Below are 72,089 nucleotides of genomic sequence, written 5' to 3' on the forward strand. Positions count from 1 at the left end.
ACGACGCGTTAAGGTAGCGTAAGCTACCTAAACGGGTCGTAGTGGGTCGTAAGCACTTAGGCTAGGTTTCATTTTAGTATGTAGGCTTTGTTAAACCATATTACACGAGTCTCCATACTCGTTTGGTATACGAACCCGCATACTATCCGATCCTCCGATTTAGGTCCGGTATATTTACATAGTTACCTATATTAGGTGCCGTTGATATCTGTGATCTCTAGCGTTATTTGGTTGTTATACAAGAACTTCAAAGCAATCTCAGGTGAGTACATAGAACCCCATCTTTCAAATGCTTTCATGGTGTCTATGTGAGTACATAGTCCCCTCTTTTACTGTTTTCCATACTGTTTTGGGGAGAAACACATGTACCTACTTGTTACTTTCATGCTTTCCTGTTTTCACATCATATACTTGCTATGCTCATTAGTACACTATTAGTACATGATTTACATTACATTGTTTCGCTATGTATGTTTACTTAGCATACTTAGTACATTGATTTACGTTACATTTCTGCTATGTGTGTTGACTGATAGCATGCTAGCACATTGATTTACATGACTTTTATGCTATGTATGCCCATTGTGTGCGTACTTAGTACATCATTTTACACTACATTTTATGCTATGTATGCCCATTGTGTGCGTACTTAGTACATTCATTCATCACATGCTCACATTTTGGTATGACATTTGGTTTGTTCAAATTATACAATGTACATTCATTAACACCGATCATGCCGCCCGTTAGTAGGTAATGGTACCATAGGACTTGACAACTCCCATTCCTGAAATCTCGGGTTTGTTTGGATTGGAAGGAATGACCGAATACGATGAACATAACACATATAGACCTTTAATTTGTTTAAAGGTCTATCACTACAGTCACAAAGGCTTGAATGTATGCATTTTCACAATACCACATAAATGTTCGTATCAGTATAGCATGCAATTGTTCCACAAAACATAACTTTGACTTAAACTATGTTTAATTCAATACCCTGTTTTTGTGCATTTTACCATGGCCCAATTGATATATTTTCACGTGCCATACATGATATTTTGATACACATTACAATGATTTACACTAAACATAAACAATTTGACATTGATATACACATTTGGTGGTTTACATTAGACATGAACATTTTGATATGGTTTACACAACAACACTTGCCAATTGATTCACATATGAACAATTTACATGGTGGTTGGTTTGGGTAAATGATTTGAATAACGAGGCGTGTGTAAAATGATACAAACATGGTGGATACGCCGCTGGTACTTCCTATACATAAGTGTTTGTATGGTATTACATATCGTAGCATTACTTGAATCATTTCAAATTAGACATGTAACATTTTATACAAATAACATACTTTTTACAAGACAATGTTTTACAAACAACTTATCTTACTCAACTCATATTACTTGGTTATTCGTTTAACCTTACACTTATCTATACATATCATCTGATTTTGTCGTTTTTTTAAATGATTTACAAGACAAAACAATTTACAAGGTTCATGACTGACTGTTATTAAACGTTTTCTTTAAACTCAAGTCATGAATCCCATTTTCACAAAACCTATGTATCTCACAGGCATTTTTATGCTGACATACCTACTTTCACATGTGTTTTCAGGAGCTATCGCTTAGGATGACGATTGTGACACTAGGGCGGATATAAAACGAAAATAGACGTAGTTTAATTATGTTATAAACTCTTTATTTCCTGTTTTGAAACAATGTAACACTCGTGTTTAATAAATAAAATAAAACTTTGTATGCCATAGTTGTGAAACAATTAATTCTGTCTCAACACTCCCCGACGTTTCCGCCGCGGTTGCATGTTATACGCGGTCGGGGTGTGACATCTTAGAGACGTCCTCATCCCGGACTCTCAGCTGATGGTAACCTGACCTCAGGTCAATCTTGGAGTAGTAGCTCGACCCTTGCAGCTGGTCGAATAAGTCATCAATACGTGGAAGAGGATAGCGGTTCTTCACTGTCACCTTGTTCAGTTCACGGTAATCAATGCACATCCTGAAAGTACCGTCCTTCTTCTTCACAAATAGTACTGGAGCTCCCCAAGGCGAAGAGCTTGGACGAATAAAGCCCTTATCAAAGAGCTCTTGTAGTTGCTTAGACAGTTCTTCCAGTTCAGTTGGAGCTAAAAGATACCCTGCGCAAGCTATTGGTACTGCTCCAGGAGCTAGTTCAATCTGGAATTCGACCTGGCGATGAGGCGGTAGCCCAGGTAAATCTTCAGGAAACACTTGAGGAAAATCGCATACAACTGGGATATCCTCTATTCTTTTCTCTTTCGTTGATGCATCCGTAACTATTGCCAAAATGGCAGTGTGACCCTTTCGTAAACATTTCTGAGCCTTCAGGAAGGAGATGATGCCAACCACAGCACCACTCTTGTCGCCTTGAACTTCGAGAGGTTCTTTACCAGGACGGGGAATACGAATGATCTTCTCCTTACATAAGATCTCTGCTTGCTGCTGGGATAGGCAATCCATCCCAATAACGATGGCGAAACTACCCAGAATTATAGGAATGAGGTCGATGGAGAAAGTTTGACCAACGAGGATAAGATTACAACCTTGAACTATGTGTGTGGCCTCTAGACTTTTACCGTTAGCTAACTCTACGACATGTTTGGTGTTTAAGGGAGTTGGTGCACGTTTTAACATTTGGCTAACCTTTAGAGACATATAACTTGTATCCGCACCTGAATCAAACAATACAGTAACATAAAAGTCGTCAAGAAGAAACTTACCCATAACTACGTTGGGATCATTCCTGGCATCACCCTGCCCTAGTACAAATGCACGTCCCCTAGCTTCGTTGCCGTTGTTGTTCCCACCGTTGTTGTTTCCGTTGCCTTGGTTATTGTTGTTGTTGTTGTTCTGGTTTCGGTTTAACTGAGGGCAGTGTCTTTTGAAGTGACCTTCAGCGCCACAATGAAAACATCCCTTGTTGCCCTGTTGCTGATTCTGTTGTGCTTGCTGTTGCTGCTGATTCTGAGTTACAGGCCGTGGGCTCCTACAATCCTTGGCCTCATGACCCATCTTGAGATACCTCTGACAACGACCCTTGTTGTACTGGCCACTGTGGTGTCTGTTACAGTTGTTGCACCTGGGGTGATTTCCGCGATAAACTCTCTGCCCGCGACTACCAGAAGACTGCTGACTGGGACTCTGGTAGTGGTCAGTCTTTTGCTGCTGAACCTGAGACTGAACTGAAGCTGAACCTTTGCTGGAATCCCCCTCCCATTTTCTCTTGTTGTCACTGGGAGTAGCAGGAGTAGCAGAAGTGGTAGCGGTAGTAGCAGCACTGATACGCTTAGGCAGCCTGTTCTGTTCCACTGCCTGATCTGTGAGGCGATGAGCAAGACGCTGAACATCCTGGATATTACCAAGGTTAGCCGATGTCACATGGCTCTGAATTTCTGGTGCTAGCCCCTTGAGGTACAACTCAATACGCTTGACTGGAGGGTCCACCATAGTTGGGCACAAGATGGCCAGCTCGTTTGACCGTTTCGTATAAGCTTCAATTTCCGACCCTGTCATTTCAGATGGTAGAGCTCCACTTCCAACTTGTGGATGTCATCACGTGTGCAGTATTCTCGTTTGATGAGTTCCTTAAAATCATTCCAAGGGGTGGCGTTAGCAGCTGCCAACCCTAAAATCTGAACTTGCGCGTTCCACCAAGTCAGCGCAATTCCTTCTAAAGTACTAGTGGCATATTTCACCCTGCGAGCCTCAGGGCATTCGCACATTTCAAATACCGATTCGAGCTTCTCAAACCAATGGAGGAGTCCAACCACTCCTTCTGTGCCATAAACGTGCTAGGAAGACAATCCATGAATTTCTTGAAAGTGCAAACAGGTTGCTGAGCGTGTTGACCTGCTTGTGCAGCTGCAAGTGCCGCAGCAACTTGTTCGTTGATGAGAGCCGTCAACTGGGCTTGAGTCAAGTTAATACATCCGGCCATGATCTTCATAGCAAATGTAACATAAGTGAGAGAGGTTCGCAAATAGTGCGATGACAGAAGAGAGTAAGCACACAAGTGTTCTCAAGAAATAACGAATAGTAGGCAATGTAATCTAAGCATACCACGAGCAAAGTTCTATGTAATTCTAGCATGTAGGCAATAAACATAAACCATATTACCTAGGATATTGAGTCTTGCACGTGGAGCGAGGTGTCGTTGTGGATCGTTGAGCACTGTACTGGTTATAGTCTGGTTTTAATAAAAACGTTTTCCCCATATTAAAACCAAGTTCTCTATAACCAATGGCTCTGATACCAATCTGTCACACCCCCAAAATCCACCCGCGGAGTATCACCGCTTGGGAGCGTGACTGACCAGGATCAAGCCACCAATCATATTGAACATGTAAATAATAAGTAAGTGTAAATGTAATTCATCACAATACAATTGGTGTTCATTTCAAAACATAGAATAAGTAGCGGAAGCATAGTATGAAAAATCCAACACAAGTATTAAGTTTAAAGAGTCATAATGTTTTCATCGAAACACCCACAATCCATGTCCACAACGACCGCGCCTCCCGTGCAAGCTCCATGAGTACCTATGGTCCTGCAAGGCATGTAACAGAAAGTCAACAACTAGTTGAGCGAGTTCACAGGAAATAAGTTCGTAATAGTAAATTCGTTGCATCACCATGCGTTATTAACTAAGTCAATTGTATGTTTATTTAGTGGGGGCTTCCCATGTGTGTATGTACTAGACTAGAGGTAACCATAAGTGTTCTTCTTAACCTGAGAACAGTAGTACGTACGAGGTTTACGTAGGTTTTACGTAAGTGTCCTTCTTATCCCGAGGACAGTGGTACGCAGGGGTTTACGTAGGTTTTACGTAAGTGTCCTTCATAACCCTAGGACAATAGTATGTATGAGTTTACGTAGGTTTTACGTAAGTGTCCCTCGAACACTGAGGACAGTAGTATACACAAGTATTACGTAGGTTTTACGTAAGGGTCCTTCGCAACCGAGGACGATGGTAGATAGTCTAGTAACAGTGTAAGTCCAAATAATTCATCAATCCTTTTCCTTCAATCCCATTCCCTACCCACCGGGAATCCCATGCCTTGGTAAGAGTGTGAACTCGCCTTGTTTTGCTCGGTTTGTTATTGTGCTTCTAGTGTTAATTAATGGTTAGGTCCGTACACACGACCTAAGGTACATTGCACATAAACTCAATGTGAGTGTTTACGTTCAAGTAAGGGTTACAAATCCTTGGTGTCCAAACAACTGTGTTCCGTGTGATAATTGTTTACAGATTGACATAACATAGATTACACATACATACAGTAACATACAGTAATACACAGTATCATACAGTAACATACAGTGGCATGCAAGGTGTTTTTCATACATGGTTTTGAACTTAGCATTAAACAATAACTAAAACTCAGACCCAAGGGTCTTCTAATAAACTCGGATCATGTGTTATTCATAAAACTCAGACCCTGTATCACATACAAACTCGGACCATACATCACTTGTAAAGTTCGGACTATATATATCATTCAATCAAAACTCAGACCAAACATCCCCTTATAAAACTCGGACTATATATATCATTCAATCAAAACTCGGTCCAAACAAGGCATCATGAAACTCGGACCATACAAGGCATCAAAAGTCGGACCATGCTTCAATCAAAAAGGTCGGACCATGCATTACTATCAAAAAGTCGGACCATACTTCACCTATAAAAATTCGGACCATGTTCATGTTACAAAATTCGGACCAAAACCTCCTCACAAAACTCGGACCAAGCCGATCACAAAACTCGGACCATTTATCATTTATAAAACTCAGACTTGTGACTTCACAATGCCCGGACTGTTAACCCCAAACAACAACACTACGAATCAACAAGCCAAATTATGGTTTCTGATGCAACAGTTACAATAATTCAGTACGATCAAAACCCTATTCTTTCATACGAATCAACCAAAAGTTTAACTATTCTAGCATGTGGATTGATCCTAATCACAGGCAAATCATCAGACAATTACAAATCATCTTACAAACAATCTAAAAGATCAACTAATCACAGAATCATTGTTTGGAGAACTAGGGTTTGCATGAGATCAATTGAATAAGAATAACAACGTATGATGAAAACATTACCTTAGGTTTGACGTGGGGTTTGCTCTGGAAAGATTGAAAGATCAAAGATCAAGAGTTTAGAGATTGATGAAACCCTAAATGATTAGAGAACTTTCACTGCCGTATGATTGGAATTGGTGAGAATGATTAGGGTTGGGAAGTTTTGTTTTATCTTCATTATTAACACTAAACACCCCTAAGTATTATCTATTACATAATACACGCACAACACATACAATTTACAGTTTCATCATCAAGTTCATGTATTTGTCAAATGAGTAAATTACAAGTTTTGTCCTTTATGTTTGCATCAAATTTCAGGCGTTGTCCTTTGCCTTTAAAATTGTCAGGCGGTGTCCTTTATGTCTCAAAATCTTGCAAGTTTTGTCCTTTAACCCAAACCAGGTTAGAATTCTCAGTTAAATTAAGGCATGTGTAGGGCACATGAGGGTAAAATGGTCATTCCCTCTTAAATCATTTAATTCCCCATTTATATCCTCATTTATATCGCACACCAACCACAACACATGATCATCTCTCTGCCTGGGATCAAATTAGGGCTTCTTCAACCTCCAAAGCATCATTGATCATGGTTTTTTGCCATTGTGGAAGAGATGCAATAATACAGACATCATGGACAAGCAAGAATCCTGGTCGACGTTTTTATGCTTGTCCTGTCCAGGTAATCTTTAATCTTCAAAATTAGGGTTCATCGCTTAGATTAGGGAATGTCGTTTGTGATTTTAATGTTTTGATTTGCTCAATTGTAGGGTTCAAATTGTCCATTTATTGGATGGTTCGATCAGCAAAGGTGCCAAAGGTGCATAGATATCATACCTGGATTGCTTAGGGCTAAGAACAACTTGGAATCGGAGAAGATGCAGCTGCAACAACAGAACATGAATTTGGAAGAAGAAAACATTAAGCTGCAACAAGAGAACATGAAAGTTGAAGCAAAGTCAAGAAAATTGAAAAAGTATTTGGTTTTTAGTTGGTTCTGTTTTGTGATGTATGTACTGGCATTTTAGGGTGTTAGACATGATGTGCAGTATGTGTAAAATGACAAGATCTAATTTTGAATGACAAGATCTAAGTTTGTGATGTATGTTATGGCTTTTTAGTTTGTTATATGTTATGTGAAGATGAAAGTGGATTGTCCAAAGTAATGTGACCAAAACAAGGTAACCTGTAATGACCAAAACAAAATGACCCATTCAAACAAACTGACCAAAAGAAATTGACTATAACCTGTAATGACCAAAACAAAATGACCCATTCAAACAAATTGACCAAAAGAAAGTGAGCATAACCTGTAATGACCAAAAGAAAATGACCCATTCAAACAAACTAACCAAAAGAAAGTGACCATAACCTGTAATGACCAAAACAAACTGACCATAACAAACTGACATAAACAAGCTGACCCATTCAAACAACTAAGTGCAGCAATTGACCTAAACAAAACAAACCAAATCATACCAAAACAAAACAAACCAAATCATACCAAATAACTACTTACCATATTATAGCCAAACCTGATTCATGTTCCAAATACTACCAACATTTCACAAACATCTAAATAGTAGCAACCCAAAAGACATAAAACAGTTTACCCAAAAGACATAAAACAAGTTCACAAACATCTAAATACTAGCAACCAACAAGTTCAAAAGACATAAAACAGGTTCACTTTGCTGCTGCCTTCCTTTTCTTCCCTGCATTGCCACTCTTCCCTGATTTGCCAGTCTTGACAGCTTCACCTTGACCCTTGCAAGTCCTGGAATTATGTCCAGTCTTCTTACACTTTGAACATGCACCTTTAGTGTGCTTTTTGGACAGCCTTCCTGATTGGGTCATCTCTTCAAGCTCCACAGCAGATCTTTTCCTTAATTTCTTGGGTCTACCAACCTGGGTGTGATGTTTTGGGGGTGTAATCCTTGTAGGAGCATTTACCCTTGTCCATAAAGTCCTACCATTGATAGGGTTCACCCTAAAAGAGTACACCTCTTTCCACCTCTACATTGTATGAACCGGATGTACCAACTCTCCAAAGCACCCACCCTGCCCCCATTAGCAGCTTTCTCCCAAATTGCAGCCACAGCATGTCTGCATGGCATTCCTATAGAACATATTCAACCTTTAGACTAACATCCAGTTAACAACTTCAAAAAATGAAGAGTTAGTTACCTGTTATTTCCCAGGCTCTGCAACTACATGTCCTTGCAGCCAAATTCACTACACGTGCATGATTTGGCTTTCCACTAACCTGATACAAATCCCCCCCATTCCACTGAACATGGTAAGCGGTTGCATCTCTTTTGATCCCTTCAAAAAGTTCTGTTGCCTTGGGTGTAAGCAAGCCTTCACTTCTCTCTATCACGTTCAACACAGTTACTATTCTCCTCATTAGATACTCCCTTATGTATTCAAGGGCTGATATGATAGGCTTGTCCCTGCCTTCTACTATCTTTCCATTGAAAACCTCACACCTGTTATTAAGCACTATATCAGACACAGCCCTCCCTGTGCCAAATGAATACATAAGTGAACAAATGAATACATAAGTGATCAAATGAATATATAAGTGAACAAATGAAAAATACCTGAAAAATAAGCCCTTGACCAATGTAAAGGAGGAATCTTTGACAACCATAAGTGAGCTTTCTTGTTGAAAGCCTTCAACTCATCCATAGCAATGCCTAATTCTGGGACTGTTGTTGCACAAGCACACTTCCAAAGCTTTTCCTTGTAAAGATCTCCTTTGAAAGTAACTTTTATGTTTTCATGTATGTGGCGAAGACAGTATCGATGCTCAACACAAGGAAACAGTTTTGAGATTGCAGGAAGTATCCCTTGCACAATTAAAAGACAGTTAACAAAGTAAAACACAATTAACAAAGTAAAGGACAGTTTACAAAGTAAAAGACAGTACTTTTTGTCGATCACTTATGAAAGTAAAATTTGAGTAAGTGCCTAAACCAAGATCATCACCTAAAATCTCTAAGAACCAAGTCCATGACTCTTTGTTTTCAGATTCCACTATTGCATAAGAAACAGGGTATATCCCATTGTTGCAGTCAACACCCACTGCACTTAACAGTTGCCCTGGAAATGGTCCTTTCATGAATGCACCATCTAGACCTAAGAAATCCCTTCCAATTTCTTTGAACCTCTGCTTTAATGCAGCCAAACACACATATATCCTTCTAAATTGTCTGGTATTATCCCCTGGATTTGGATTAGCATCAACCTCAATCTTAACAGTTGTACCTGGATTTTGTTGGATGAGTTCATGAGCATAATCCCTCAAGACTGTATACTGTTCAGCATAGTCTCCTTCGACATGCTTCTTGGCTATGCACTTAGCCCTATATGCTTTCATTCTTGAAATTCCAACTGAAAACCTCCTTTGAAATTATTCTTGTACAGCCTTAACTGGTATTTCTGGGTTCTCTTCAATCTGCTCTAGCATCTCTTGTGACAGGAACTTTGAAGTACATGCATAGTGCTTTCTTGTTGTAATACATGTATGGTCAGTAATTAGGGTTTTGACCACCCAGGATTCAGCATTTTTTTCTTTTGAAATCAACAAGACCCAAGGACATTGATATTGATGGGGGTTTGTCCTATTCCCCCTACCACCCACATTTATATCAACTTTTTGCTGATTGGTCCCTGTGTCTTTATTCTTTTCAACAGAAACCCCCTTCCCCTTTTTTTTCTTACCTTTTTTCCCCCTGTCTTCATTTTTTTCCATCTCTGCACTTTTTTCTTTACCTTTTGCCTGACTGACATGCACCCCATTGTCATCTACCTCAAAGTCTGGTTTTGAGCCTTGACAAACTGCCCTAACCCTGCTGTGATCATCTTTGATAATCTTTATAATCCTTCTAGTTTCAACAACATGTTTTTTGATCAGCTTTTTAGCAACTTGCTTGCTGCCAAACACCTGCCCAAGGTAAAAGTTTACCAAATTCTCATTTGATCTTCTTATTTGGTGCAGCAAATGTTTCCTGGTGCTTGTATGATTATCATCAGATTCAGAACCACTGTTAAACTTGTCATTATCTAATACATCCCCTTCCATTTCATCATCACCATTCATATGTTCATTAATGTTGTCCTCAACTTCCATATCAACATTAGCCCTATAGTCACTCATGTCCACTTCATGATCACTCATAGTATTCAATTCATTCACTATGTAATCACTATCATTATCACTCCTACCTTCACTACCATCCCTATCATCAGTAACATCCATATCCTCACTAACATCCCTATCATCAGTAACATCCCTATCCTTACTAACATCCCTACCCTCACTAACATCCCTATCCTCACTAACATCCCTATCCTCATTGACATTCACTTCAGTCTCAACAAATGCTGGACTAACTGGCATCTTACTGCTGGATTCCCCATAGCCAATATTTGCATTTTTCTTCATAGGAACTATGGCATATGGTCCAATTTCATCTATCTCTTCAATGGTGATGCTAGGTCTAGGAGGTTTACTAGGTGAGCTAAACAGTTCCTTCATGTTTTTCAAGCCATGAGTGGTATATACATGGATGACCTTGTGCATTTCAACATACCTAGCCAAGTTCAGACAGTCTTGATCACCGGTTAGGTGTTCAAGACCATCATCTAGGGTTTTTTCAGGATTCAAAAACTGGTAATACATTGGGTTCAAGCTATTATACCCTAACTGATCAAGCATAAGATCGACTTCATGAATGGAAAACTTATCAATATCTATCAAGTCAACATAACTAATCCTGCCTCCTACATATGTGCGTCCAGGAGGTGATGTAAGCCTACCACCATGATGAATGCAAATGCTAAAGAAATTGGGAAAACCATCTGCAAATTTTCAACATTTATGTTATTAATCAACTGATGATCAACAAAAACGACAACATTTTATCCCAAAATCGAAGCTAGGGTTTGTAACTTACCATAAAGTTCAACGACATTTTCATTATCAAGATGATCCCTGATATACCAGCCTTCTTCATCATTCGACATCGGAATCTTGATCGGAATCTTGATCGTCTTTTTACAGTGGCTAAAACCCTAGAAAAGAAAGATGAGGGATGAACGATGTGAAGCAGGTGAATGAATGAGGGCATGTCTTGTTATAATTAAAGGGGGACAGACAAGTGGGATGTGGAATGACCATTTTACCCTCATGTGCCCTGCACATGCTTTAATTTAACTGAGAATTCTAACCTGGTTTGGGTTAAAGGACAAAACTTGCAAGATTTTGAGACATAAAGGACACCGCCTGACAATTTTAAAGGCAAAGGACAACGCCTGAAATTTGAAGCAAACATAAAGGACAAAACTTGTAATTTACTCTTGTCAAATCATTCGTAAAGTAACACATAATTCCAACAATTCTAAATGATTGCATGACAAAATTAACTACACTAGGTTAAGGCATTAACCTGAATTTACGGGTTGTCACATCCTGAGTTAGATACTTGCTTCCACCGCGCTTTACTTGTCCCCCTCGGTTAGTTGGGTATTGGGGCATCAGGGGTTTTATCGCGTAAGCGGGTTCCCGAGGTTATAGAAAAAAGTTACCTTAAAAAGGATTTGTTTTCATCCGGGCGACAACTTCCGTTATCTAAAATTAAGGACAAAAATATCATGCAAATTTGGATCAAACTCAATTGCTTTCCCATCATCGCCTCTCCTCTTGTATTCAAAAAGCAAACCAATTGGAATTTGTAAATATACTGTTATTTAAAATTTTGAACTCAAAATGGATATCCTAGTAAATAATGATTTGATGATACTCATATAAGACTAAATATTTCTTAGCTAAGAATCTATAAACTAAATACCAGAAGCTTACCGTCTTAAAAGTTCATCATCAAAGTAAATGTTCAGCAAGAAAAGGAATAAACAATAAAACTGAGTTTTGTCACTAAATATATTCGCTGAAATGAAAAATTAAATTGAAAAGTTATATCATCATCTCGATTAAGGGCACCGTGACTGTCTCCACTTTCTTCATTGTCGATGAAGGGCCCCGTGCCACAATAATGTTATTTCGTTAATCAACCGGTCCTAAAAACCAAGGGGCTCCTTAAGATTATACTAAAGAAAGGAAATTGTTTTATTAGAAAGTGAAGAAAACAGGTACATAACACTATATTCAACCAAGGCTATTGTGACAACTGTGCTCTGTAATCGATGTATAATGTAAAACAATATTAATTATTAATAAAACAATGTTTTTTGGTGTTATTATGTGTGTATTTGTGTTTGATGATTTTACATTTGATTCGGGTTCGATTTCAAGCTTTAAATCGCTTTCTGGAAAGTTATACGCAAACTGGTGCGCAAACGTAATCAGTTTAATGCGACAAACACTCCAGAATAGTGAAATAGGCTTAACATACCTCAAATAACCTTTACATAACTTAGAAATAATTTTTGAATGATTTGGTGTGTCGAAATCAAGTTTATTCGATCGCAGGGACTATTTGTGTCAAACTGCGAAACTATACCGATTTGTATAGTAACGAACATTCCGGAACTTGATCATAAGTTAAACATACCTTAAATATCCTTTACATAGCTTAGAAATAGGCTTTGAGGGGTTCGGTATGCTGAAATAAACTTATTTGATCAATAGGGACTAAAAGCGTCAAAAAGTGCATAAGTTTGCATTTTCGCGCATATCTTACGTTCTGAATATATCCGGACATCCAAAATTTTTGTAATCATTAGAATATTTTATTTTAGTGATTGGAATGCAAAAATACCATTCGTCGCTTAATTTGGATCGTTTTTGTGTTCGTTACGATTTCCGTCGTAATTAACCGAATAACACAACCGTACGACCAAACGAACCGACATCCGAGATGTTTTTGAGCATATTCTAAGTTCCCTATACTTTAACATCATTTTAGAGCTTTGAAATGGGGTTAACGGGGCTTAAACGTGTCAAATATGCATCAAAAACCAAGTTTTGGGTTTGCAGGGGCCAAAAGTGACAATCTGCCAAAGATGTCAGGCGGGGCGCGTAAGCCTGGTGTGTTTCTTACGCGGGGCACGACAGCAGCCTAGTACAGGAACATTGAATGTGGCTTTCCAGCCTGATTTTGATGGTTTTAGCCACTGATTTGGGATACCATTTGCTTGTTTTTTATGGTATTTCATGTTCCCATTGTTTAGAAAACCTTGTGCCCAAGTGTAAGGCCTAGATTGAAGCTCAAACTTCGAGAAACGATCCTAATGGTTCTCCAAAATCTATATAAACCCAAGCTTTCTTTCATTTCTACTCACACTTGATCTGATTAATGCTCTAAGTTGAAGCCTTTGCTTCATACCTGAGTATTTTGGATCAAGATCTTCCTAGCTTGGACCCTTTGTAAGTTTCTTTCGTGCTTTTATTGCTTTTCAAGCGTGAAAGTCAAACAGTGTTTGACTTTCTGCTTTAACCAGTCTTTGGTCAACACAAAGTTCGTTCGAACTTTGCAACGTGAGCGTAATCACGGTGGTTATAGTCCTGTGTGACTATACCTATTGATTACCACGTTAATTAGGCGTAGTGACGAGTTATAGTTTTCGTCAAAATGCGTATTTATGCGTATTTTGCAACCAAACTATTCTTGGGTATCAAAACCCTTTGTTTTGATATCAAAACCTATTTTCTAACTTAGTTAAACATGTTTTAACACGTTTAGCTCGTCACTTTTAGTCTAGTGCTTGTGTAGAGTCGTAAGTCAAGCGGTCTTGACCACCTCTTAGACTTTCGAACTCGACCCGTTTGGTCGATCGTTAGGATCCGACCAAGCATATTATGTGACCATAGTTGCATAGGGAATAACCTTCCGAGGTTATACCTTATGGTCACTTAGTTTAATTAGTTGTATGATAGGTAGTTTATATGCCTTAAGTAAATGACCAAAATGCCCTTTTCATGCATAATCGGATTTTAAGCATATGTAACTTAAACTTTTGTCACTTAACTAATTATGCAACATGTTTAGGCATATAATACTTGTCATAGGACTAGTTAGACATCTCGAACGCGCTTTTGCACGAACGACGCGTTAACGTAGCGTAAGCTACCTTAATGAGTCGTAACGGGTCGAAAGCACTTAGGATAGGTTCTGATCTAGAATGTAGGCTTTGTTAAACCATATCTCATGAGTTCCAATACTCATTTGGTTTACGAAACCTCATTCTGTCCGATCTTCCGATTTAGGTGTCGATTATTTGACTAGGCGATCGGATTACTAGGTACTGCTTGATTTTCTCTGGTTTGTTCGAGCGTTGTTGAGTTCTTTAGATCAAGGATATTTGCAATTCAATGTGAGTACATAGTTCCCCTATTTTACTGTTTTCAATTGTTTTGGAGTGATTCATATGTGTTAAATGATTTCAAGGTTTTAACTATGGTTTCAAAAAAGATTAATATGGTTTATATTAAACTAATAACGATTTCGATAAAGTGAACAAACTTGTTGGACGTAATTACATAACGAATAACATTCATTAATTTTGGCCGAACCAACCAGTATTAGGTTATGGTACCATAGGATCTGACAAATCTCGTTATCAGACTGCACCCATGGTTATGTGTGGGGGTTATGTGGGTAACGACCGAATCTGTGATTGTTAACTTACCCTTTGGTGGTTTGTTAATTCGAGTTGAACGAGGGACGAGTTGCGAAGGTTTGGATGTTATTAGCGAGGCAACCAAAAGTAGTTTTCACAATTAAAACAAGAACGATTTTGGGACGATTTAAACGATTTTGGAAACGATTTGAATAAACGATTGGTTTTGGGTTGTGATTAGATAATGGGACGGGTGTAACATGATAAAAGCATGGTAGATACGCTGCTGGTACTTCTTATATATAAGTGTTTTTATCATATTACATTCCGTGGCATTATTTAGTTCACTTGGGCAAACGATTTTAAAATGATGTCACACAACGATGTTTTCTAAGTGATATAAACCATACGAGTTTTGTAACGAGAACAATTTACGTTTTGGTTTACTTAAACAAATGTTTTGGGTTAAGAATCATGGCTGCGAGATTTTATAAACTATAACCAACTTGATTTGAGTTGGTTAATTATGTTGCAATACTATTCACTTTTCAAAACAAGGTTTGTAACTTTTGACTCTTGTAGTCTAATGAAGTACTGCAACATGTAAACGAGCCATGAATCCGATACTCTCATAGAACCTATGTGCTCGCCAACATTTCTTTGCTGACTTTGTTTTTACATATGTTTCAGGTGGTGCTGAATGATGTTGATTGCTAGGATGCATGTTCACATAGGATCTGGACGAGGCCTTAGTGACATAATAACAATGATAGTCGATGTGTAACGTGTTTGTTTTGTATTAAGACAATGTAAATTATCTAATGAATCAATAAAACGAAACTTTTGTATCCATGGTTGTGAAACAATAATTCTGCCACTCCACTCCCCGATGTTTCCGCCTCGGTTTCGTTGTTTTAACGCGGTCGGGGTGTGACAGAAGAGTTGGTATCAGAGCCAATGGTTATAGGGAATTAGGTTATTAGTAATGCTTTGACCTAGACTATAACTTTTCTAGGACCCTAACGCAAGTTTACTTGTGTTTAGATTTTAAAACAATACCATCACCTATCCTTAGGTGATAACCACAACAAGAACACATTAACAAATCCGCTTCGAAAATTATTCATCTATTCTTGGATGATTGATTACTAGGTTTTGAACCCTCCAAGTTTTTAAAATCTCGTCAAAGTTTGGGTCTTATAATGTGAACACGTGCAATCTGGAAGGGTGGATGCCTGTATCCTGAATTTTCTGTCTAAGGCTAGAGTGTTCGTTTAAATCCACATAATCGGACCAGTCACTCTTACCTGGGAACTCTTGGGATGAATGTCCACTTATACGCTAAAGCAGGTCTTCGCGATACATTATATTGACCCATTTACTTTGATTAGTCACTGTGTGTCGTTTGTTTGTTCGAGGAAACGAACGAATAATCGCCTTCCTTGTGTTTTTGTCGATGTTTTCAATACCTCTTTTGTTTTTCCAATTGACGATCTCACTCGTTTCTCATGTTTCCTTTTTCTTTTTAGACAATGCCTCCTTGACGAGATGCACAACCTCTAATTAACGAAGAAGTCGCAACCCTTATCGCTCAGCAAATGGCTGTTGTGCTTCCGAACATAGTAACCCAGATCCATCAATTATACAACAACAATAACAACAACAATGCACAGTGTAGTTTCAAAACTTTCAATTCGGCTAAACCGTTAAAGTTTTCTGGGTCTCAAGGAGCAACCGCGCTCCTACAATGGTTCAAGAGCCTCGAAAGCACATTTAGACATGTCCAGGGTCCGAATGAGCATAAGGTTGAGTTTGCATCCAGTGTATTTGAGAGGCGTGCTCTTACATGGTGCAACGGTGTGATGCGTGATAGGGGTGCCGATGTGGCTATGGCACAAACATGGGAAGAGCTTTGAGCTCTCATGATGAGAGAGTTCTGTCCCCGTCATGATATTAAGGCGTTGGAACAAGAATTTGACGATCTGAAACAAGATGGGGGAGAACACCGTGCGTATACGGATCGTTATAAGGAGCTCAGTTTGTTGTGTCCTACTATGGTTACCCCGTTGGAGAAAGCGATAGAGAGGTATATCGATGGTTTGCCCGATTCTGTGCAAGACATTGTGACTAGCAATAATCCTACTACTGTTCGTCAAGCGATTGAATTGGCTGCTACACTGACCGAGTCTCAGGTCAGAAAGGGTAAACTGACCTGTAAGGATGACAAGAAGAGGTCAGCCGATTCTGCACAAGAAAAGGGTAAAGGTAAGGGAAAGAAGAAGGGCGAGTCTTCTAAGAAGTCGAGGAAGCGCAAGGCTTCGCAGAACTTTGTAGTCACTGCACAGAATACTCAGAACCCACCAGCCCAACCTCCCACGAAGAAGCAATATGCTAGTACCACACCTCATTATACTCGATGCAATGGTCATCATGCTGCCCAACAGGCTTGCAAACAGTGCACTACGTGTGGTAAACTTGGGCATCTGGCCAACATTTGTCATTTAGGTCAGAATCAAGATGCTCAGATTCCAACATAGGCTCAAGGGAATGCTGCGAGATTCCCACCTGGTTCGTGTTACAACTGCGGAGAAATGGGTCATTTCCGCAACAACTGCCCGAGGTTGGTGAACGCGAATGCAAACGCGAATGCCAACGCGAACACGAATGTGAATCCCGCTCGTGGATGAGCATTCAATATAAACGCTAATGAGGCTCGAGCTGACAACGAGGTTGTTAACGGTACGTTCCATGTTAACAATTAACTTGCATCTGTTCTTTTCGATTCTGGTACCGATAGGAGTTTTGTTTCGTTATCTTTTGAGCCTTTACTTACGATACCTAGAACTAAACTGAGGAAACCCTTATCTGTCAAAGTTGCTACTGGTAAACCACTCGTACTCGATTCCGTTATTCGTGATTGTCAGTTGAACCTCGATAACCATCTTTTTCCTATTGACCTCACACCGATGCAACTTGGGAGTTTTGATATCATCTTAGGGATGGATTGGTTAACCAAACATCGTGCTGAGGTGGTTTATTTCGACAAGATCGTTCGTATTCCTCTTTTTACTGGTGAAGTTTTAGAGGTTTGTGGCGAGAAACCGTCTGGAGGTTTGAAACTCATGTCGTGTACGAAAGCCCAAAGTTATTTATGAAAAGGATATGTTGCTTTTCTAGAACATGTCACCGAGGAGAAAGACAAGAGCAAGTGTATTCAAGATATTCCGATTGTTCGCGATTATCCAAAAGTGTTTCCTGATGAACTGCCTGGTTTGCCTCCAGTTCGTCAAGTCGAGTTTCATATTGATCTTGTACCCAATGCCAACCCGATTGTAAAAGCACCTTATTGTCTTGCACCGTCTGAGATGCAAAAATTATCTAAACAACTTCAAGAGTTATCTGATAAAGGATTCATCCGACCAAGTTATTCACCTTGGGGCATTCCCGTCCTGTTTGTGTAAAAGAAAGATGGGTCTTTCCGTATGTGTATCGATTATCGTAAGCTTAACAAGCTTACCATCAAGAATCGATATCCCCTACCACGAATCGATGATCTCTTTGATTAGCTGCAAGGTGCTACCTGTTTTTCCAAGATCGATCTGCGTTCTGGGTATCATCAGCTTCGTATACTCAAAGAAGATATTCCCAAAACTGCTTTCCGCACGAGATATGGGCACTACGAGTTCACTGTCATGCCTTTTGGTTTGACGAATGCCCCAACTATCTTCATGGACTTAATGAATAGGGTTTGTAAACCTTATTCAGATAAGTTCATCATTGTGTTCATTGACGATATTCTTGTTTATTCGAAGTCTCGAGCCGATCACGAGCAACACCTTCGTTTGACTCTGGAACTCCTGAAGAAGGAACAACTTTTTGCTAAATTCTCCAAGTGTGAATTCTGGCTTAAAGAAGTTCAGTTCTTGGGTCATATTGTTAACGAGCAGGGTATTCATGTGGATCCATCCAAAATTGCTGCAAAGGATTGGAATACACCAACGACACCCACAGAAATTCGATCTTTTCTTGGTCTCGCTGGTTATTATCGTCGGTTCATTTCGAACTTCTCAAAGATTGCGGTTCCACTCATTGCTTTGACTCAGAAGAATAAGCCTTTTGAGTGGGGACCCAAACAAGAAGAAGCGTTCCAAATGCTAAAACGGAAACTCTGCAATGCTCCTGTTCTATCTTTGCCCGAGGGAAACGATGATTTCGTTGTCTATTGTGACGCATCGAATCTAGGCCATGGTTGTGTTCTCATGCAACGAGGCAAAGTCATAGCCTATGCGTCAAGACAGCTAAAAGTTCACGAGAAGAACTACACAACTCATGATCTTGAGTTAGGAGCTGTAGTTTTCGCACTCAAAATCTGGAGACACTATCTTTATGGCACGAAGTGTGTGGTTTTCACAGACTATAAAAGTCTCCAGCACATTCTTAATCAGAAGGAGCTGAACATGAGGCAACGATGTTGGGTTGAGCTCTTGAACGACTACGATTGCGAGATTCGCTACCATCCTGGTAAAGCGAATGTCATAGCCGATGCGCTTAGTCGAAAGGAGCGAGTCAAGCTTCATTCTGTTCGAACTCTATCTGATATCCAATCTCGTGTCATTCAAGCTCAACGATCATGCGTAACCAAAGGCTTATTGAAATATGAGCTACCACTTCAACTTGAGCTTAAGCTCGAAACGAAGGACGATGGGTTACTCTATTTTAAAGATCGTTTGTGGGTTCCGAAACAAGACGATCTTCGCACTTTAGTGATGGATGAATCTCATAAGTCTCGATATTCTATCCATCATGGTGCTGATAAAATGTAAAAGGATCTTCGTACTCAGTACTCGTGGTGTAACATCCCGAAATTTAAAAACTATATACTAGAATTATAAAATACATAATAAACAAGAATAAGCTAACTAGGATAAATAACCTAGTTAGTTAAAAATCTTGTAGTAACATTTGAATGAGTTAAAAGGGCCAAAAATATAAACTAGATAAGAGTGGAGGGACTAAAGTTGTTAAATATGAAACTCTAATTACTAAGTAGTAAGAAATCAAACCAAACACCTCAAAAATTGAGGTTCTGGTCGATCAACAACAGAGAGGGGCGACACCCACACCTCCAAACCTTAACATCAACAAAAACTCTAAATTGAAGGCCAAAATTCTGTTGAAATCGAAATCTAAACATAGAATCGTGATCTCCTCGTCAAGAAGGTCATAAGGTATGTCAAATTAGGTTATTTTGATACAATTCAAATTCTTCCATGAGATTGAAATCGAAGGTTGAGCTTGATTATGTGTTGTAAAACATGAAATTGGAAGTAATGTGAAGTCTAGGGACAAACCCTAGACGATTTCTTGTTAAAATCTTGCATGTTAGTTGTAGAAATCAAAATCACTATAGTGGGTGATTAGTAAGTTAGTAGAACTCGATAAACACTAGGATTAAGACTCTTGTTCTAGTGAAAATTGAAATTTGGAGATAATCTCTGAAATTGTTGATGTTAAAATATGTGTATAATGTCTAATTGAAGCTAATTTAAGTGATAAATTCAAGTTATGAACTTGGTTTAGATTGTGTAAAAATCTGACCCGCAAGGTGTTTGATAAAACGCCTAAATGAGGATTAAAATGTTAAAAATTGCTAAAAACGCAGATTTACACATGTAATGAATGAATGCGTTAAAGCTTATGAAAAAGAGTTCTAATCTTTTATGAATTGGACTCTTTAGGCAAGGAATCCGGGACGTCAAGTGGACACGCCGGAGGTGATACCCGCGGAAAAGGTGTGCTTTGAAGGTACGCGACTTTAGTCTCGTCAAATTAAGTTTATTTACTTTTGTTTGAAATGTAATTGATGTTGTAGTGTAAAGGATGCGTTTGATGTGTCGCTAAGTGCCGAAGTGCACTCGACTATCAAACGGGTCAAAACAAGAATTCGGTATTTAGTTGGGTTAGTCATTGAAGTGATGGTTTTCACTAAATGGCAAAACGGGTCAAAATGATGTTTTATAATAGTCACGGAAGTAGCGACTTGAAAGTCTCATATCTAGATAAATGATAAATTGCACCATGCTAATGATTTGGTGATAGTGAATCTATGTATAAGAACCCGGGATATGGGTCGAACAATGATGTTAAAGGAAAAAGGATTGTTGAAACGGAATGCTTGAATTCCGAACAATCAAGCAATAGTTTTAGAGGAAATGCAAAGCCAGGGAATTGGCGTGAAAACACCAAGTATGTGAGCCCGGGTATTTGGGTAAATATGTTGAAAAAGTTTTAAGAATGAAAAGAGATGCTATGCACTCATACTAATGGGTCGAATAACGGGAATAAGGAAATTTGGGAACCAAATTGTGGGTATCTCGGTTTCCGCAATGTAAAATTTACATGTTTAAGTCCGAGGTTTTATTACGGACTCATAGCAAGAAGAATTGGTTAAATCGGATAAGCGAGTAAAAAGTTACGAACTTGTAAAGTTGAAAAATAGTAAAAGGGTAAATGTGCAGAGCCCACCGTAATTTACGGTTCCACCGTAATTTACGGTGGAGCTCAAACTGTTACGGTAAGAACCTCCTGAGTTACGGCAGAACCATAATCATTCCAGGTCCACCGTAATTTACGGTGACACCGTAATTTACGATGGAACCCAGGAAAAACTTGTATTTTAGGGCCACTCATGTTGTCAAACTTGTTTATACATTGTATACTAAGTCGAAACTAACGGTTTTTAGTGTTTGACTCTAGGTACAAATAAATCTCTCTCGGATGATGATCAAGCACCTTGTCAAGAACCGAACACGCAAATTGAAGCTTCCGCATGAATATAATTTTGTCTAAACTTTAAACATGTCATAAATACTTTTGGTTGATGGTGCTTTGAATCCTTTAGCTAGTTGTTAGTTGATTAGTAGGGATGGCTTCTAAATGAATTTTGTACCATCTTAAACATGTTTGGAAAATTTCACTAGTATGTATGGTTTAAAACGGTAAATGCTTTTGTAAACTCCAATTTTATAAAGTATCATGAAACATTCCGATATATTATGTTAAATTATTAAGGGTGTTACAAGTTGGTAATCAGAGCTTAAGGTTGTCAACAAAAGTGTTCGGTTCAAGCTTGATCGATCGTCCGGTAAGAATTAATTTATTATGTTAACAAATTATGTCTTATATATGGATGAGAAGGAAATTAAAGTGCATGGGAAAAGTGTGTTAACACACTTAAACCCGGGAGGTGCACTAAATTTAAACAGTTAAAGCAAGTTGAGAACTTGACTAAACCAAAATAAAAGAAGCAATGTTATAAACGAAATGTTTAACGTTTAAATGTAAACATTTCAGTTTCAAAGATGACGGATAAAGGAAATGACGAAGCGGTGCCAAGAGTCACCGAACAAATGAGAGAAGTGATTGCTGAAGAGGTAGGAAAAGCAATCGAGAACAGTTTGTCGGGTTTCATCGATAAAATCCAAACCACGGTGTTATCAGTGGTGGATGAAAGGATAAAGAAATTGGAGGATAATGCAAGTTCAAACAAGGAGAAATTGGTAGAGCGTAAGGGTTGCTCGTACAAAGAGTTTATGGCATGCAAACCACCACTCTACAACGGAGAAGTGGATCCGATAGTGTGTCAAAGGTGGTTAAGTGATATAGAGGGGGTATTTGAGAGAACCCACTGTGACGCAAATGACTTCGTGGCGTATGGCACGGGTCAACTGAGAGGACAAGCAAAAGATTGGTGGGATAATAAGAAAAAGGAAATCGGTAGTGAAGAAGCGAAAGCGATGACATGGGATGAGTTTAAGGTACCCTTCCTTAAACATCACAGTCCCAAGGCGGTTATTAATCGAATCAAAGAGGAATTTATCCAGCTTAGGCAGAAGGGCGAGTCCATTGATAAAATCACGGGAACTTTTCTTGACAAATTAAGGTTCTGTGATGAATTGGTGACGACCGAAGAGCAGAAGGTGTATTATTATTATAATATGCTAAGCGCGGAGTATCGGGAGTTTATGACTCCCTCAAAATACGAAACCCTCACCAAAATCATCAACGCCGCTCGGGAAAGAGAGATAGAGTTGAAGAAACAAATAGAGAGGGGTGAAAGAAGGACGCAAGTGGTTAATCCAAGTCCCACGAAAAAGGCACGCGTGAGTGACTCGTCAAAGAAGCAAGAAGGAAAGAGTAGCACGCCAAGCTGTAAAGTGTGTGGGAAAGGGCACAAGGGTGAGTGCCGGTTTAAGGACAAGCCGTGTCCTATATGCGGGAAGACAGGGCACACGGCTGTATTGTGCCCGGGGAAAGTTTCGGTATGCTACAAATGCTATCAGCCGGGTCACAAGAAATCCGAGTGTCCGGAATTGTCCGGAAAGAAGGAAGACAAGGGTGCGCACACTGAAGCACCAAAAGCAAAAGCTAGATCCTTCCAGCTAACGGCAGTGGAGGCGAAAACGGAACCCGATGTGGTCTCAGGTATATTTGCCATAAATTCAATTCCTGCTCATGTGCTATTTGACACGGGTGCGAATAAGTCCTTTATTTCACATGGACTTATTCGACATCCTTCCTTTGTACTAACAAAATTACCTATGCCTTTAGAGGTAGAAATAGGTGACAACAAAAGTTTCCTTGTATGTGATATATGTCGAGATTGTAAGATAAGCATAGATGATGAGGAATACCCGATAGATTTAATTCCTATGTCCATGGGAGAGTTCCAAGTAGTGGTCGGAATGGATTGGCTATCCCGACATAATGCGAAAGTCATGTGTTTCCGCAAGGAGATAAAACTAAAATCTCCAAGTGGAAAATCGATTATCATACGTGGTGAGAAGGAAGGAAAACCGGTTATGTGCTCGATGATAAAAGCTTACAAGCTCATGAAGCACGGATGTAGAGCATTCATGATATACGCGAATGAACCAAACAAAGGATCGTTAAGGATTGAAGACGTGCCTGTAGTGCGCGAATACGCCGATGTGTTCCCGGAAGACCTACCGGGAGTACCACCGAAACGGGAGATAGAGTTCGGGATCGAATTGATTCCGGGCGCGAAACCCGTGGCCAAGGCACCGTATCGGCTCGCACCCTCCGAATTGCAAGAGTTAATGTCTCAAATTCAAGATCTTCACGACAAAGGCTTTATTCGCCCGAGTGTGTCACCGTGGGGCGCGCCGGTGTTGTTCGTTAAGAAAAAGGATGGGAGTATGCGTATGTGCATCGATTACCGCGAGTTGAACAAACTCACGGTGAAAAATCGATATCCACTTCCAAGGATTGACGATTTATTCGATCAATTACAAGGTGCTAAATGGTTCTCCAAAATCGACCTTAGATCGGGGTACCACCAGTTGAGAGTCAAGGAGGAAGATATACCGAAGACGGCATTCCGTACACGATATAGACATTACGAATTCCTGGTGATGTCCTTTGGGTTAACAAATGCGCCCGCGGCCTTCATGGACCTCATGAACCGGGTCTGCAAGTCCATGTTAGATAAGTCGGTAATAGTTTTTATTGACGACATTTTAATATACTCAAAGGACGAAGCGGAACGCGCAAGACATTTGTACGAAGTCTTGGAGACGCTCAGAAGGGAAAAGTTGTATGCAAAATTTTCAAAATGCGCCTTCTGGTTGCGAGAGGTGCAATTTCTTGGGCACGTCATTAACGCAAACGGGGTATTAGTAGACCCGTCAAAAATAGAAGCTGTGGCGAAATGGAATCCACCGAGAAATCCTTCGGAAATCAGAAGCTTTTTGGGGCTTGCGGGTTATTATCGGAGGTTCATACAAGACTTCTCCAAAATTGCCATGCCACTTACCAAACTAACCCGCAAGGAGGAGAAATTTATTTGGGGTGAGGACCAAGAAAAGGCGTTTCAAACGCTTAAGGAAAAATTGACCCAAGCACCGGTATTGTCATTACCGGATGGAATGGATGATATGATAGTTTACTCGGATGCCTCGCATTCGGGACTTGGTTGCGTTCTGATGCAACGAGGCAAGGTTATAGCCTATGCCTCAAGGCAGCTGAAAACTCACGAAAAGAGATATCCTACTCATGACCTCGAGCTAGCGGCGGTGGTGTTCGCCTTGAAAATATGGAGGCATTATCTGTACGGGGTAAGGTTCACTATTTTTACCGACCACAAAAGCCTAAAGTATTTCTTCGATCAGAAGGAATTAAATATGAGGCAAAGGCGGTGGTTGGAGACGGTAAAAGATTTTGATTGTGATATACATTACCATCCCGGGAAGGCTAATGTAGTGGCGGATGCGTTAAGCCGAAAGACAGATTATGCACCTATTCGAGTCCGATCGATGCAACTAATTGTGACATCGGGATTGCTCGACCAAATTCGAAAATCTCAAGGTGAAGCAATGAAAGAAGAGAATGTGAAAAAGGAAAGAATAGTAGGGCAGTTAAAAGATTTGGAGGACGGCAACCAAGGATTAAAAACTCGATTTGGGAGAGTTTGGGTTCCCAATACATGTGGAGCCAAAGCACTTTTACTTGACGAAGCCCATAAATCTCGATATTCGATACATCCGGGGGCGACCAAGATGTATAATGATTTAAAACAAAATTATTGGTGGCCCGGAATGAAAAGAGATATCGTGAAGTACGTGGAGAAGTGCTTGACTTGTTTACAAGTCAAAGCAGAGCATCAAAAACCATACGGTAAGCTGCAACCCTTAGACATTCCAGTTTGGAAGTGGGAACAAATTACGATGGACCTACTGACTAAACTTCCAAAAACCAGCCGTGGTTTTGACGCCATATGGGTAGTTGTGGATCGATTGACAAAACGTGCACATTTCATTCCGATTCGGGAGACTTATACATCAGAAAAGATGTCCGAAGTGTACACCAATGAGATTGTGACGCGTCACGGAGTACCGATATCCATAGTGTCTGATAGAGATACCCGGTTTACGTCTGATTTCTGGTGTGGTTTCCAAGAGCAAATGGGAACCAAGCTGTTTATTAGCACTGCTTACCATCCCCAAACGGATGGGCAAAGTGAGAGAACAATCCAAACGTTGGAAGATATGTTACGCGCTTGCATTATCGACTTTGGGGGCAGTTGGGATGTCCATTTACCCTTAGTTGAATTCTCATATAACAACAGTTATCACGCGAGTATTAAAATGGCTCCATACGAGATGTTATATGGTAGAAAGTGCCGAACCCCGGTTTGTTGGGGAGAAGTTGGTCCACGGGGGTTAGCTCAGACTGATATAATCCGAGCAACAAATTGTAAGATCGACTTGATCCGCACACACTTAAAAGCAGCTCAAGATCGACAAAAATCGTATGCGGATAAACGAACGAGGCCAATAGAATTTCAAGTGGGTGATAAGGTAATGTTGAAAGTATCACCGTGGAAAGGGATAATTCGATTTAGAAAAAGAGGAAAGTTGAGCCCAAGATTTATCGGGCCATTCGAAATTGTGGAACGGGTTGGAAAGGTAGCATACCGCCTTGAGCTACCTGAGGAGTTGAGCGGGGTACACAGCACATTCCATGTGTCACATCTCCGTAAATGTTTAGCGGACGAAACTGCTCGTGTCCACTACAACGATATTGAAGTGGATAACAGCCTTAACTACGCGGTAAGGCCAATTGCAATCCTAGATCGTAAAGTGAAAAGTTTGAGAAACAAAAGGATCAACCAAGTGAAGGTTAAATGGGAACACCGGAAGGGTGCGGATACTACTTGGGAGTCCGAAGAAGAAATGCAACGGCTCTACCCTGCGCTATTTGGTACGTAATTCGGTTTCGGGGACGAAACCCTCTTTAAGGGGGGTGGACTTGTAACATCCCGAAATTTAAAAACTATATACTAGAATTATAAAATACATAATAAACAAGAATAAGCTAACTAGGATAAATAACCTAGTTAGTTAAAAATCTTGTAGTAACATTTGAATGAGTTAAAAGGGCCAAAAATATAAACTAGATAAGAGTGGAGGGACTAAAGTTGTTAAATATGAAACTCTAATTACTAAGTAGTAAGAAATCAAACCAAACACCTCAAAAATTGAGGTTCTGGTCGATCAACAACAGAGAGGGGCGACACCCACACCTCCAAACCCTAACATCAACAAAAACTCTAAATTGAAGGCCAAAATTCTGTTGAAATCGAAATCTAAACATAGAATCGTGATCTCCTCGTCAAGAAGGTCATAAGGTATGTCAAATTAGGTTATTTTGATACAATTCAAATTCTGCCATGAGATTGAAATCGAAGGTTGAGCTTGATTATGTGTTGTAAAACATGAAATTGGAAGTAATGTGAAGTCTAGGGACAAACCCTAGACAATTTCTTGTTAAAATCTTGCATGTTAGTTGTAGAAATCAAAATCACTATAGTGGGTGATTAGTAAGTTAGTAGAACTCGATAAACACTAGGATTAAGACTCTTGTTCTAGTGAAAATTGAAATTTGGAGATAATCTCTGAAATTGTTGATGTTAAAATATGTGTATAATGTCTAATTGAAGCTAATTTAAGTGATAAATTCAAGTTATGAACTTGGTTTAGATTGTGTAAAAATCTGACCCGCAAGGTGTTTGATAAAACGCCTAAATGAGGATTAAAATGTTAAAAATTGCTAAAAACGCAGATTTACACATGTAATGAATGAATGCGTTAAAGCTTATGAAAAAGAGTTCTAATCTTTTATGAATTGGACTCTTTAGGCAAGGAATCCGGGACGTCAAGTGGACACGCCGGAGGTGATACCCGCGGAAAAGGTGTGCTTTGAAGGTACGCGACTTTAGTCTCGTCAAATTAAGTTTATTTACTTTTGTTTGAAATGTAATTGATGTTGTAGTGTAAAGGATGCGTTTGATGTGTCGCTAAGTGCCGAAGTGCACTCGACTATCAAACGGGTCAAAACAAGAATTCGGTATTTAGTTGGGTTAGTCATTGAAGTGATGGTTTTCACTAAATGGCAAAACGGGTCAAAATGATGTTTTATAATAGTCACGGAAGTAGCGACTTGAAAGTCTCATATCTAGATAAATGATAAATTGCACCATGCTAATGATTTGGTGATAGTGAATCTATGTATAAGAACCCGGGATATGGGTCGAACAATGATGTTAAAGGAAAAAGGATTGTTGAAACGGAATGCTTGAATTCCGAACAATCAAGCAATAGTTTTAGAGGAAATGCAAAGCCAGGGAATTGGCGTGAAAACACCAAGTATGTGAGCCCGGGTATTTGGGTAAATATGTTGAAAAAGTTTTAAGAATGAAAAGAGATGCTATGCACTCATACTAATGGGTCGAATAACGGGAATAAGGAAATTTGGGAACCAAATTGTGGGTATCTCGGTTTCCGCAATGTAAAATTTACATGTTTAAGTCCGAGGTTTTATTACGGACTCATAGCAAGAAGAATTGGTTAAATCGGATAAGCGAGTAAAAAGTTACGAACTTGTAAAGTTGAAAAATAGTAAAAGGGTAAATGTGCAGAGCCCACCGTAATTTACGGTTCCACCGTAATTTACGGTGGAGCTCAAACTGTTACGGTAAGAACCTCCTGAGTTACGGCAGAACCATAATCATTCCAGGTCCACCGTAATTTACGGTGACACCGTAATTTACGATGGAACCCAGGAAAAACTTGTATTTTAGGGCCACTCATGTTGTCAAACTTGTTTATACATTGTATACTAAGTCGAAACTAACGGTTTTTAGTGTTTGACTCTAGGTACAAATAAATCTCTCTCGGATGATGATCAAGCACCTTGTCAAGAACCGAACACGCAAATTGAAGCTTCCGCATGAATATAATTTTGTCTAAACTTTAAACATGTCATAAATACTTTTGGTTGATGGTGCTTTGAATCCTTTAGCTAGTTGTTAGTTGATTAGTAGGGATGGCTTCTAAATGAATTTTGTACCATCTTAAACATGTTTGGAAAATTTCACTAGTATGTATGGTTTAAAACGGTAAATGCTTTTGTAAACTCCAATTTTATAAAGTATCATGAAACATTCCGATATATTATGTTAAATTATTAAGGGTGTTACACGTGGCCTGGTATGAAGAAGGATATTGCCTTGTATGTATCAAAATGCCTAACTTGTCTCAAAGTCAAGGCTGGACATCAACGACCATCTGGTTTGCTTGTACAACTAGAGATGGGAGAACATTGCGATGGATCTCATCACTAAATTACCGCGTACATCTAAAGGTCACGATGCTATTTGGGTTGTTATCGATCGTTTAACGAAGTCAGCTCATTTTATTCCGATTCGCGAGGATCTATCTGCTGATAAACTTGCAAAGATTTATGTTGATGAGATTGTATCTCGACATGGTGTTCCTTTGGATATCATTTTTGATCGTGATGCTCGATTCTTATCTCATTTCTGGAAGACCATGCAATCTTCTATGGGAACCCAACTAAATCTAAGCACTGCTTATCATCCCCAAACAGATGGACAATCTGAGAGGACGATTCAAACTTTGGAGGATATGCTTAGAGCATGCGTGATAGACTTTGGTGGTAATTGGGATTCTCATATGCCGTTGATCGAGTTCTCTTACAACAATTGTTATCATGCTAGCATTAATATGGCACCGTTTGAAGCTCTCTACGGTCGAAAATGTCATTCACCTGTCTGTTGGAATGAGATCAGTGAAGCTCAGCTTACTGGACCTGAGCTCATTCTGGAAATAACAGACAAAATCAAGAAAATTCGCAATAATCTTGTGACAGCTAGAAGCCGTCAAAAGAGTTATGTGGATATGCGACGCAAGCCCTTAGAATTTCAAGTCAGAGACCACGTCCTACTCAAGGTGTCACCTTGTAAGGGAGTGGTGAGATTTGGAAAGAAAGGAAAACTTGCACCTCGATATGTTGGACCATTTAAGATTGTTGAAAGAATTGGAAAGGTTGCCTATCGACTAGAGCTACCTCCAAAGCTTGGAAATATTCATCCGACTTTCCACGTGTCCAATTTGCGAAAGTGTTTAGCCGATGCTGATCTTCACATTCCACTCGACGAAATTCAAGTTGGTAAAACGATGCACTTTGTCGAGAAACCTGTGGAGATAATGGACCGTGCAGTCAAACAATTAAAGAACAAACGAATTCGATTAGTCAAGGTTCGTTGGGAGTCCAAACGTGGCCCAGAGTTTACTTGGGAACGTGAGGACCAAATGAAGGCAAAATATCCGCAATTGTTCTCACAAGTTTCCTCTAATTAAAATTACGGGACGAAATTTCCTAAAGTAGGGGAGACTATGACAACTGTGCTCTGTAATCGATGTACAATGTAAAACAATGTTAATTATTAATAAAACAATTTGTTTTGGTGTTATTATGTGTGTATTTGTGTTTAATGATTTTACGATTTGATTCGGGTTCGATTTCAAGCTTTAAATCGCTTTCTGGAAAGTTATACGCAAACTGGTGCGTAAACGTAATCAGTTTAACGCGAAAAACACACCGGAATAGTGAAATAGGCTTAACATACCTCAAATAACCTTTACATAACTTAGAAATAAGTTTTGAATGGTTTGGTGTGTTGAAATCAAGTTTGTTCGATCGCAGGGACTATTTGTGTCAAACTACGAAACTATACCGATTTGTATAGTAACGAACATTCCGGAACTTGATCATAAGTTAAACATACCTTAAATATCCTTTACATAGCTTAAAAATAGGCTTTGAGAGGTTCAGTATGATGAAATAAACTTATTTGATCAATAGGGACTAAAAGCGTCAAAAAGTGCATAAGTTTGCATTTTCGCGCATGTCTTACGTTCTGAATATATCCGGACATCCAAAAATTTTTGTAATCATTAAAATATTTTATATTAGTGATTGGAATGCAAAAATACCATTCGTCGCTTAATTGGATCGTTTTTGCGTTTGTTACGATTTTCGTCGTAATTAACCGAATAACGCAACCGTACGACCAAACGAACCGACATCCGAGATGTTTTTGAGCATATTTTAAGTTCTCTATACGTTAACATCATTTTAGATCTTTGAAATGGGGTTAACGGTGTCACACCCCGAAATATCAGAGCTGGCGTGACTGGACCGATATCTTCATTGCACAGCGGAAGCTAATAATGCTAAGACTTCTAGAAACTGAACGCCTGCTAAGTACTCGAATTCCCATGGGTTCTCCTATTCCAACCGTTCCATAGTTTCGAAAAATGCAACCTGAGAAAGAACATGCGAAAAAGTCAACATAAAGTTGAGCGAGTTCATAGTTTGTTTTGAAAGGATTTAAAATAAATCTTTTTGTATACCGGTTTAAAATTTGTTGAGAAAATATAGAAAAAAAAACATTTTCTCGGCATGATATATGAAAGTTGTGAGTCTAGCCCACGAGAGTCTTTGTAAGTAGGACTAACGCGTCCTCTTATTTGTACATAAGTTGAAAGCGTTGTCAAAGTTTGTAAATACATGTATTATGAGTTTGCGTCAAATGTATATTAAAAACATTTGAAAGTTTTAGTGTTGTAAGTTGGTATGAAAAGCGTCTATGAACATGTTGATCATTAATGTTTCGCGAGGACATTAATATATGCGACGACATAGGAGGTACTCAACCCGCGTAGGCAATTTTTAGTGTCGAATAACCTCGACTGGGACACAACAGCACTCTAAGTGGTCACCCATGGACCGTGAGCGGGGCTTGCCCGTACCCATTAGATCTAACCTTTGTTCCTTGGTCCTCAAAAGGATTAATGGCACCTCAGTTACAGCCTATGCTCACATGATCTAAGAGTTCATTCCATAACTTAATCATACCTAAGTTTGACATGTATTTCCCTCTGAAAGTTGTAAACCGAAACGTTGAAAGAAAAGAGGGACATGGTCTCACTGAGTTGTCTCGTTTTTCATACGCAGGCCAACCCAGTCCCGTTGTTGTAACTAGGACATTCTCGTCACTAGTCATGAAAATCATGCATGTTTTGTAGAACCGGTATGTTTAGTATAAATTGTTCGTAAACCATTCAAGTTCGTTGAAAATCATTTGCAACATGGTTTATAAATATGTGTTTTCTTTCATCGAAATATTGTTTACTTTTGCAAAAACTTGCATGTCTTTCCACCCCCGAAAACATTTATAAAAATGTAAAACAGTAAAAAGTGGGGGTTATGAACTCACCTTGACATTCCTGTGCAAAGCTAGCTTATCGTGATTCCGTAGGGTTGTTCCAAGAACGTGAATTAGCTAGCGTGCAACGATGACATTCCTACAAAGGAATACTTATAAGTTTCTAATAAGATAACGTAGTTAAGCTACGTGTCCGAGCTCTACCGAATCGCTAACTAAACGATTCTATTGAGGTGTTATCTTTACTTAGAATAACCAATCTATGGTTATTTGGTCCCATTTATAATCGGAATAAAACTAAGTCTCGAAAACGACTTAGTTTTCGAATGGTTTATAATATATATATATATATATATATATATATTTATATATTTAATATAAATATACTTACATCGTCGTGTTAGTGGTCACATTTAGGAATACATATGTGGATAGCGGTTCGTGTCGTTGTAGTTGTCGTAAGATGAAAATAAATATATACATATATATACATATATATTAAGCCGTGATGTTTGAAAAATATATATATATATATATATATATATATATATATATATATAACTCAGAATTCAGTCGCTTGAACTAAATATAAAAACTATATTTTGTTCGTAAGAAAGTTTAAAATCGGCGTTTAAAATAAATATAAACCTTATATTTATTTTATAAACATGTTCAAGTAATTCGAAAAGTCGAGGTTTAAAATAAATTGAAACTTCATATTTATTATATGAAAATGTTCTAGTATTTCGAATTATCGGTGTCTTGAAATAACGTAGTTAATCATGTTTATTTTATATAAACATCAAGTTTCGTTAAGTAGTAAATTAAGTTTGTCGGAATTTTATAACTTTGTTTTGAAATTCGTAATACGTTGCCAAAATAAATATACTTTCGTATTTATTTTATAAGAAAAACTCGAACTTTGATATGTGTGTTTATACCATACAAATATATTTGATATTTTGGATTTTTACGGAAAATCGGGCAGAGTTCCCTTTGTTTTTCGAATAACCCGACAATAAAAGTCGTCGTATTTTTGTCAGATATCAACAATTCTTCAACAATATAAGCAGTATACATAAAATTTTATCGAATACGCCAAAGAAACGTAATAAGTCACTAACGATTTGGTTTGAGCTCGGTTCACGTATTATAAACTATAGAAATAACGAAATTATTTATTGCGCCGATAGACTTTACCAACATCTCGTGTCGTTTCGCTGAAAGATTTAACTGAGTTGACCGAGTCAACCGGATTGACATGGTTGACTCGCTGAGTTGACCAGGTTTGACCGAGTCGCGAACCCGAACCATTCTGTTGACTGCTTTGACCCGCTGACCGAGTCGCGAACCTGATCATCGAACCTAACCTGTTGAACCAAACCAAGATCTGACTCATCGAACCGAACCCGAACGGAAATCTTGACTCGAACCACGGCTGACCAGTTGACTTTCGTTGACTGGTCAACCTGCTTTGTTGACGCGGTTGACCCGGAACCGAAACCTGAATGAGTTACCGACAATAACTACCACTGTCATGAAATCCACTTGAGCCGCACTTGTCGTGAACCCAACCCGTGCTGCCACCGTAAAACACCACCACTGACATCACCATCGGCAACAAATCATCATCATCTTCAACAATCCGAGCAACGGCCGAAACTAGAAGATAATCACCGAAACCCCCCAAAAAAAAAAAAACAGAAATGTGTAAATCAAACGAAAATACCCGAAACTTTAAACAGAAATGACTCTTACCGGGCCTGTCGGAGGCTCATCGAAGCACCCGCTCCTTCTCTGCCGCCATCGGCCACGGCTCACCGGTCAAACACCATCATCATCTCCACCCTCCTTCGTCACCAGCATCACTATAGCCGGCCACCACCGCCGCCGCCTCTCTCTCCAAACCAGCTTCCTCTCCACAGTTCCTCTCTCTTCCTGACCGAGAACTTTCCCTCTTGCTCGAGTCCGGTTCCGAGGTGTGTGGTGGCCGGAGGTGCCACCTATGATTCTTCTCTGACGACCAGAGAAACAGAAGAGACATAGTGGGTGCGACTGTGTTGAGAGATGGTTATGATTCTGATTTCATGTGTGTAATTGCAGTTGATGCGTGTTTGGTGTGTATATAATTTAGATATATAATTAAGCCCTTTTTACACCTTTAGCCAAGTTTTAAATTTATAAAAACACGATATTCACTAACACTAAACACACATATGGGCAAGTGCACCCATCGTGGACGTAGTATAGTGTTGGTAAGATACCGAGGTCGTCCAAGGACACAAGAGCTTTTAATACCGGTTTATCCTCAACGTCTAATCAAATCAAAAAGTGAGAAAAAAATGTTTTTAAACTAAGAAAATAAAATCTAACTAAATGCTGAAAAATAAAATAAAAATAAAACAGATAGACGAGATGAATCACTTGGATCCGACTCGTGTATTAGTATAACCTATGATTATTTTCGCACTTTTGCACTTGTTTAAGAGATTATCTTAGTTATTGTAGTAGGTCCCTCTTTTGAAGGCGACGTTACCCTCAACCCAGTAGTTTGAGTCAGCAAGGATACAATCATAAAGGGTCGGATTATTGGAAGATAATGAATTAAGTTATTAATGCAAATTATGGTAGGCCCCGCTTTTGGCGGTGACGTTACCCTCGACTAAGTAGTCTGAGTCAGCAGGGATACAGTCCTAAATAGCCGGGTTATAGTATTAATAGTAGTTAACTTATGAGGGGGTCAAAGAGTTTGGATCCCCGCCATCCAATACCTATGGGCATTGAAGGAGATCCTACTAAATTTGACCCAGGTCCCTTGCAGGACCTCTAAACGCTGAACAAGGGCAAGACCCTTACCAAACCGTTCCCTTAACCCCCGACCAGGTAGCCAACATACCTCCATATAGACCGTGGAGATATGAATGGTGAAAATCTTTTATTTTATATAGACAGTAAAATAATGCCAAGACACTACGGACAAACGATAAGGAAAGATCACCTTCAACATAAGCAACTAGTTATTAAAGTCATTAATACAAAACCAAATAAAAAGTGCAAAAGATTAAAAATAAAAAGTATTATACTAAACACTTGTCTTCACCAAGTGATGTAAGAGACTTAGGCAAACATGGCCTTGATTGTCAAGAACTCTTACGATCAATCTTGGATCCCGAGACGACTCACACACACTCTACGATGGACAATGGATGATGGTGGTGGATGATGGCGTTATGGTGGTGGTGGGTGGTGGATGAGGTGTGAGAGAGGTGGTGTGCCAAGGGATGAGATGGAATGAAACCAAGCACCCCTATTTATAGGCTGAACAGAAGGCTGGGCACGGCCCCGTGTCCGCTGGACACGCCCCCGTGCCCGTCTGACAGTCTCTCTCCTCATTAATTGTAATTCGCAATTACAATTAATGCGCCTGCTGTACTTTCACCACGCCCCCGTGCTCACTGGACACGGCCCCGTGGTGGGCAATGGAAGCTTCTATAAGTTTGTCTTTTATGCTGCTTCTTGGGCACGGCCCCGTGCTGGCTGAGCACGGGGCGTGTTCAGGCTTCTGTTTTCTCTTCTTTGCTTTGGAGGATGCCGTTGAGGGTCCGGACAGTCTTCTTTTATTCCTTTTCTTGTATTTATGCTAGAATTAGTTGTCTTTTTGCTTCTTTTGTGAATTTGAGCTCATTTCATCCTGAAAATACAAAAGGAAGACAAAAACACTCTTTTTCCAACATTAGTACTTAAAAAGGGTTAATTTTATGCCTTAATTGATGTGATTTATATGTTGCATTTTACACACATCAAATACCCCCACACTTGAACTTTTGCTTGTCCTCAAGCAAAACTCTTTAAATGTGGCTTACACTCCCAAATGGAATAGGTAGAAGAGAATGTTTTTGGTTTGTCATAGAGTGTCGGGAAGCCAAAGATCTTTTTAGGTTTTATTTTTATTTATTCACAATCCTATTCGTTATGATTTATTGAGAACGTCTCATAGGATAAATTACTTATTTGGGCATAACATGCCTTTTTTTTTAAATTCTATTTATATACAAGTTCACATACCTTACGGGATAAATCACTCAACACTCGGCCGTAGGTGTATTTTTAGTGAATCACTCGAAGCGGCATGGAACTCACACCTTCCATAGGCTTGCCAAGCAATCAATCCTCCTCCTTTTTAACTTTTTACCTTTGTAAATATCAAGAGGACTTTTTGGGTGAATGGTTAGGCTTGGGTTAAAGGTGGGTGGTTGGGTTAGTGGTTAGTAAAAGGGCGAAAAGCGTAAAAAGCGTCGGTTTTCGAAAATATTTTTTAGTGACTTTTTATTTTGAAGTATTCCTCCAAACAAGCTTTTGTTTGTATAGCTTTGTTCGTTTAACTTCATCATCATATATATATATTTTTTTATTTTTATTTTTATTTTTTATTTTTTTTATTTTTTTATTTTTTTTAGTCACATAAAAGAACGAGCTTGCGAAAAACCGAGCTTTGTTACTAAAATAAGTGGTGAAAAATAAAAAGGTTTTTGGTGGGTAAAAAGGGTTTTTTAGGGTAATGAAATGAAAGGTTTAGGCTCAAAGGGGTTAACTAGGGGGATTTTGGGTAGGTGGTAAAAAAAATTGAAAAATAATGGTGTAGAAAGAAAAATGGTTAGTCCTAATGCCTCCATCATTTACTTACTTGGGTTTAAGTTGTTAAGGACCGGGAATGAATCGACGTGGCAAGTTCTAGAGTTGTAAGAACCAAGCGGCTATTCACACAAGAAACGAAAAATGAGCATTTAGTCTAAAGATGTAAATTTGTATGCTCAATAAAGGCTCAAAACTCACTTTTGTGGGAATGGGTTTTTAATGTGATCAAGTATATATAATTAAATTTTAACTAGACTTGTTATGCCGTTTCGTAATTTTCTTATGTTGGTTCTTGTATCACGACGCTTTCGGTTGTAAATTTTATAAAAATATAACCTTATTAATCTTGTGATTCCCAACTTAAACTTTAGACAAGTACAAATTAAAGGATTTTTGAAAAAAATTTGGGTGTTTAGCGGTTCCAATAGAGTTTTGTGTAAGGCTTGTTGTTAGGACTTGCAAAATTTCAAAGTGTTAGCTTCCCCCCCACACTTAAATTACACATTGTCCTCAATGTGTCCCAAAAATAAATTTTTAGGTTGATTGGATGTGTGGTGTGGTGTTAAAAAGCAAAGATTTATGTTACTGGCAGTCTGGACACGACCCCGTGGTGACCGGGCACGGCCCCGTGGTCAGGTGCCAGTAACAGAAATTAAAGAAATGAGACAGAAGCCTGGACACGGGGGCGTGTCTGGTGAACACGACCCGTGTCCAGTTACCTGAACTGGGCGTTTTTCTGCAGGTGGCTCAGCACGGGGTCGTGTTGGTTGGGCACGGCCCGTGTTGAGCCTTCTGTGATGGAGATTTGTGTCGGGTTGCTCTGTTCTTTGTGCATGGGGCCATTTTTCTCGTTCCCTTTTTCATCCATTACCACCATAAGTGTGTTTTATTCATCAATAACCATCAATCTTAGAAACCATCATATCATTGCAAACATAGAGAAACATAACATAAAACTAAAGATGAAAATACATAAATATTGAACCAAGGAGTTCTAGCCCTATGTTTTATTTTAATTAGCAAAATTTCCAAGAGCTACTAATCTTGGTTAGATAAGGCTTTTAGAAACTCCTTCTTCTGGGCGTGGTCCTCCTCACATGTCAGCGAGCCACTCCTCCACCTCCCTTGGAAGGAGAAAAGAGGGCTCATTAGTTTGAGGAGTTTCGATTTCCGCTGGAATTTCTTGTGGGTGTTCCATGGGAGGTTCCGCGGGAAAGTCTTCCCACCCGGTAGGGTTGTTAACCCCGAGTGCCAAGTTCCAGTCCTGTTGTGGAAGGATTGGTTCCATCGGGGGTGCTACAAGAATATTTAACCTCTGGTGCAAGAGGTTAATTTCTTGGAAGCTACTTTCGAGTCCCACCATAAGATCGTTAATACGGTCAATCAGGACTTCCTCTATTGACGTCATTTCATCGAGAGCTTCCCTCAATGCTATCACATAGTGCACAAGCGTAGCTTCAACGGAGGGCCTTCTTCCCCTTCGACTGTTCGATGAATGAACGGATGATGTTTCGCTATTTTCACTCGCCATTCTACGAAAAATAAACCGAAAAACAGTTTATGTGATGAAACAGTATCTGGACACGGCCCCGTGCTCATTGAGCACGGCCCCGTGTTCATCTTTCTGCAGAGTTTTGAAGCAAGGAATCTTGGGCTTTTAAGTTATTTTCTGAATTTATGTAGGCTTTTTGGACATTGATAACTTTAAACAATGTTACACAACATGTTTTTACCAAGATTCCATGAACAAAACTCATTGTTTCCTACCACAAAGGTTGAAGAATTCAAACTTTAGATGGTAGTTCTTGGAGAAAGATGAAAAAGAAGGAAATGGCTAGAAGAGGAAAGGACAAGATGGGTTGTTGGAACCTTCTTTTAGACTTACCTAGGATTGTTTGAGAGAAGATTCCTTCAAATCTCTGTCCCAAGTTGGTCCAAATGTGCAGAATTCTTGGCTGCATTTATAGAAAACGACAGCCTTCTGGACACGGCCCCGTGTTCGCTGGACACGACCCCGTGTGCAGATGAAATTCTGACACAGTTTGTCCGTATTCTAACGTTCTGATCAGAAGGGAATCTTTTGGTGAACACGGGGGCGTGTTGGCTGGACACGGCCCCGTGTCGAGTGGTCTCTATATTTTTATGAAGTTGTCTAGTTTTTTATGGAACTTATCTGTTATCGGGTGGCTCTTGATTGGTTGGGACAACCCTAAAGTGCCTAAGATACCTTAATTGTCCTATACTAAGGCGAGAACGCAAGAGGTTATCGGTGAGGGTAATTCCTATTTTCATTCTAGGTGGACAAGTCCAACCCTTTCCCGGGCTCTCGTTAAAGAAGGTGTATGCCGAATCGCTCAGGTCTATGTATGCACCGAACGAAGTCGATGGAGAGTCCTTCACGGCACAATCGGCACAGGGACGACTATCGTCCAAGTCTTTTCTAGGTATGAAGGTATTTTCGGGAGCAACGAGGTTGTCGGAATGCGGTTCCAACATTTCCTCATGGTCATCGTCTTGGGGCGGATCAATAAAATCCTTCCTAAGTTCCTTTGACCAATTTAGAATTAGTTCTTCTAGTTGAAATAACTCGTCAAGGAGCATTTCCCCTAGAATATCTGGCTGGGCGCATTCGAGGGAGAGATAGTGCTTATTTTTACTTTCGCCCCTCTTAAGGTTATAAGGAATCGGTGGGTCTATATAGTGGGGCCTATAATTTAGAAAATAACATTTTAATTCTTCATGTTCGCCTCCACATAATCGACACCACGTACCATAAGAGTTCCGAAAGTAAAAAGAATTACTATCACTCATGTTTGTGTCAGAAATTACCAACCGCCGGGATCTAACGGTTCTGTTTTCAGTAAGAGAATCTTGGGCACAGGGGCGTGTTGAGTGGGCACGGCCCCGTGTTCAGCTTACTGTCTGACTTAAAACAGGATTGCCAGTTCCAATGATTGAGCACGGGGGCGTGTTCAGCGGGCACGGCCCGTGCTGAGCTCTGCAGAAGCTGAAAAACTAAGAAAAATCCTAAAAATTAAAAAGAAAAATAAAAATATGATTAGGCCGTTGATTCCTAACTTTCTTAAAATCCTTGTGTCCCCCGGCAACGGCGCCAAAAACTTGATGCGTGTTTGGTGTGTATATAATTTAGATATATAATTAAGCCCTTTTTACACCTTTAGCCAAGTTTTAAATTTATAAAAACACGATATTCACTAACACTAAACACACATATGGGCAAGTGCACCCATCGTGGACGTAGTATAGTGTTGGTAAGATACCGAGGTCGTCCAAGGACACAAGAGCTTTTAATACCGGTTTATCATCAACGTCTAATCAAATCAAAAAGTGAGAAAAAATGTTTTTAAACTAAGAAAATAAAATCTAACTAAATGCTGAAAAATAAAATAAAAATAAAACAGATAGACAAGATGAATCACTTGGATCCGACTCGTGTATTAGTATAACCTTTGATTATTTTCGCACTTTTGCACTTGTTTAAGAGATTATCTTAGTTATTGTAGTAGGCCCCTCTTTTGAAGGCGACGTTACCCTCAACCCAGTAGTTTGAGTCAGCAAGGATACAATCCTAAAGGGTCGGATTATTGGAAGATAATGAATTAAGTTATTAATGCAAATTATGGTAGGCCCCGCTTTTGGCGGTGGCGTTACCCTCGACTAAGTAGTCTGAGTCAGCAGGGATACAGTCCTAAATAGCCGGGTTATAGTATTAATAGTAGTTAACATATGAGGGGGTCAAAGAGTTTGGATCCCCGCCATCCAATACCTATGGGCATTGAAGGAGATCCTACTAAATTTGACCCAGGTCCCTTGCAGGACCTCTAAACGCTGAACAAGGGCAAGACCCTCACCAAACCGTTCCCTTAACCCCCGACCAGGTAGCTAACATACCTCCATATAGACCGTGGAGATATGAATGGTGAAAATCTTTTATTTTATATAGACAGTAAAATAATGCCAAGACACCACGGACAAACGATAAGGAAAGATCACCTTCAACATAAGCAACTAGTTATTAAAGTCATTAATACAAAACCAAATAAAAAGTGCAAAAGATTTAAAATAAAAAGTATTATACTAAACACTTGTCTTCACCAAGTGATGTAAGAGACTTAGGCAAACATGGCCTTGATTGTCAAGAACTCTTACGATCAATCTTGGATCCCGAGACGACTCACACACACTCTACGATGGACAATGGATGATGGTGGTGGATGATGGTGTTATGGTGGTGGTGGGTGGTGGATGAGGTGTGAGAGAGGTGGTGTGCCAAGGGATGAGATGGAATGAAACCAAGCACCCCTATTTATAGGCTGAACAGAAGGCTGGGCACGGCCCCGTGTCCGCTGGACACGCCCCCGTGCCCGTCTGACAGTCTCTCTCCTCATTAATTGTAATTCGCAATTACAATTAATGCGCCTGCTGTACTTTCACCACGCCCCCGTGCTCACTGGACACGGCCCCGTGGTGGGCAATGGAAGCTTCTATAAGTTTGTCTTTTATGCTGCTTCTTGGGCACGGCCCCGTGCTGGTTGAGCACGGGGCGTGTTCAGGCTTCTGTTTTCTCTTCTTTGCTTTGGAGGATGTCGTTGAGGGTTCGGGCAGTCTTCTTTTATTCCTTTTCTTGTATTTATGCTAGAATTAGTTGTCTTTTTGCTTCTTTTGTGAATTTGAGCTCATTTCATCCTGAAAATACAAAAGGAAGACAAAAACACTCTTTTTCCAACATTAGTACTTAAAAAGGGTTAATTTTATGCCTTAATTGATGTGATTTATATGTTGCATTTTACACACATCAGCAGTATAAATCGAGATGGGGGGGGGTGTCGCTTGGCCGATCTTGAACCAGAGGGAGAAGAGGAGCAGGTTGTTGTTATTGTGGGACTTGGTTTGGAGAAGGTGGTCTCCATATGTTTGGGTGTGTATTTGTCTAGGGTTTCTCCAAGGAGAAACATAAGCAGAGAGAAGATGGAGGGTCTGGTATGCGTGATTTTTAGAAAGAAAATAGGGATTAGGGTTTCAAACTATAAGAGTGTATTATATACTAGTGTTTAATTAATGGGCTTGGGCCCTAGGCCCATAAGCCCGTTTTTGTGTGGCCCGATATGTTTACGAGGCCCACTTTTGTTTTCTGTAGTCCGTAAAGTGTCGTACAACAACATTTTAGAGTCGAAACACCTAAAATTATGCCGTATATCGTTATTAGGCGCGTACACGCATCGGTCGCGTTAACTTGCGTAATCTACGTAGTTTGTCATTGCTAAATCCGCTTCTCGATCCGTTTTCGTTTGCGGATATTAAAATTCAATTACGGCGCTAAATATGTCATAATCTTTTGGTTTTAAAGGCAATACGCGAGTCCGATGCTTCTATTTTGTTGTTGATTAACGGTGCGTTCTGATTTCCGCGTTTCTTGTTCACGTTTGCATTTTGGTATCGTTCGAAAGCACGATAAATGCGCAAAAACTAATTTTATAAATATAAAATACGCGTATAAAATTTGTACTTTTCGGCGTTGTCAGTATTTTGTTCGGTGTCAGTTCGTTGTCGCTTAATATCCAGCAGATTTCCTGAAAATCACCGTACGTGCACTGTAAAGTTAGATAGGCGTTCCTAGGCATTCCAATAGCCTAATTGAGTTAATTCGTGTCTTAAACACTATTTTTTAGCGCCTAAATGTTTGTTAATCCCGTAATTAAGAGGCGTTAATTGCCGGTTGTCACATTCTCCCCCTGTTGCAGAAATTTCGTCCTCGAAATTTAGTCTATGTTATATCCTCAGAGTTGTGTTGTTTGCAGGTAAGTCCAAATAATACCAAAGTGAATGACCGCGTAATCAAGTTAAGACTTATTCAGATTACGTGAACGTAAGGACATTTTGCATCAATAAAAACCCAATGGTTCAACTGAGTTTGTTCCAGAAATCGATATCAGGTGAACAAGGCGTGGTGATACTATCACCAATGTGAGTAAGTTTACAAGGTTCAACAAAAGTGGAATTTCGAGCGATAGAATTCCAAATGAACGTTCACAATATGTGACATTTGTGCTTGTAGTCATTGTAAACTGTTCGGTTATCAATGAAATAAAGTTATTTGATCCCAATGTTTGTTTATTGATGTTTAATGTTTTTCATGTTTTGGCTTTTATTCGATTTCAAACTCTATATCGCTTTCTGGAGAATTATACGCAAACTGGTGCGTAACCGTAATCAGTTAAATGCGACAAATGCTCCGGAACATCAATTTATGCTTAACATACCTTAAATAACCTTTACATAACTTAGAAATAAGTTTTGAAGGCTTTGGTATGGCAAAATCTAGTTTATTCGCTTACAGGGACTAAAATTGACAAACTGCGAAAGTATGCCAATCTGAACTGTAACGAACATTCCGGAACATGATCATAAGTTAAACGCACCTTAAATATCCTTTACATAGCTTAGAAATAGGCTTTGAGGGGTTTGGTGTGCTAAGATAAACTTTATGCTCATTCAGGGACTAAAAGTGTCAAAAAGTGCATAAGTTTGCACTTTCGCGCATATCTTACGTTCTGAATACTTCCGGACATCCAAAAATTTATGTAAGCATTAAAATATTATGTCTTAATGTTTGGCATGAGAAAAATCCATTCGTCGCGCAATTTGGATCGTTTTTCGCGCTTATGCGCATTCCGTCGTAATTAAGCGAACATCACGATCGTACGACCAAACGAACCGACATCCGAGATATTTTTGAGCATGTTTTGAGTTCCCTATACTTTAGCATCATTTTAGAGCCTTGAAATGAGGTTAACGGGGCTTAAACGTGCCAAAAATGGGCCAAAATGCATGTTTCTGAAGTGCAGGGACTAAAACTGCAATTTCTGAACTTTGACCCTTAGGCGGGGCGCGTAAGGATTCATGTAATCCTTACGCGGGGCGCGTCAGACTCCCAGTTCTGCAAAAATGTTTTTAACAGCTGGTTGCAGCTGTCTTGCACCTCCAAACCACTTGCAAATGGTTTTTATCAATACTAGGGGCTCCCATGGGTTATATTTCAGTGGGTGTGAGTTGTATGGCCAAGATCGAAGCACGTTTATCGAGGAACGATCCTAACGGTCTTGGTTTTCCTATAAATACCCATCCACCCCCATTGCAAAACTCACTTGAATTCTGAGGTTGCTCTCTAAGTTGGGGTGCTTTGACACTTCATACCTGAGAGTACTCGGAATTCAATCTTGCGGGGACCCGTTGTAAGTATTCTTTCGTTCTTTTATTGCTTTTCGAGTCCGAAAGTCAAACTTTGTTTGACTTTCTGCATTGACCAGTTTATAGTCAATGCGAAGTTCGTTTGAACTTCATAACGTGAGCGTAATCACGATGGTTATAGTCCCTAGCGACTATACCTACTGATTACCACATTATCTAGGCTTAGTGACGAGTCGTAGTTTCGGTCAAAATGCGTTTTCTTGCGCATTTTGTAACCAAACTACTCTAGGGTATTAAAACCGTTTGTTTTAATACCAAACCTGTTTTCTAACATTACTAAACATGTTCTAGCATGTTTAGCTCGTCGCTTTTAGTTTTTGTGCTTGTCTAGGGTCGTAAAGGTAAGCGATCTAAACAATCGCTTATGCTTACGAACCCGACCCATTTGGTCGATCATTAGGATTCGACCAAACACATTAGGTGACCATAGTATATAGGGAATAACCTTTCAAGGTTACGCCTTATGGTCACGCCGTATAAGTAGTTGTATGACAAGTGGTTCTTATGCTTTAGGTAAATTACCAAAATGCCCTTTTTACACTAAATTTCATTTTAAACTTATGTAACATAATTTTTGACACCTAAAATGATTTAGCAACAATATTAAATGTGTTAAGGCATATCTTGCTTGTCATAGGGCTAGTTAGGCGTTTCAAGCGCGTTTTACGCAAACGACGCGTTAAAGTAGCATAAGCTACCTAAGCGGGTCGTAACGGGTCAAAAGCACTTAGGTTAGGTTTCGTTTTAGTAAGAAGGCTTTGTCAAACCATATTACATAAGTTCCCACACTTATTTGGTTTACGAACCCTCGTACTACCCGATCCTCCGATAGGTCCGTTTATTAATATAGATGCCTTTATAGGTGCCGTTTGATTCCGTGATCTTCTAGCATTGCTTGGTGGTTGTTCTACGACTTCTAAGCAAATCACGAGTGAGTACATAGTCCCCTCTTTTACTGTTTTTCAAACATTTTGGGGTGAAACACATGTGCCTACTTGTTACTTTCGTGTTTTCTTGTTTTTCACATCATATGCTTGCTATGTTCTTTAGTACATTCATAGTACATGATTTCATTACATTGTTTTGCTATGTATGTTAACTTAACATGCTAGCACATTGATTTACATTACATTACTTTGCTAAATATGTTTACATGGCATATTAGCACATTGTTTTACATGATTTTTCTGCTTTGTATGTTTACTTAACATATTTAGCACATTGTTTTCACGTAACTTGCTTACATTTGGTATGACATTTGGTATGCATAAACGGTTCTTTACTACATTCATTAACATTGATCACGCCGCTCGGTAGTAGGTAGTGGTACCATAGGACTTGACAAATCCCGTTCCTGACATCCTGGGTTGGTATGGATGTAAGGGATGACTGAATCCGTGAACATTTTACTTTGATAACCTTTACTCTAAGGTTATCCTGCTGTCTCAAGGCTTGAATGTAATGCGTTAACTTACCGCATAAATGTTTGTATCAATAAAACAAGTTTTCTACTTGGCAAAACATAACTTTTTGATTTATTCAAAATACTTTGTTTTGTTCCTTTTTACTTATGGTTAAGTATTCTCATTTTGTTACTTACCATACATAACTTTTGGTTACACGTAACTACATGACTACATTTTGGACTTTTAAACATATGACAATGGTTAGACAAGAACAATTGATGATTGGTTTAAACATGTACTTTATACATTGGTGGTTGTTTAATGACTTGAGTAACGGTATGGGTGTAGTACGATACAAACATGGTGGATACGCCGCTGGTACTTCCTATATATAAGTACTTGTATTGTATTACATGTCATAGCGTTATTTAAATCATTTAGTTTGGACTTATATACTTTTACACGAATAACACACTTTCACAAGACTACGTTTTACAAAAACAACTTGCTTTATACAACTTACTTTGCTTGGTTATTCTTTAACCATATATAATTCTTTTATTTATACACATCAAACTTTATCGCTTTCCAAATGATTTACAAAACAAAACATTTTACAAGGTTCATGACTAACTTTTATTAAACACTTTTCTTAAACTTATAAGTCATGAATCCTATTTTCACAAAACCTATGTTACTCACAGGCATTTTTATGCTGACGTACCTATTTTCACATGTGTTTCAGGAGCAAATGCGTAGGATGATCGTGACACGCTAGGGTGGACTTGGGCCTTAGTGACATAAAACAGAACTAGACGTAGTTTAATTTCGTCATGTGCTCTTTATTTCTGTAGTTTTAAGACAATGTAACTTGTTGGTTCTTGTTTGAAACAATGTATTCCACCCCTGGGTGATGAATAAAATAATATTTTAATTACCTTGGTTGTGGAATAATAATTCTGTTACAACACTCCCCGATGTTTCCGCCACGATTTGATGTTTTACGTGGTCGGGGTGTGACAGAAGAGTTGGTATCAGAGCCAATGGTTATAGGGAATTAGGTTATTAGTAATGCTTTGACCTAGACTATAACCTTTCTAGGACCCCAACACAAGTTGTCTTGTGTTTAGATTTTAAAACATGCACTTCACCTATCCTTAGGTGATCATCAAAACAAGAACCCAGATTTCTAAAATGATTTTTGAAAAACAATCCTCTATTTTTCAAATGATTTATTTTATTATTTTGAACCCTTCCAGTTTAACTCATATTTGGCTTAGTGCCTTTCGAGTTTTCAAAATCCCGTCAAAGTTTGGGTCTAAATGATGTGAACACGTGCAAACTGGAAGAGTGAATGCCTGTACCCTGGGTTTTCTGTCTAAGGCTAGAGTGTTCGTACAAATCCACATAATCGGACCAGTCACTCTTACCTGGGAACTCTTGGGGTAAGTGTTCACTTATAGGCGAGCATGTCTTCGCTAAGCATTGTTTATGGACCCATTTACTTTGATTAGTCGCTGTGCGTCATTTGTTTGCTTTGTGATACAGACAAATGACCACCATCCTTGCTTTGTTGATTTTGTTTCATCTCGTTCTTTTCATCTAATCATCTCACTCGTTTCCTCTCGTGTTTTCCTCTTTCTAGCATGCCTCCTCGACGCGAAAATCAGCTACCAAATGCCGAGCTGGCAGAAATCATCGCACAGCATATGGCTGCTGCGTTCTCGAATCTTATTGCCCAGCTTAACCAAGCCAACATCAATCAGAACGCTACTTGTAACTTCAAGAGCTTCAACTCGGCTAAACCACTCAAGTTCAATGGTACTGAGGGGGCAACTGGGCTCCTTCAATGGTTTGAGAGCATTGAGAATACTTTTCGTCATGTTCAGTGTCCTGATAATCGCAAGGTCGAGTTTGCTTTTAGTGTTTTTCAGAAGAGGGCGTTGACATGGTGGAACGGGGTTATGAGAGATCGTGGTGCTGAAGTCGCTTTAGCACAAACATGGGCTGAGTTAAGGACTCTCATGATGAGTGAGTTCTGTCCTCGTCATGAATTGCGAGCGCTGGAAAGGGAGTTTGATGATCTAAAGCAGTTTAGTGGTGAGCACCGGGCATATACTGACAGGTTCGAAGAGTTGAGCTTGTTATGCCCAACAATGGTTACCCCACTTGATAAAGCTATCGAGAGATACATCGATGGTCTACCTGACTCTGTGCAAGACATCGTTACTGGTAGTAAGCCTACCACTGTTCGTCAGGAAATCGAGCTATCTGCAACGTTGACTGAATCTCAGATTCGAAAGGGTAAGTTGCATCGGAAGGGTGACAAGAAGGGTAAGAAGCAGGATTCTGATAAGAAGGATAGCAAGAAAGGAAAGAACAAGAAGGGGAGTGATGCGGGTTCTTCGAGGGGTTCGAGGAAGCGGTAGGCTTCCCAGAACTATGCCGTTACTACTCAGGCTCAAGCTGCTCAAAATCAGCCTGCGCAACCTCCTACCAAGAAACCGTACTTTGGCAATGCACCTCTGTGCAACAGGTGTAACGGACATCATCAACCACACCATCAGTGCCGTCAATGCACCAACTGCGGAAGACCTGGTCATCTCGCTGCTACATGCCGCATTCCTGTCAATCAGAATCGGGCAGCTCAAAACCCGGCTCAACAAGTTGCCCAGCCTCTTGCTCAGCAACAAGGTCAAGCAGCACGACCTCACTTTCCCCCAGGCGCTTGTTACAACTGTGGGGATCTGACCCACTTCCGCAACCAGTGTCCAAGGTTGATAAATGCGAACCCAGTTCAAGCTCAGGCTCGTGGACGAGCTTTTAACATGAATGCTGTTGAGGCGCAAGATGACAACGAAGTGGTGAACGGTACGTTCTTTGTTAATAATCAACCTGCGTCTGTTCTTTTTGATTCAGGGGCCGATAAGAGTTTTGTGTCGTTATCTTTTGAGCCTTTGCTTCGCGTGTCTAGAACGAAACTAGGTAGGCCTTTAACTGTCGAAGTTGCGAATGGTGAACCCGTTGTTCTTAATTCTGTTCTTCGCAACTGTCAATTGAACCTTAGCAACCATCTCTTTCCTATTGACCTCACCCCTATGCATCTTGGAAGCTTCGACATTATCGTGGGTATGGATTGGTTAGCCAAGCATCGCGCAGAGGTAGTTTGCTTCGAGAAGATCGTTCGTGTACCGCTCCCGTCAGGTGAGATCCTTCAGGTTCGAGGTGAGAAACCTGTTAGTAGCCTCAAGCTTATGTCTTGTTTTCAAGCTCGGAAGTATCTGCGAAAGAACTATGTGGCCTTCTTGGCACATGTTACGGCAGATAAAGACCAAGGCAAGCCTATTCAAGATATCCCTGTTGTTCGGGATTATCAGGAGCTGTTTCCTGAAGAGTTGCCTGGTCTACCCCCAGCACGCCAAGTCGAGTTCCATATCGATCTCGTACCTGGTGCAAATCCTATTGCTAGAGCTCCGTATCGCCTTGCACCGTCTGAGATGCAAGAGCTATTTAAGCAGCTTCAGGAGCTTTCTGACAAAGGTTTTATCCGTCCTAGCTTTTCTCCTTGGGGTGCTCCCGTTCTTTTTGTCAAGAAGAAGGATGGATCCTTCAGAATGTGTATCGATTATCGTGAGCTGAATAAGCTTACCATCAAGAATCGATATCCCCTACCTCGCATTGATGATCTCTTTGACCAGTTACAGGGTGCTACTTGCTTTTCGAAGATTGATCTTCGTTCTGGGTATCATCAACTTCGTGTACATGAAGAGGATATTCCCAAAACAGCATTTCGCACTCGATATGGGCATTATGAGTTCACAGTCATGCCATTCGGTTTGACCAATGCTCCTGCCGTTTTCATGGACTTGATGAATAGGGTTTGCAAGCCTTATTTGGATAAGTTCATCATCGTTTTCATTGATGATATCTTAATTTATTCTAAGACACGAGCTGATCACGAGCAACATCTTCGTCTTACTCTGGAACTCCTAAAGAAAGAGCAACTTTTTGCCAAATTCTCCAAGTGCGAATTTTGGCTTAAGGAAGTTCAATTTTTGGGTCATATTGTCAACGAACAAGGTATTCATGTAGATCCCTCCAAGATCAGTGCGATTAAGGATTGGGATACGCCAACTACTCCTACTGAGGTTCGTTCATTCCTTGGTCTTGCGGGTTATTACCGCCGCTTCATTGAAAACTTCTCGAAGATTGCGGTTCCTCTAACTGCTCTAACTCAGAAGAACAAACCCTTTGAATGGGGTTATAAGCAAGAAGAAGCGTTTCAGACCTTGAAGCAGAAGCTTTGCGATGCACCTATTTTAACTTTGCCTGAGGGCAATGATGATTTTGTCGTCTACTGCGATGCATCAAAATTGGGTCTTGGCTGTGTTCTGATGCAAAGGAACAAAGTCATAGCCTACGCATCTAGACAATTGAAGGTACATGAGAGAAACTACACCACTCATGATCTTGAGTTAGGTGCAGTTGTTTTCGCTCTCAAAATCTGGAGACATTATTTGTACGGTACAAAATGCGTGGTTTTCACTGACCACAAAAGTCTCCAGCACATCTTCAACCAGAAGGAACTCAACATGAGGCAAAGACGTTGGGTCGAACTCCTAAACGACTATGATTGCGAAATTCGCTACCATCCTGGTAAAGCGAATGTTGTGGCTGACGCATTAAGTCGAAAGGAACGTGCTATGCTTCATTGTGTTCGTGATCAATCTGCTATCCAAGCTCGATCCGATATTCAAGCCCGCATTTCTCAGGCTCAGCATGCTTGTGTTTCACAAGACTTGATGGGTAAGGAATTACCCTATCACATTAAGCCTGATCTTGTTCTGAAGGAAGACGGATCGTATTATTTCATGGACCGTTTGTGGGTCCCAAGCCAAGATGATCTTCGTGCGTTGCTTATGGATGAGGCCCACAAGTCTCGTTATTCTATCCATCCTGGCTCAGACAAGATGTATAAGGATCTTCGTACTCGGTATTGGTGGCCTGGTATGAAGAAAGACATTGCCTTGTACGTTTCAAAGTGCCTTACTTGTCTCAAGGTTAAGGCTGAACACCAACATCCTTATGGTCTTTTAGAGCAACCAGAGATTCCAGTTTGGAAATGGGAAAACATCGCTATGGATCTCATTACTAAACTTCCGCGCACTAAGAAAGGTCATGATGCCATCTGGGTAATTGTTGATCGTCTTACTAAATCGGCGCATTTCTTGCCAATCCGTGAGGATTTTTCTGCTGTAAAGTTGGCTAAAATCTATGTGGATGAAATTGTATCCCGACATGGTGTTCCTTTGAACATTATTTCTGATAGGGATGCTCGCTTCTCTTCTCGATTTTGGAGAACCATGCAAATCGCTATGGGGACCCAACTCAATCTAAGCACAGCTTATCATCCACAATCTGATGGCCAAACTGAAAGAACAATCCAGACTTTGGAGGATATGCTTAGAGCTTGTGTGATCGACTTTGGTGGTAGTTGGGATTCACATCTTCCATTGATTGAATTCTCATACAACAACAGTTATCACTCCAGCATCAACATGGCTCCTTTCGAGGCTCTCTATGGTCGAAAATGTCGTTCACCAGTCTGCTGGAATGAGATAGGTGAGGCTCAGATTACTGGACCTGACCTCATTCTGGAGACAACTAACAAGGTTAAGAAAATTCGTGATAACTTACAGACAGCTCGAAGCCGTCAAAAGAGTTACGCGGACCTAAAACGCAAGCCCTTGGATTTTCAAGTCGGTGATCGAGTATTACTTAAGGTCTCACCTTGGAAAGGTGTGATCAGATTTGGAAAGAAAGGAAAACTTGCACCTAGATACGTTGGACCATTCCAGATCGTCGAAAGAATCGGTAAGGTAGCCTACAGACTTCAATTGCCTCCTGAACTTGGAAATGTTCATCCAACCTTCCACGTATCCAACCTCAAAAGGTGCTTAGCTGATGAGAACCTCCACATACCACTTGACGAAATTCGTGTTGATAAAACACTACATTTTGTTGAGAAACCTGTGGAAATTATGGATCGTGAAGTCAAATGGCTTAAACGCAAGCGCATTCCGTTGGTTAAAGTTCGCTGGGAATCTAAACGTGGACCTGAGTTTACTTGGGAACGTGAAGATCAAATGAAGGCGAAGTATCCACATCTATTCCCACGAGTTTCCTCTAAACGAATTTCGGGACGAAATTCCCACAAGTAGGGGAGACTGTGACATTTGTGCTTGTAGTCATTGTAAACTGTTCGGTTATCAATGAAATAAAGTTATTTGATCCCAATGTTTGTTTATTTATGTTTAATGTTTTTCATGTTTTGGCTTTTATTCGATTTCAAACTCTATATCGCTTTCTGGAGAATTATACGCAAACTGGTGCGTAAGCGTAATCAGTTAAATGCGACAAATGCTCCGGAACATCAATTTATGCTTAACATACCTTAAATAACCTTTACATAACTTAGAAATAAGTTTTGAAGGCTTTGGTATGGCAAAATCTAGTTTATTCGCTTACAGGGACTAAAATTGACAAACTGCGAAAGTATGCCAATCTGAACTGTAACGAACATTCCGGAACATGATCATAAGTTAAACACACCTTAAATATCCTTTACATAGCTTAGAAATAGGCTTTGAGGGGTTTGGTGTGCTAAGATAAACTTTATGCTCATTCAGGGACTAAAAGTGTCAAAAAGTGCATAAGTTTGCACTTTCGCGCATATCTTACGTTCTGAATACTTCCGGACATCCAAAAATTTATGTAAGCATTAAAATATTATGTCTTAATGTTTGGCATGAGAAAAATCCATTCGTCGCGCAATTTGGATCGTTTTTCGCGCTTATGCGCATTCCGTCGTAATTAAGCGAACATCACGATCGTACGACCAAACGAACCGACATCCTAGATATTTTTGAGCATGTTTTGAGTTCCCTATACTTTAGCATCATTTTAGAGCCTTGAAATGAGGTTAACGGGGCTTAAACGTGCCAAAAATGGGCCAAAATGCATGTTTCTGAAGTGCAGGGACTAAAACTGCAATTTCTGAACTTTGACCCTTAGGCGGGGCGCGTAAGGATTCATGTAATCCTTACGCGGGGCGCGTCAGACTCCCAGTTCTGCAAAAATGTTTTTAACAGCTGGTTGCAGCTGTCTTGCACCTCCAAACCACTTGCAAATGGTTTTTATCAATACTAGGGGCTCCCATGGGTTATATTTCAGTGGGTGTGAGTTGTATGGCCAAGATCGAAGCACGTTTATCGAGGAACGATCCTAACGGTCTTGGTTTTCCTATAAATACCCATCCACCCCCATTGCAAAACTCACTTGAATTCTGAGGTTGCTCTCTAAGTTGGGGTGCTTTGACACTTCATACCTGAGAGTACTCGGAATTCAATCTTGCGGGGACCCGTTGTAAGTATTCTTTCGTTCTTTTATTGCTTTTCGAGTCCGAAAGTCAAACTTTGTTTGACTTTCTGCATTGACCAGTTTATAGTCAATGCGAAGTTCGTTTGAACTTCATAACGTGAGCGTAATCACGATGGTTATAGTCCCTAGCGACTATACCTACTGATTACCACATTATCTAGGCTTAGTGACGAGTCGTAGTTTCGGTCAAAATGCGTTTTCTTGCGCATTTTGTAACCAAACTACTCTAGGGTATTAAAACCGTTTGTTTTAATACCAAACCTGTTTTCTAACATTACTAAACATGTTCTAGCATGTTTAGCTCGTCGCTTTTAGTTTTTGTGCTTGTCTAGGGTCGTAAAGGTAAGCGATCTAAACAATCGCTTATGCTTACGAACCCGACCCATTTGGTCGATCATTAGGATTCGACCAAACACATTAGGTGACCATAGTGTATAGGGAATAACCTTTCAAGGTTACGCCTTATGGTCACGCCGTATAAGTAGTTGTATGACAAGTGGTTCTTATGCTTTAGGTAAATTACCAAAATGCCCTTTTTACACTAAAATTCATTTTAAACTTATGTAACATAATTTTTGACACCTAAACTGATTTAGCAACAATATTAAATGTGTTAAGGCATATCTTGCTTGTCATAGGGCTAGTTAGGCGTTTCAAGCGCGTTTTACGCAAACGACGCGTTAAAGTAGCATAAGCTACCTAAGTGGGTCGTAACGGGTCAAAAGCACTTAGGTTAGGTTTCGTTTTAGTATGAAGGCTTTGTCAAACCATATTACATAAGTTCCCACACTTATTTGGTTTACGAACCCTCGTACTACCCGATCCTCCGATAGGTCCGTTTATTAATATAGATGCCTTTATAGGTGCCGTTTGATTCCGTGATCTTCTAGCATTGCTTGGTGGTTGTTCTACGACTTCTAAGCAAATCACGAGTGAGTACATAGTCCCCTCTTTTACTGTTTTTCAAACATTTTGGGGTGAAACACATGTGCCTACTTGTTACTTTCGTGTTTTCTTGTTTTTCACATCATATGCTTGCTATGTTCTTTAGTACATTCATAGTACATGATTTCATTACATTGTTTTGCTATGTATGTTAACTTAACATGCTAGCACATTGATTTACATTACATTACTTTGCTAAATATGTTTACATGGCATATTAGCACATTGTTTTACATGATTTTTCTGCTTTGTATGTTTACTTAACATATTTAGCACATTATTTTCACGTAACTTGCTTACATTTGGTATGCATAAACGGTTCTTTACTACATTCATTAACATTGATCACGCCGCTCGGTAGTAGGTAGTGGTACCATAGGACTTGACAAATCCCGTTCCTGACATCCTGGGTTGGTGTGGATGTAAGGGATGACTGAATCCGTGAACATTTTACTTTGATAACCTTTACTCTAAGGTTATCCTGCTGTCTCAAGGCTTGAATGTAATGCGTTAACTTACCGCATAAATGTTTGTATCAATAAAACAAGTTTTCTACTTGGCAAAACATAACTTTTTGATTTATTCAAAATACTTTGTTTTGTTCCTTTTTACTTATGGTTAAGTATTCTCATTTTGTTACTTACCATACATAACTTTTGGTTACACGTAACTACATGACTACATTTTGGACTTTTAAACATATGACAATGGTTAGACAAGAACAATTGATGATTGGTTTAAACATGTACTTTATACATTGGTGGTTGTTTAATGACTTGAGTAACGGTATGGGTGTAGTACGATACAAACATGGTGGATACGCCGCTGGTACTTCCTATATATAAGTACTTGTATTGTATTACATGTCATAGCGTTATTTAAATCATTTAGTTTGGACTTATATACTTTTACATGAATAACACACTTTCACAAGACTACGTTTTACAAAAACAGCTTGCTTTATACAACTTACTTTGCTTGGTTATTCTTTAACCATACATAATTCTTTTATTTATACATATCATCAAACTTTATCGCTTTCCAAATGATTTACAAAACAAAACATTTTACAAGGTTCATGACTAACTTTTATTAAACACTTTTCTTAAACTTATAAGTCATGAATCCTATTTTCACAAAACCTATGTTACTCACAGGCATTTTTATGCTGACGTACCTATTTTCACATGTATTTCAGGAGCAAATGCGTAGGATGATCGTGACACGCTAGGGTGGACTTGGGCCTTAGTGACATAAAACAGAACTAGACGTAGTTTAATTTCGTCATGTGCTCTTTATTTCTGTAGTTTTAAGACAATGTAACTTGTTGGTTCTTGTTTGAAACAATGTATTCCACCCCTGGGTGATGAATAAAATAATATTTTAATTACCTTGGTTGTGGAACAATAATTCTGTTACAACACTCCCCGATGTTTCCGCCACGATTTTATGTTTTACGTGGTCGGGGTGTGACACAATATGCAAATCAATTTTTGAAACAATAGAATTCACTACCAATGGAAATTTGTGTTGTTTGTTGTATGATTGAAACTCGAATTTCAAGCTCAAATAAATAGAATCAAAAAATGATTTGTCAACTATTGAACCAAATAATGAATAAAATCAACGCGTTGCAAGGATACACCGAAATGAAATACAACCGAACCTAGTGTACCATCGTCTTAATACATAGTTGCATTAAGACTACTTAAATGATGTGTCAAATGAGAAGCACATATAGTTCGCATGAGGCGGACGATCGTGATTAGCACAAGCTACAAGTTTATACCGACGCCACAAGGTGTCGTAGTGAATGAAACAATTCACTAATAGCGGTGACCGAACAAGTTCACCGTGCTTAAAATCTGATGAAAGTTTCAACGAAGTAGATCTGAATATCCGGTTCAAACAAATCTCATAGGATTTTCGATTGAAAATGAAAGAAATAAACAATGTTTTCGAGCGAAGATGAAAAACAATGAATATCACAAATGTTCGCTCGATGGTGAAAGAACCGTTAAGAGGTACACCGAAATATGACATAAATTTGTGTACCATTATCTTAACACACGATTGTGTTAAGATTGCTTTAATATGGTAAGTATACAAAGCGGATTTAATATCAATATTAAATCCGTACATGAGGTGAGCAACGAGATTAGCGCAAGATTCAAACTTGTGAAAAACGCCACCACAAGGTGATCGTGATCAAAGAAACGATTCAATAAAGTCGAAGACCAAACAAGCATGTTATGATTCAAAGCAAATGAAGTGCTTGTTGGGATTATTTCGAATATGATGGCCTCAATCCATCATATGGAATCTTGAATTGAACATATATCACGAGCAAGTTCAATCAATTGAACTTGGTTGAAACACAATCCAACAACGAATGCATGTGTTGACAAAAGAATTTCGACATGGTTACAATGAACAAACGATGTAAAGTAACTCAAAAGAAATGAGTTTCAACGAGTTCGTTGACTTGACATCAAAGAGTCAACGCTTTTCAATAATGCGGTTAATCTAGATCACAATGCAAAGATTGAGTATAGCGAAACGATATTTGGGCTTTGATAAAACAACAATTTGGAGTGAAGCCCTCCAATGGTCTTCACAAATCAAACTAACCACATGCGCTTCAAACAGTGCATGCGTAGCGTGTGAATTTGTCAATAAATGAAACAAATGAGTGTTCGCTATCATGAAGGAAATACTCTTGAACAAGGTCCATTAGGGGGAGTAGAAATGTGAAAATCTACTCACTATATGCAAAAGTTAGAATTTCAATAAAAGAAATTTAAGGACTTTACCTGGAAATTCGTGTGATGACTAGTTGTTGAGCGACATTACCACGAAATGTCAATCCTGGCGTAATCGCCATTAACGAAGTAGGGGGGATGCGAAGATGTGTGACTTCTTTTACAGCGCCAAAAATTGTGAGCCTCTTCAGACTAAGCATCGAATGTTGTGAAATCTTGTGAAATCTTCTCCCACTGACGAGATTAGCATCGTCGTTTTCGTGTCCATTGTGTTTTCCCCAAGGCCTTGCCTCGAGAGTCATGTGTGATGTACTTCGACGTCCGCTAACGTATAGTTTAAGTTTCACGTATATTCGCACACTAGCATTTCGTTCTGCGTAAGTTATCTGCTCGGGTTATTAGAATAGCATAGACAATATAGATAATGTCGTTTGCCCGAGTTGTAAGTCACGATTTCTAATTGAGGACCTTTAATGAGTTTCGACATAAGTTTCTTATCAAGAGTTTTCCAAAGGTCCTATATGCATGTTATCAAAACCCTCCAAGTTTTGCTTATTGTGTGTGTAATTGTTTTGTGTACCATGTATCAAACACAACACGTGTGTATTTTTAAAACCAACATTGTTGACTCATTGTTTTCGGCAACGGTTGGAACCCATATTCGAGTCTTAGGCGTTCTGTTTGTGTTCAAGCCTTGATAATCTAAGTCCCCAGAGGAAAGTGAGATTAGAGCTTAGGTATCTCTACAGAAACCTAATTCGCTGAAACCTATAGCTCTGATACCAATCTGTCACACCCCGAAATATCAGAGCTGGCGTGACTGGACCGGTATCTTCATTGCACAGCGGAAGCTAATAATGCTAAGACTTCTAGAAACTGAACGCCTGCTAAGTACTCGAATTCCCATGGGTTCTCCTATTCCAACCGTTCCATAGTTTCGAAAAATGCAACCTGAGAAAGAACATGCGAAAAAGTCAACATAAAGTTGAGCGAGTTCATAGTTTGTTTTGAAAGGATTTAAAATAAATCTTTTTGTATACCGGTTTAAAATTTGTTGAGAAAATATAGAAAAAGAAAACATTTTCTCGGCATGATATATGAAAGTTGTTAGTCTAGCCCACGAGAGTCTTTGTAAGTAGGACTAACGCGTCCTCTTCTTTGTACATAAGTTGAAAGCGTTGTCAAAGTTTGTAAATACATGTATTATGAGTTTGCGTCAAATGTATATTAAAAACATTTGAAAGTTTTAGTGTTGTAAGTTGGTATGAAAAGCGTCTATGAACATGTTGATCATTAATGTTTCGCGAGGACATTAATATATGCGACGACATAGGAGGTACTCAACCCGCGTAGGCAATTTTTAGTGTCGAATAAGCTCGACTAGGACACAACAGCACTCTAAGTGGTCACCCATGGACCGTGAGCGGGGCTTGCCCGTACCCATTAGATCTAACCTTTGTTCCTTGGTCCTCAAAAGGATTAATGGCACCTCAGTTACAGCCTATGCTCACATGATCTAAGAGTTCATTCCATAACTTAATCATACCTAAGTTTGACATGTATTTCCCCCTGAAAGTTGTAAACCGAAACGTTGAAAGAAAAGGGGGACATGGTCTCACTGAGTTGTCTCGTTTTTCGTACGCAGGCCAACCCAGTCCCGTTGTTGTAACTAGGACATTCTCGTCACTAGTCATGAAAATCATGCATGTTTTGTAGAACCGGTATGTTTAGTATAAATCGTTCGTAAACCATTCAAGTTCGTTGAAAATCATTTGCAACATGGTTTATAAATATGTGTTTTCTTTCATCGAAATATTGTTTACTTTTGCAAAAACTTGCATGTCTTTCCACCCCCGAAAACATTTATAAAAATGTAAAACAGTAAAAAGTGGGGGTTATGAACTCACCTTGACATTCCTGTGCAAAGCTAGCTTATCGTGATTCCGTAGGGTTGTTCCAAGAACGTGAATTAGCTAGCGTGCAACGATGACATTTCTACGAAGGAATACTTATAAGTTTCTAATAAGATAACGTAGTTAAGCTACGTGTCCGAGCTCTACCGAATCGCTAACTAAACGATTCTATTGAGGTGTTATCTTTACTTAGAATAACCAATCTATGGTTATTTGGTCCCATTTATAATCGGAATAAAACTAAGTCTCGAAAACGACTTAGTTTTCGAATGGTTTAGAATATATATATATATATATATATATATATATATATATATATATATATATATTTATATATTTAATATAAATATACTTACATCGTCGTGTTAGTGGTCGCATTTAGGAATACATATGTGGATAGCGGTTCGTGTCGTTGTAGTTGTCGTAAGATGAAAATAAATATATACATATATATTAAGCCGTGATGTTTGAATATATATATATATATATATATATATATATATATATATATATATATATATAACTCAGAATTCAGTCGCTTGAACTAAATATAAAAACTATATTTTGTTCGTAAGAAAGTTTAAAATCGGCGTTTAAAATAAATATAAACCTTATATTTATTTTATAAACATGTTCAAGTAATTCGAAAAGTCGAGGTTTAAAATAAATAGAAATTTCATATTTATTATATGAAAATGTTCTAGTATTTCGAATTATCGGTGTCTTGAAATAACGTAGTTAATCATGTTTATTTTATATAAACATCAAGTTTCGTTAAGTAGTAAATTAAGTTTGTCGGAATTTTATAACTTTGTTTTGAAATTCGTAATACGTTGCCAAAATAAATATACTTTCGTATTTATTTTATAAGAAAACTCGAACTTTGATATGTGTGTTTATACCATACAAATATATTTGATATTTTGGATTTTTACGGAAAATCGGGCAGAGTTCCCTTTGTTTTTCGAATAACCCGACAATAAAAGTCGTCGTATTTTTGTCAGATATCAACAATTCTTCAACAATATAAGCAGTATACATAAAATTTTATCGAATACGCCAAAGAAATGTAATAAGTCACTAACGATTTGGTTTGAGCTTGGTTCACGTATTATAAACTATAGAAATAACGAAATTATTTATTGACCGAGTTGACTCGGTTTGACCGAGTCGCGAACCCGAACCATTCTGTTGACTGCTTTGACCCGCTGACCGAGTCGCGAACCTGATCATCGAACCGAACCTGTTGAACCAAACCAAGATCTGACTCATCGAACCGAACCCGAACGGAAATCTTGACTCGAACCACGGCTGACCAGTTGACTTTCGTTGACTGGTCAACCTGCTTTGTTGACGCGGTTGACCCGGAACCGAAACCTGAATGAGTTACCGACAATAACCACCACTGTCATGAAATCCACTTGAGCCGTACCTGTCGTGAACCCAACCCGTGCTGCCACCATAAAACACCACCACTGACATCACCATCGGCAACAAATCATCATCATCTTCAACAATCCGAGCAACGGCCCGAAACAAGAAGATAATCACTGAAACCCCCTAAAAAAACAGAAATGTGTAAATCAAACGAAAATACCCGAAATTTTAAACAGAAATGACTCTTACCGGGCCTGTCGGAGGTTCATCGAAGCACCCGCTCCTTCTCCGTCGCCATCGGCCACGGCTCACCGGTCAAACACCATCATCATCTCCACCCTCCTTCGTCACCAGCATCACTATCGCCGGCCACCACCGCCGCCGCCTCTCTCTCCAAACCAGCTTCCTCTCTCCACAGTTCCTCTCTCTTCCTGACCGAGAACTTTCCCTCTTGCTCGAGTCCGGTTCCGAGGTGTGTGGTGGCCGGAGGTGCCACCTATGATTCTTCTCTGACGACCAGAGAAACAGAAGAGACATAGTGGGTGCGACTGTGTTGAGAGATGGTTATGATTCTGATTTCATGTGTGTGATTGCAGTATAGATCGAGATGGGGGGGGGGTGTCGCTTGGCCGATCTTGAACCAGAGGGAGAAGAGGAGCAGGTTGTTGTTATTGTGGGACTTGGTTTGGAGAAGGTGGTCTCCATATGTTTGGGTGTGTATTTGTCTAGGGTTTCTCCAAGGAGAAACATAAGCAGAGAGAAGATGGAGGGTCTGGTATGCGTGATTTTTAGAAAGAAAATAGGGATTAGGGTTTCAAACTATAAGAGTGTATTATATATTAGTGTTTAATTAATGGGCCTAGGCCCACAAGCCCGTTTTTGTGTGTCCCGATACGTTTACGAGGCCCACTTTTGTTTTCTGTAGTCCGTAAAGTGTCGTACAACAACATTTTTGAGTCGAAACACCTAAAATTATGTCGTATATCGTTATTAGGCGCGTACACGTGTCGGTCGCGTTAACTTGCGTAATCTACGTAGTTTGTCATTGCTAAATCCGCTTCTCGATCCGTTTTCGTTTGCGGATATTAAAATTTAATTACGGCGCTAAATATGTCATAATCTTTTGGTTTTAAAGGCAATACACGAGTCCGATGCTTCTGTTTTATTGTTGATTAATGGTGCGTTCTGATTTCCGCGTTTCTTATTCACGTTCGCGTTTTGGTGTCGTTCGAAAGCACGATAAATGCTCAAAAACTAATTTTATAAATATTAAATACGCGTATAAAATTTATACTTTTCGGCGTTGTCAGTATTTTGTTCTGTGTCATTTCGTTGTCGCTTAATATCCAGCAGATTTCCCGAAAATCACCGTACGTGCACTGTAAAGTTAGATAGGCATTCCTAGGCATTCCAATAGCCTAATTGAGTTAATTCGTGTCTTAAATACCATTTTTTAGCGCCTAAATGTTTGTTAATCGTGTAATTAAGAGGCGTTAATTGCCGGTTGTCACAAACGGGCTTAAACGTGTCAAATATGCATCAAAAACCAAGTTTTGGGCTTGCAGGGGCCAAAAGTGACAATCTGCCAAATATGTCAGGCGGGGCGCGTAAGTCTGGTGTGTTTCTTACGTGGGGCGCGACAGCAGCCCAGTACAGAAACATTGAATCTGGCTTTCCAGCTTGTTTTTGATGGTTTTAGGCACTGATTTAGGATACCATTTGCTTGTTTTTTATGGTATTTCATGTTCCCATTGTTTAGAAAACCTTATGCCCAAGTGTAAGGCCTAGATTGAAGCTCAAACTTCGAGAAATGATCCTAACGGGTCTCCAAAATCTATATAAACCCAAGCTTTCTTTCATTTCTGCTCACACTTGATCTGATTAATGCTCTAAGTTGAAGCCTTTGCTTCATACCTGGGTATTTTGGATCAAGATCTTCCTAGCTTGGACCCTTTGTAAGTTTCTTTCGTGCTTTTATTGCTTTTCAAGAGTGAAAGTAAAATAGTGTTTGACTTTCTGCTTTGAGCAGTCTTTGGTCAACACAAAGTTCGTTCGAACTTTGCAACGTGAGCGTAATCACGATGGTTATAGTCCCGTGTGACTATACCTACAGATTACCACGTTGATTAGGCGTAGTTGCGAGTTATAGTTTCGGTCAAAATGCGTATTTATGCGTATTTTGCAACCAAACTATTCTTAGGTATCAAAACCCTTTGTTTTGATATCAAAACCTGTTTTCTAACTTAGTTAAACATGTTTTAACACGTTTAGCTCGTCACTTTTAGTCTAGTGCTTGTGTAGAGTCGTAACTCAAGCGGTCTTGACCACCGCTTAGACTTTTGAACTCGACCCGTTTGGTCGATCGTTAGGATCCGACCAAGCATATTATGTGACCATATTTGCATAGGGAATAACCTTCTGAGGTTATACCTTATGGTCACTTAGTTTAATTAGTTGTATGATAGGTAGTTTATATGCCTTAGGTAAATGACCAAAATGCCCTTTTCATGCATAATTGGATTTTAAGCATATGTAACTTAAACTTTTGTCACTTAACTAATTATGCAACATGTTTAGGCATATAATACTTGTCATAGGACTAGTTAGACGTCTCGAACGCGCTTTTGCGCGAACGGCGCGTTAAAGTAGCGTAAGCTACCTTAATGAGTCATAACGGGTCGAAAGCACTTAGGATAGGTTCCGATCTAGAATGTAGGCTTTGTTAAACCATATCGCATGAGTTTCAATACTCATTTGGTTTACAAAAACTCATTCTGTCCGATCTTCCAATTTAGATGTCGATTAGTTGACTAGGCCATCCAATTACTAGGTACTGCTTGATTTTCTCTGGTTTGTTCGAGCGTTGTTGAGTTCTTTAGATCAAGGATATTTGCAATTCAATGTGAGTACATAGTTCCCCTATTTTACTGTTTTTTTTGGGTAAAGGATTACCTCGGTGAATTTTATAAAAACCAATAAGCACAAGAGTGCAACTGAAATGTTACACACCAAAAAGCCTTGGCATACCAAGACTAGAAAAAGAAACAACCAAACATAAACCAATACAGCCAACAAAACAACCACAAAAAACAACCCAGCTCAACCTAAGCGACAAAGAATTGAAAAAATTCGCTCTCTAGCCCGACTCGATCTCCATGTTGCCACTAGGAATCTGCCACTTGTTAAGTAAACTTCCAACCCCAGGTCTCCACTTAAATTTGAATGTCAAAAGGCGCATACGAACAATACGAATAATCTCCTGAGAAATCACCATCACAGTACGCTAGTTCCGAGTGAAAAGCCGATTATTTCTCTCTTGCCAAACAAAATAAGAAGCAGCCACAACCATCAACCTGCTGATAATATTTTCCGGTTTCTCCAAGTTAGAATTTTGATTCATCCAAGACATAACATCAATCCGTGTACCATTTACGCCCTCCATATTAGCCATCACCTTAATATTATTCCAAACCTCAGAAGCAAAAGTGCATTCAAAGAAAAGGTGATCTCTCGAGTCTCTGTCATAACTACATAACGGACAACACATGAGATTTAAATTTGTAGCACTACCTGCCTCCCAAACAGACAATCTATCTTGTGTCTTCAATTTATTTCTAATAACCAGCCACAAGTGGAACGAGTGTCTTGGAATGCATTGTTTAAACCACACCATGCTAACCCACGGCACTAATTCCTCACGACGCCGAATGTTATTCCAAACCTCCCAAGAAGAAAAATGACGGGAATTTCCTTCAAGATCTTTCCATATCAACCGATCCTGCATGTTATGTAGAATAGGCACCTGTACATTGATTAGAACTGGAAATAGATCATACCAAGCTATCGGTCACCTCCATTGCCCATTATGAGACACCAGCTCGACAACGGAGGATTGAAGATTAAAACCAGCATTATGTAACACCCATGTTATAATTTTTAAGGTTTTCGTATAAATATCGAAAATAAACATGAAATTGCGATTAAGTATTCTTAGAAAATACAAGTAATCTAAAAAAAACTTTTACAACTTAAAAGTTTTTTTAACGTAATATAAATAAGTTCGTCGTTTAAAAGATATGGCGTAACGCCGTGCGGAAGCTTTAATCCCGAGTGTTAGATTTTATTGTGTTCGGTTCCTCATCGAGCTTGATCTTCATCCGGGCACTCTTGGCATTCACCTATGATCAAAACCGTTAAAATCATTAGTTTTGACGTTGTTATATAATAACATAATCCCAAGGCTTAATGCCACATTAGAAATAACAAAAATATAAAAAGTGATTCTGAATCCACCGTAAATTACGGTATCACCGTAATTTACGGTGAGACCTGGAAATGTCTGGTCACCGTAAACCAGTAGATCTGCTCCGTAAACCATATCACAACCACCGTAAATTACGGTTCTACCGTAATTTACGGTAGTACCTGGAATGTCAGGTTTTGTTTTGTTTGATCATTACTCCAAGACCCGACTCTCGGTTTTCAGTTTTCTATGATACTAATTCATTAAAACCTCATATTTCTAATATGTTATAAAATATTCAAAATCAACCATCAAACCATCATAATCCGAAACAATAACCATGCCTTACTTGATTATTCGACCCGTTTGGCTCGTCTACGGAATTCCTTCCTTTTTGACGACTACCAACGAGTTCTAACCATCTTTTGACCAAATATTCAATGTGGCGATATCATCGCTATATTTCATAGTAACTTATATTCTAAAATACAACTACGCATATCGCCATGATCTAATTAATGCGTACCTGGCTCGAGTCAACATATAGACCCGTTTTGTACCTTTCTTTTATTAGCCGCTATTTTATAGCAACGCAATAATCCACTTCCCGTTCACTCCGGTGAACATTTAACTTAACAACCAAACATTAGTCGACATTGTCAAATGGTGTCATCACCACCATTTGACCCATTTGGTATTTATGACCAAACATTTATACTTATGTCAAAACATGACTTTTAATATCCCCTTCACACATCCGACCCATTTCAAGTTTCGCTATAAGGTAACCTTAAAGAAATCTTATAAATTCTTAGTCGATTCACGACTAAATTACCCTTATGTCCATTTTACCATTAACCATGGTTTTGATCATTTTTATTCGTTCCGACTCACATCGCTTAGTGTCGGAACTTTAATTTCGAATGTAATCGGTTGTCACATTTATCATCTATAAAATACGTACGTTTACTACAATTGGGCGTAAGCTTTACTTACCTCGCGTTCGCGCAAACATTCTTCGCATCCATGATTCGTTTGACCCGTTCCTTTCCAAGCTCCCACCTAGCTTGTTTAGAGTCAACTATATCATGACATCCATAAGATGGTTAGATTGGTCATTCTATATAATGGCCAACACCCTATGGACCCCCCCCCTTTTTTACACACTTATCAATCAAAACATGCCATATATTCAACAATTAGTTTCATACCATAATTCTTTTCATTCACTAACCGTTTGACCCGTTAGTGAAGTTACTTATACAACTAGTTAGTAAGTGATTTTAAACACTTTAAGCATGTCACATAAAGTGCCATTTGTTCCCAACAATCAATACTTCATGCCTAAAGCAAGTATATACAATCCTATGTCTTTTTCTTGGTTAATAAAAACATTATTTATGTGCAGCGATTTTCTATTTAGCTGCTGTAATTGACCATTTTGACCCGTTTAAAATCTGAATTAGATCAACATGTTCAAAGATGGATCGTAGAACACTCCAATACCTTCGCAAACATATAAGGTACACCTTCTAACGAATTTTCTATGATTTTATATGATTTTTATAAAATCAGTTCAGCAACTATATTTTCATTTTTTTGACAGCTTTCAAGTTCTGAACATCAGTTTTAATTCGCCTTTTTGACCTATTTAACAACCACATTTGTTTCTTATGATTGAAAACAGTAAAAATTTACTTCATAAGCTTTCCGAAAAGGTATGGAACACCCGAAACGGATAAACGGTTGATTTTATATGATTTTTTTAAGATTAGTAAAAACCCATATAAAAAGCTACGGAAATCATGTTTAGGGTTCTTTCGAATTCGACCCAAATCATCAAACGCAACACTTTTCCATGGCTAAAACCCTTATTAACTATTTGTTAATGGTTAGAAACCTATAACACAATGATTGTAAGCTAAGAGATGTCATAAACCCACTACTTAATCATCAAATCAAACTCTACATACAAACTAGTAGACAACACGATTTCACTTAGGAATTTTAACGAGCACCTTGTAGGCGAGATTCATACGCATCTATTATCTAATTCATGGTTAACCATTAACCAAGTTTTAACATCAAAATCAAACCTCTATGTCTTGTGTGCATTAAGCACATCTAGAACTTATATCTCATCATCAATTTTTTTTTCTCAGATTTACCATCACTTTTCAAGTGTTCATCATAATATCATAAAAATCCACTTAACACATATATGGGTAATCATTCAATCTCTAATTTATGACACTAATTCATCAAGTTCTCATCTAGGGTTTGTTCCTAGACTCATACTCATATCAATTCAACTATAATATTCATCATGCACACAAGAATTTCGTTCATGAATGTTTATCCAAATTTCAAGATATCACCAAATGATAAAATTCGACATACCTTGTGATCTCCTAGCATGGTTGATCATGAATTTAGTTAAAGCCCTAATTTCCAACTCGATTTCCCTTAGATTTTGATGGATTTTAGTGAGTTTAGGGTTTTGAAAAGAACCCTTCTCCTGGCTCTGTATAAACGTCGACCAAACACACACATGTGTGTGTGTTTTGGTGTTTATTTGTTTTAATTAAAAACATTTTTCCCTTTTGCCTCTTTTAGTCCCTATAGTTCCATATTTTGTAAAATGGTTATCTATTTCATGTTTTTCCTTATTGTTTTTTTTTTCCAATTCAATTTACTAACTAGGTTAATTATTCCTAGTTATGTTACATTTGGTTATAATCAATTTATAATTTACATATGTATATGTAAATTTTATATTTTGGGGTGTTACAAGTCTACCCCCCTTAAAGAGGTTTCGTCCTCGAAACCTTTTCTTACATAATTCATCGAGTTTAAACTCAATGTATTCGATCCTAGAATTCTTTTAAACATTACTTATATTTTTAACCAATCGTTATTAGTACCAGAAAAGTATGGTAACATCTTTTTGGTTACTAATTGTCTACACATCTCATACGACATAATGCAACTTGAAATAACGTAATTTTGTTATTTCCACTAGCTTAGTTAACTTAGCGATATCCATCGCTTTCATATACTATGGAATTCTTTATGAATCCATTACTTTGACCCGTTTAAAGGTCTTTAGTGAGAATTTTCACTTTTAGCAACAATTTCTTTTGTTTTCAAATTTATTCATTCGATTTAGTTATACCGAATCCACCGCTTACAAGCAAACCAAATTTCTTGATTTTAATTGCTGACCTTAACCGGTCTCGCTAACTAGACTTATTAGTCCAGTTACTTTTTACAGCTTGCTTGGTTATAATGTGATTCTACTTCACATTGCAGTTCTTGACCGTGATCGCGTCATATCATATTTAATTTATATCAAAATTTCATTTTCGAAAATATCACTTTTCAAACATAACGTCTTGCGCCTATCAGTGTCAAAACTTGAACCTTTCATGCTTAATATTCAATTTCCTATCAGCATACATATTTGTAAAAACGTTATTTCTTACTAAAACCAAAGTTTTAGTTTAGGATCTTTTCTTTATCTTTTGTCAATTATCCATACCAGGACATTGACAATCTGTAATTTATTCTTTTACAGTCTAGTTTTATGTGGGAATTCTCTACTGGTTCCCCCGCTCGTCTACGTAACCCGTAGATTCTTTTACTTGGCCTCGTAGGCTATTTATTTAGGCTTTCACCTCTTTAAGGCGTTGCCTTTATGATTCCTTCCCTTTCTATTCGTGACCCATGGGTCAGTTTAGTCCCGTAGACCATTACATTGTTTCTAACCCGAAGGTTATAATGATCCCGTAGATTCTCCTTTTTATATTTGAAAATTATTTGTTTTTTTTTTTTTTTTTTTTTGCATCAAAATTTTGCTCATGCCGACTGTGATTCGTGTCCACAATCATCTCATATTTAATTCCGACCCATTACATGGGTTCATTAATGTCTCACGCTTTCCTTTCTTCGGTTTGCGCTCATATTTGCATTCAATCTCGTCCCATTACCGGGTTCTTTATCTTTTCCAATGTTTCGTTTTATCTAACCCGTTTAACTTGTTCGTGTGAAAATTCGTCACTTATGAATGTCAAACTTCAATATTTGTTCGACCCGTTCAACTTTAAAATAGTTGAACATGATTTATCAAAACTTCTATTTACTTTATCTTGTCATCTTTTAGTAATGACTCAAAATCCAAGTCTTTTAACTTTCCATCCGAGTTCCCGTTTCTCGGTCTACGCATGTGTTTAAATCCTTACCCACCAACCGGGTGTTTTACCGAAGTCATTATTATTGCAACCCTTACGGTACGCATTATGACTTCGTTTCGCTTTTATATTCCTACTTTGTTCTCAAGTTTGGCGTTTTACAAAAACGACTCGTTTAGAGACATCCGCATTTTCCGGGTTCGAGTGTAAGTACACTCCCTCCCAAACACTTGTCTAAATCATTTTACATGCTTGCGTTCTCCGGGTTCGAGTGTAAGTACACTCCCTCCCAATTCATGTCTAAATCATTTTACATGCTTTCATTTTCCGGGTTCGAGTGTAAGTACACCCCCTCCCAATTCATGTCTAAATCATTTTACATGTTTCTTTGTCCCTTCACTTGGGCTCGTTTTCCTAATGTAGTACGCTTCCGTCTCTCGGCTGTGCGTTTACATTATTATCAAATATTTTGCTCATTTGATTCTTTTGGGTACCTTTTTAATTTGTCCCATTTATCCCGTCCTTACTACATCAGATGTAAATGTGTCTGCTATAAGAAACTCATGGTATCATATGCCACTGCTTACTTGGCCAGAGTAAGCGATTAACACATGACATACACGACCTTATTATAGTTTTCACATCACACCCCATGTAAGTAACACCTCTATTTAGTTTTCTTGGAAATAATATCCTGGATATGTATTCTATTCAGGTTTCCCAAGTTTGTAATTTACATATGCGACAATCATTCTTTACATGTTTGTTGCATATTGCTAATTGCGCGATTATATTTAAAAGCACGCACCTGATAATGCTTGCCCCGACGGGCGTCTCTTGCCATTAACCTTGTTCGCGGTCTTATGCGAATTAGTCCTTAGTGAGCATGTTCCTCTTGTCATGCCTCGGACTATTCCTCTATCACATCCTTAATTTGTTTGTCCTTTGTCATCTTTAAATGCAAGTGTCCTTAAATCAAGACATTCACAAAAGTTAGTAATGTCAACTTCAATAATCCCCTGTATTATAATACAAGGCTTTTTCTACTATAAGCGTCAACGCGCGTATTTTTGTCAACTATATCAATCATTTAGTTGGGGTAATGTGTATTACACGGTAACCCTATGTGTTATTTACAATACTTTAATACACTAGACCATCAGCATACATGCACTTAACGGATTTGCGATCAAGCCTCGAACCGAACACTATTCTTTATCAAGAGCGTAAGGTTTAAGTCCAAGCATGGTTTTCCCCACCATACTTGAATCTCTTAAACCAAGGCTCTGATACCAACTTGTAACACCCATGTTATAATTTTTAAGGTTTTCGTATAAATATCGAAAATAAACATGAAATTGCGATTAAGTATTCTTAGAAAATACAAGTAATCTAAAAAAAACTTTTACAACTTAAAAGTTTTTTTAACGTAATATAAATAAGTTCGTCGTTTAAAAGATATGGCGTAACGCCGTGCGGAAGCTTTAATCCCGAGTGTTAGATTTTATTGTGTTCGGTTCCTCATCGAGCTTGATCTTCATCCGGGCACTCTTGGCATTCACCTATGATCAAAACCGTTAAAATCATTAGTTTTGACGTTGTTATATAATAACATAATCCCAAGGCTTAATGCCACATTAGAAATAACAAAAATATAAAAAGTGATTCTGAATCCACCGTAAATTACGGTATCACCGTAATTTACGGTGAGACCTGGAAATGTCTGGTCACCGTAAACCAGTAGATCTGCTCCGTAAACCATATCACAACCACCGTAAATTACGGTTCTACCGTAATTTACGGTAGTACCTGGAATGTCAGGTTTTGTTTTGTTTGATCATTACTCCAAGACCCGACTCTCGGTTTTCAGTTTTCTATGATACTAATTCATTAAAACCTCATATTTCTAATATGTTATAAAATATTCAAAATCAACCATCAAACCATCATAATCCGAAACAATAACCATGCCTTACTTGATTATTCGACCCGTTTGGCTCGTCTACGGAATTCCTTCCTTTTTGACGACTACCAACGAGTTCTAACCATCTTTTGACCAAATATTCAATGTGGCGATATCATCGCTATATTTCATAGTAACTTATATTCTAAAATACAACTACGCATATCGCCATGATCTAATTAATGCGTACCTGGCTCGAGTCAACATATAGACCCGTTTTGTACCTTTCTTTTATTAGCCGCTATTTTATAGCAACGCAATAATCCACTTCCCGTTCACTCCGGTGAACATTTAACTTAACAACCAAACATTAGTCGACATTGTCAAATGGTGTCATCACCACCATTTGACCCATTTGGTATTTATGACCAAACATTTATACTTATGTCAAAATATGACTTTTAATATCCCCTTCACACATCCGACCCATTTCAAGTTTCGCTATAAGGTAACCTTAAAGAAATCTTATAAATTCTTAGTCGATTCACGACTAAATTACCCTTATGTCCATTTTACCATTAACCATGGTTTTGATCATTTTTATTCGTTCCGACTCACATCGCTTAGTGTCGGAACTTTAATTTCGAATGTAATCGGTTGTCACATTTATCATCTATAAAATACGTACGTTTACTACAATTGGGCGTAAGCTTTACTTACCTCGCGTTCGCGCAAACATTCTTCGCATCCATGATTCGTTTGACCCGTTCCTTTCCAAGCTCCCACCTAGCTTGTTTAGAGTCAACTATATCATGACATCCATAAGATGGTTAGATTGGTCATTCTATATAATGGCCAACACCCTATGGACCCCCCCCTTTTTTACACACTTATCAATCAAAACATGCCATATATTCAACAATTAGTTTCATACCATAATTCTTTTCATTCACTAACCGTTTGACCCGTTAGTGAAGTTACTTATACAACTAGTTAGTAAGTGATTTTAAACACTTTAAGCATGTCACATAAAGTGCCATTTGTTCCCAACAATCAATACTTCATGCCTAAAGCAAGTATATACAATCCTATGTCTTTTTCTTGGTTAATAAAAACATTATTTATGTGCAGCGATTTTCTATTTAGCTGCTGTAATTGACCATTTTGACCCGTTTAAAATCTGAATTAGATCAACATGTTCAAAGATGGATCGTAGAACACTCCAATACCTTCGCAAACATATAAGGTACACCTTCTAACGAATTTTCTATGATTTTATATGATTTTTATAAAATCAGTTCAGCAACTATATTTTCATTTTTTTGACAGCTTTCAAGTTCTGAACAGCAGTTTTAATTCGCCTTTTTGACCTATTTAACAACCACATTTGTTTCTTATGATTGAAAACAGTAAAAATTTACTTCATAAGCTTTCCGAAAAGGTATGGAACACCCGAAACGGATAAACGGTTGATTTTATATGATTTTTTTAAGATTAGTAAAAACCCATATAAAAAGCTACGGAAATCATGTTTAGGGTTCTTTCGAATTCGACCCAAATCATCAAACGCAACACTTTTCCATGGCTAAAACCCTTATTAACTATTTGTTAATGGTTAGAAACCTATAACACAATGATTGTAAGCTAAGAGATGTCATAAACCCACTACTTAATCATCAAATCAAACTCTACATACAAACTAGTAGACAACACGATTTCACTTAGGAATTTTAACGAGCACCTTGTAGGCGAGATTCATACGCATCTATTATCTAATTCATGGTTAACCATTAACCAAGTTTTAACATCAAAATCAAACCTCTATGTCTTGTGTGCATTAAGCACATCTAGAACTTATATCTCATCATCAATTTTTTTTTCTCAGATTTACCATCACTTTTCAAGTGTTCATCATAATATCATAAAAATCCACTTAACACATATATGGGTAATCATTCAATCTCTAATTTATGACACTAATTCATCAAGTTCTCATCTAGGGTTTGTTCCTAGACTCATACTCATATCAATTCAACTATAATATTCATCATGCACACAAGAATTTCGTTCATGAATGTTTATCCAAATTTCAAGATATCACCAAATGATAAAATTCGACATACCTTGTGATCTCCTAGCATGGTTGATCATGAATT

At 38.8% G+C, this 72,089-nt stretch overlaps 1 protein-coding gene and 5 long non-coding RNA genes across 6 annotated transcripts in view; 2 read left to right on the forward strand and 4 right to left on the reverse strand.

Annotated features, from left to right (window-relative positions):
* Positions 1–7,840: 7,840 nt before the first annotated feature.
* LOC110875678 lies at positions 7,841–9,536 on the reverse strand. Its single transcript, XM_035976950.1, has 5 exons — positions 9,101–9,536; positions 8,758–9,006; positions 8,342–8,677; positions 8,215–8,273; positions 7,841–8,170 (listed from the first exon to the last, which is right to left on the reverse strand). Exons 1-5 carry the CDS (start codon positions 9,534–9,536, stop codon positions 7,841–7,843), a joined length of 1,410 nt encoding a protein of 469 aa, XP_035832843.1.
* A 10,353-nt stretch (positions 9,537–19,889) lies between these two features.
* Positions 19,890–21,752, forward strand: LOC110874319. The gene is made up of 3 exons (XR_002555841.1): positions 19,890–19,965; positions 20,476–20,542; positions 21,494–21,752. It is a non-coding gene; the product is annotated as an uncharacterized LOC110874319 (long non-coding RNA).
* Positions 21,753–26,869: 5,117 nt separating this feature from the next.
* LOC118479270 lies at positions 26,870–28,732 on the forward strand. Its single transcript, XR_002555842.2, has 3 exons — positions 26,870–26,945; positions 27,456–27,522; positions 28,474–28,732. It is a non-coding gene; the product is annotated as an uncharacterized LOC118479270 (long non-coding RNA).
* A 30,558-nt stretch (positions 28,733–59,290) lies between these two features.
* LOC118482003 lies at positions 59,291–60,293 on the reverse strand. Its single transcript, XR_004866688.1, has 2 exons — positions 59,847–60,293; positions 59,291–59,780 (listed from the first exon to the last, which is right to left on the reverse strand). It is a non-coding gene; the product is annotated as an uncharacterized LOC118482003 (long non-coding RNA).
* Positions 60,294–63,522: 3,229 nt separating this feature from the next.
* Positions 63,523–68,296, reverse strand: LOC110877655. The gene is made up of 3 exons (XR_002557214.2): positions 66,241–68,296; positions 64,837–64,921; positions 63,523–63,775 (listed from the first exon to the last, which is right to left on the reverse strand). It is a non-coding gene; the product is annotated as an uncharacterized LOC110877655 (long non-coding RNA).
* A 1,043-nt stretch (positions 68,297–69,339) lies between these two features.
* LOC110877656 overlaps positions 69,340–72,089 on the reverse strand; it is a 3,082-nt gene continuing 332 nt past the window's right edge. The window contains exons 1-3 of the long non-coding RNA XR_002557216.2: positions 72,057–72,089; positions 70,654–70,738; positions 69,340–69,592 (exon numbers count right to left, since the gene is read on the reverse strand). The exon at positions 72,057–72,089 is cut by the window's right edge and continues 332 nt beyond it. This is a non-coding gene — a long non-coding RNA (uncharacterized LOC110877656). The remainder of the gene's footprint in view (positions 69,593–70,653; positions 70,739–72,056) is intronic.

Source organism: Helianthus annuus, chromosome 9, assembly GCF_002127325.2.
Source record: "Helianthus annuus cultivar XRQ/B chromosome 9, HanXRQr2.0-SUNRISE, whole genome shotgun sequence".
Classification (NCBI taxonomy): domain Eukaryota; kingdom Viridiplantae; phylum Streptophyta; class Magnoliopsida; order Asterales; family Asteraceae; genus Helianthus; species Helianthus annuus.

What these genes read in the sequence shown, in the direction of transcription:
- LOC110875678 (XM_035976950.1), bottom strand. Translation starts at nt 9,536, where the DNA reads ATGAAAGCATATAGGGCTAAGTGCATAGCCAAGAAGCATGTCGAAGGA. An exon ending in CTCAAATTTTACTTTCATAA is followed by an intron (nt 9,007 to 9,100) that starts GTGATCGACAAA and finishes TAATTGTGCAAG; the next exon opens with GGATACTTCCTGCAATCTCA. An exon ending in CAGAGCCTGGGAAATAACAG is followed by an intron (nt 8,274 to 8,341) that starts GTAACTAACTCT and finishes TATGTTCTATAG; the next exon opens with GAATGCCATGCAGACATGCT.